This window comes from Euphorbia lathyris, chromosome 5, assembly GCF_963576675.1.
Source record: "Euphorbia lathyris chromosome 5, ddEupLath1.1, whole genome shotgun sequence".
Lineage (NCBI taxonomy): Eukaryota > Viridiplantae > Streptophyta > Magnoliopsida > Malpighiales > Euphorbiaceae > Euphorbia > Euphorbia lathyris.
Window position 1 is genome coordinate 47,250,455 of NC_088914.1, and position 56,291 is coordinate 47,306,745.

General features: G+C 39.2%; 1 protein-coding gene across 2 annotated transcripts; it reads right to left on the reverse strand.

The window, feature by feature from the left end:
- Positions 1 to 10,432: 10,432 nt before the first annotated feature.
- On the reverse strand, positions 10,433 to 15,182 carry LOC136228643 (uncharacterized). Of its 2 annotated transcripts, none has more exons than XM_066017092.1 (8): positions 14,875 to 15,182; positions 14,357 to 14,448; positions 14,026 to 14,161; positions 12,759 to 12,890; positions 12,494 to 12,643; positions 11,098 to 12,303; positions 10,843 to 10,967; positions 10,433 to 10,765 (listed from the first exon to the last, which is right to left on the reverse strand). In XM_066017092.1, the coding sequence occupies exons 1-8, from the start codon at positions 14,989 to 14,991 to the stop codon at positions 10,648 to 10,650; spliced, it is 2,076 nt and encodes a 691-aa protein (XP_065873164.1). In that variant the 5' UTR covers positions 14,992 to 15,182; the 3' UTR covers positions 10,433 to 10,647. The 2 variants fall into 2 exon arrangements, with proteins under 2 accessions (XP_065873164.1, XP_065873165.1); XM_066017093.1 differs by having other exon boundaries at positions 14,298 to 14,448.
- Positions 15,183 to 56,291: the final 41,109 nt, after the last annotated feature.

Genomic DNA, 56,291 nt, shown 5'->3' on the forward strand with positions numbered 1-56,291 from the left:
CTGCCTAGTGCGATCAGCAGGTTCCTTGCTTACCACCACTGTCTTTCCTTTCTTGGTTGGCATAGCTTGTTCTCCTTCCTCAGCATTAACTTCTTCCACATTCTCCTCAATAACCCCCTTTCCTTTCTTAGACTTGAGGGGTTGGTTGTATGCTAACCCAAACAGCAGTGCCGCTGTGATTTCAGTACCCCATGACTCAGCTTCACCAACCATGCTTACCTGATGGTCCTCAAGAATTCTTGTGATGAGGGAGCCCATCCTGAATTTCCCAGTACTCCGTTGGAATGCACCGACAAGAAAGACAGGCATATTGAGTGGTTGGTAGGTCAGCATGTGCCAGATAAAATTCTGCTCGAAATTGGAGGCTGATAAGGTGGAGTTGACCTTAGGAAATATGAAGTTGGTCAGGATGTAGTGAGTCATTTTTTGATTCTGACCCATACACGTGCTGGCTATTTCTCCCTTGTGGTCCTTCGGTTTACAGAACTCAACGGGGTAGTCAAGTTTGGCGTTTGTGGTTCTGAATTCTTTACCTTTGTTCGGCAGCTTTAGCAAAGTAGCTAGATAGGATGGAGTTATCGTGATGTCCTTGCCTGTGACCTTGGTGACTAGATGGTCAGCATTGTCCTTATCCACTTTGAGATTCGAATAGAAGTCCCTTACTAACCGGGGGTAAGTTTTACCGGAGAGAGAAAAGAATTCTGACCACCCGTTTTTGGAGATCCATTCACAGAACGGTTGCTCAGCTGTTACAAAACTTGGGGAGAACCACCGGCAACGAATTACCTCACAATTTTTTACACAGTTGTAAACCTGAAGAAATTCCTTTTCCTTAGGTTGCTTGTCTTTCTTTTCCTTCTTCTTTTTCGAAGAGGCTGCTTGGTCAGCTTGAGGGTTCTTGCTCGGAGTGTTGACCTTGGATTGGTCATGCTGGCCATGTCCTTGAGACTCAATATAAGTCTCATCATAGTCCTGCTGAGCAGGAGATGGAGGGTTTTCATCGGAGCGATTTTGGTCGTAATCGGCACCGGAGATATTCTGGGAATCAGACATGATTTTCTTGAGAAATTTTGAAAGGTTTTGGGATTTATCAGAGAGAAAGAGAGATTGAATGCCAGAAATTTTGAGTGTAAAGAGAGACAAGTGGGAATTCGTCCACTATTTATAGAAATGCCGAGTTGATCTGATACGTTGGAGTGGCGGTTTGACCTCGAGATGATCAATCGACAATTATCCTGGAATTTATGACACATTCGGTGCATCTGTTTCCTAATTATTGTGCCTACGTCATCCTAGGTGGCTATTAATGCGCGTGCTAGCATTTATTGTGCATGAGAGTTTTACTCAGTTTCAAGAATACTAATCGTTAGAGATTCTAGGAAGTCAGTTTCACATAGAAGGAATGTTCGTGTGCTTAGTAACTCAGTTTATGATAATCACTCAATATGTATGTCTACTCAGCATAGGGTGATATAATTCGTATTTAGCTAAGCATGCAATAGTTACTAATTTAGCACAAATCACTCAGCATGGTAATCACTCAACATTCAATTTAAACATAGAATTTTAGTGGAGAGAATTAGACATACCGATAGCTTCCCTTAGTATGTTAAATTGCTCACGAGCTAGAGGCTTTGTAAAGATATCCGCAAGCTGTTCATCTGTTGGAACATAGGTCAGTTTGATCTCACCCTTGAGTACATGATCCCTTATGAAGTTATGCCTTATGCTGACATGCTTCATCCTGCTGTGTTGGATTGGATTTTTGGATAAGTCAATGGCACTCTTGTTGTCACATTTGACTTCGATGGTCTCTGTTTTTACACCATAATCCTCAAGCTGTTGCTTAATCCATAGGACCTGGGCCACACAGCTTCCAGCAGCAATGTACTCAGCTTCAGTTGTTGATAGGGCTACTGACGATTGCTTCTTGCTGAACCAAGATACTAGACAGCTTCCAAGGAAGTGACATCTTCCTGAAGTACTCTTACGCTCTAGTTTATCTCGTCCATAGTCAGCATCAGTGCATCCAATGAGTGTGAAGTCATTTGAATTTGGATACCATAAACCTGTATTAACTGAGCTCTGAAAATTCTTTTTACAGCTATAAGGTGAGATTCTCTGGGGTCAGCTTGATATCTTGCGCAATAACATACTGAGTACTGAATGTCAGGTCTACTAGCTGTAAGGTAAAGTAGAGAGTCAATCATACCTCGATATAACTTACTGTCTACTGACCTACCTTTCTCGTCAGCACAAAGGATAGTGTCAGTACCCATTGGGGTAGATATAGGCTTGCATTCTTCCATATCGAATTTCTTTAACATTTCTTTGGCGTACTTAGACTGACTAATGAAGATACCATTCTTCCCTTGCTTGATTTGAAGTCCAATGAAGAAATTGAGTTCTCCCATCATTGACATCTCGAACTCAGTTTGCATCTGTTTACTAAATTCTTTGCACATAGATTCATCAGTAGTACTAAAGATTATATCATCTACGTAAATTTGTGCCAGCAGGGTATTTTTACCCTTTTTCTTAATGAACAAAGTTGTGTCAGCTTTGCCTCTGACATAGTTCCTGGTCAGCAGGAAACTGGTCAACCTCTCGTACCAAGCACGTGGTGCTTGTTTCAGGCCATACAGGGCCTTCTTGAGTTTATAAACGTGATTTGGAAATTTTGGATCTTCAAATCCAGGAGGCTGACTAACATATACCTCTTCGTTTATAAATCCATTAAGAAAAGCACTTTTGACATCCATTTGATATAGTTTGAAGTTCATGAAACTAGCATATGCACACAATATATGTATAGCCTCTAACCTAGCAACGGGAGCAAAGGTCTCACCATAGTCAATGCCCTCTTGCTGACTATAGCCTTGGGCTACAAGTCGGGCTTTGTTTCTGACTACATTGCCTTGCTCATCTAATTTGTTTCTAAAGACCCACTTAGTTTCTATGGTCTTTTGATTCCTAGGTTTTGGTACTAAATCCCATACCTCATATCTTTTGAATTGATCAAGCTCTTCTTCCATAGCATTGATCCAGAATTCGTCCTGCTCAGCATCGGTGAAGTTCTTTGGTTCATAGACTGAGACGAACGCAACATTGCTGAGATATTTTCTAAGCTGATCTCTCGTCATCAGCTTATTTTCAGCAGCATCAAGAATGGACTTATCTGAGTGTCCTCTTGGAATTTTGACTTCTTTAGGTAATGTTGAGTTGTCTAGAATAGGTGTTTCTACAATATCTGCAGGAGTAGATTGGTCAGCAAAGGTAATTTTGGGTTCGTGTTTACCTTTGGTCAGCCCTTGTGGTGATGACTCAGTGGCTCCATTTTGGTCAGCGGAAGCTGAGCCTGGGTCATCTTCGGCGGACTGAGTTGTCTTTCCTGCAGGGTCAGTTTCGTCGAACTCAACATGTACAGACTCTTCTACAACCAGAGTTCGTTTATTGTACACCCTATATGCTTTACTGTTAGTTGAGTACCCTAGAAAGGTTGCTTCGTCAGCTTTAGCATCAAATTTAGCAAGGTTTTCTTTTGTATTGAGTATAAAACATTTACACCCAAAGGCACGAAAGTAGCCAATGTTGGGCTTTCGTCCTTTCCAAAGTTCATAAGGGGTTTTCTTGAGTATAGGTCTAACTAAAGCCCTATTTAGTATATAGCATGCTGTGTGGACAACTTCACCCCAGAAATACTTTGGAAGCCTATTTTCACTCAGCATTGTCCTAGCAATTTCGACTATTGTTCTGTTCTTCCTTTCAACAACCCCATTTTGTTGAGGAGTCTTAGGAGCAGAAAAGTTATGGTCAATGCCACTGACTTCACAGAATTCGTCAAACTGTTGGTTTTTTAATTCTCCGCCATTATCACTTCTAATATGAGCTACTTTTAGGTCTTTATCAGTTTCAAGTCTTTTGATTAATTTAGAAAACATCTCAAATGTTTCATCCTTGCTACTCAGCAAAATGATCCAAGTATACCAAGAGAAATCATCTACAATGACTAAGGAAAATTTCTTGCCGCCCAAACTGAGTGGCTGGACAGGTCTGAAAATGTCCAAATGTAGTAATACCAATGGACGCTTGGTTGAGATAACATTTTTACTTTGAAAAGACTTTTTCGTTTGTTTACCTTGCTGACAAGCATTACATAACTGATCTTTCTCAAATCTAAGTTTGGGCAATCCCTCAACTAATTGCTTTCTTGCTAGTTTGGCAAGGAGGTCCATGCTTACATGACCAAGTCTCCTATGCCATAGCCAGGAATTGTCTTCCTTGGACACCAAGCATATATTTTTTGAAAAATTCTTTTCTAAACTCAACATGTACACATTGTCAACACGAGGGGCAGTTAAAATCAAATTGCTTGTTTTTCCCTCGAGTATCCGACACTCAGTGGCATCAAATACAACCTTTCTACCGCTGTCACACAGCTGAGCTACGCTCAATAGGTTATATTTGAGACCCCTGACTAAGGAGACTGATTCAATAGTAGGGTTACCTCCGATAGTACCTGAACCGACTATCTTACCCTTTTTATTGTCTCTGAAGCTTACACTTTCACCTCGTTTACGCTTAAGTGTGATGAATTGAGTTTCATCACCAGTCATGTGCCTCGAGCATGCGCTGTCAATATACCAAAGCTTTGACTTCTCCACGCACCTCAGGCTCACTTGCATTTTGAATCATTCATCTTTAGGTACCCAATTCTTTTTGGGTCCTCGTTGGTTAGCATAGACAGGTGCTACATCATGTTTTAATTTGTGACGACATATATTTATGGTGTGGCCATTTTTACCACAGAAGTCACAATAAGTTACCCTTTGAGGGTGATGTTGAGTTTGGTCAGCACGATTATGCTGAGCATGCCAGCATACCTTAGTGGTATGACCTTTCTTTCTGCAGAAGTCACATTGGACATTCCGCCGAGTATACCAACACACATCTATGGTGTGTCCTCTTTTCCCACAACAGTCACACTGACTGCCTTGCTGAGTGTACTGTCTATGCTGACCAGTTCCTTAAAACTCAGCATTGGGATAGAACCCTTTCTTTGCCGATTTACTCAGCTGGTTCTGTATAGTGGTGATGTCCTTCCTAAGCTTCTTTGACTCAGTTTGGACTTCCGAGACAAAACCATGCATGATTTTCAGATTTTCATCTTGCCTGGTGTTGTCTTGGAGAAGATGTCGGAGATCACTCAGTTTGATCTCCTCGATCTCATCACATCGCCTGTTGAGTGCCTTTATTTTCTTGTTACACTTTTTAGTCAGTGTATATAGATCACTCAGGAAGTTAGCCATTTCATTTCTAAGCAAGAGTAGAGATGTTACCTCATTGGAGTGTTCCTCTTGGTCAGAACCGTCAGAGAGGTCAGCTTGCTCAGATTGGCTTTGGTCAGCAGCATCGTCGGCCATGAAGCATATATTTGCTGTCTCATTTGCATCAGCTTCTGATGAGGTTGACTCATCACTGTCACTCCATGTGGCAACCATTGCCTTTTTGCTTCCCTTCTTTTCCTTTTTTAAGTTAGGGTAGCTTGACTTAATGTGCCCAGTTTGATGGCACTCGAAGCATGTGACAGGCTTTGAGCTGTCCTTTTTGTATCTGTTGTCACTGGACTCAGCTCTGTGTTTGTCGCTTCTTTTGAATGGCCTTTTGTTGTTCTTATCACTCTTTCTGAACAACTTCTTCATCTTTCTTGTGAACATGGCCATCTCCTCATCATCTGATGAGTCAGCTTCGGTTGAGTCAGCTTTCATGACAAGAGATTTTTGCTTCTTGTCTTCTGACTTTTCTTTTGCTTCGAAGTTTTTCATAGAGATCTCATGAGTCAGCAGAGATCCGATCAGCTCGTCGTATTTGTACGTGGTCAAGTCCTGAGCTTCTTCCACAGTTGTTTTCTTAGCTTGCCAGCTTTTGGGTAGACTCCTCAAGATTTTCTTCACCTGCTCTTCTTCTGTGAAGTTCTTACCGAGTCGTTTGAGCTCATTAATGATATTTGTGAATCTTGAGTTCATTTGCGAGATGTCTTCATTTTCATTCATCTCGAACAGCTCGTATAGCCTCATATGCTGATTCACTTTAGATTCCTTGACTTTGCTCGTGCCTTCATAGGTCACCTCTAGCTTTTTCCATATCTCATGTGCTGACTCGCAACCTGAAATTTTATTGTACTCTGCAGCATCTAGAGCACAGTGAAGCATATTGATAGCCGAAGCATTATTTTGAAGTTTTCTAAGGTCATCCTTTGACCACTCAGTTTCGCTCTTAGCGACTTTCTCGTTATTTACCATTTTAAAAGGCACAAATGGGCCTTGAACTATTGCAAGCCATGCACTCATGTTTGTGGCTTGAATAAAGTTTTTCATCCTGTTCTTCCAGAAAGTATAATTTGATCCGAAGAACAAGGGAGGCCGACTAATTGATAATCCCTCAGGGAGTATCTGTGTTGTTTGATTTTCGGGAAGGAAACGAGTGCTGTTCTCAGCCATTTATCGGGATCAGCTCAAGATAGTTATATCTTTGAGTAGTGAGCTTTTAGCTCTGATACCACTTGTTGGTCCCGTGTGATTAGTTCTAAGGGGGGGTTAGTGTCACACCCGACCCTAGACGACCCCAATCGGCATCGAGCGTGAAATAGAAAGATCATAATCAATACTTAGAAATCTCCAATTAATCCAAATATCATTATCTTCCAATCGAAATACCAAAGTTCTAACCATAATTCTAACAATAAGTAACAACTTCCAATACTCGTCTAATCGGTCGGTAATCTTCTATATACTTGTACTTTCGAATCTAAAAACATTAAAACATTTAAAAACGTGAGACAAAAATCTCAGTAAGAAATTATCATACTAATATCAAAATATAAATTCTAGAAATTTAGTCACGGACGTGACAGTTAGGAACTAATGTAACTTTTTCACTTAATTATGCTGACTTAATTAATTCCTTAAGTTATTTAACTTTGTTTTGGTTAGCACAGCCGAGAGACGTAAGACAGCTTTAGTCAGATGCTGACTAGAACTGTTTTACTTATGAGTTGGGAATTGACACTTGAGGTCAGCTTCCAACTCAGCACCACGATTACTCAGTGTCAGCTTTTACAATTTATATCCTGAGCAATTTAATCAAGCAACACATACAAATATATATATTGAGAGAGAGTTAGAAATTACTCAGCAGACTTATCCTGGTTCGGCCTCTCCGCCTACGTCCAGTCCCCAGAATCCCTCCGGGCTTTTTCAATCCAATACTGAGCTCTTTAAAGGTAGACCACAAACCGTTTACAAGGCAGTTGAATATGCAAGAGTACCTTCCTCTATTCGTCTACTCAACTCCTACTAAGTTCTATAACCCAATACCTAGATTTCTCTACCGCTGAGTACTTAAAACCGAGTACTCAGCACCACTCTCTCAATCTTTTACAATTGATACAAACTTGTTCTTTCTAGATGAAGAACACTTTAGATGATTACAAAATCAATCTAGCTTTTACACAGAGATAGAAATTTGGTGTAAGATCTTTTTTTCTTGTTTGAATGTGCTTTTGTATGTTTCTCTTTTTCTCTTTTTATTTTTCGGCAATCGGCAAAGGATCCAAGAATGAACTTGTCCTTTTATAGTTGAAATCTGAAGTCTCAATCATTTGAATCTGGATTTATCCGTTGGATTCAAACGGCTCTTTCTTGCATCATTATTCTGGTCAGCTTCAGATTTGCAGGCCAATCCTGTCTTCTGAAATTAGCAGGCGTCAGGCTTGTCTTCTTCCCGCAGGTGCCAGTTCGTCTTTTAGCTAACGGACAGTTGACCCATGCATCTCGAAATTGACTCTGTGCGTAATTCCAAGGCTTCTGTTATTGGTGCAGACAGATGTCGGATCTTGTCTTTTAGCAAACGGATCAATCATGCTGTCCTGATGAACACTCAGCTTGACTTTATTGACGTTGCTTTTGTTCTTTGTTTCTGAGTCATATTCTTACTCAGCTTCCGTAGTCAGCTTCGTCTGCAAGCTTTAAGGTTAGAGGAAGACTTCTCTGAGTTGCGTTCCACTCAGCTTCTTTGGCCAGCTTCATCTTTAAGCGTTTGTTCTGGAGATGACTTTCCTTCTGTTATACTGAGTTGCACTCCACTCAGCTTGTGCTATGTTCTCATGCTGACTTCGTCTTGTCTTACTTTTTATTTCTGTTTTCATTTATACTTATACTCAACATTGAACAAACATATTAGTACAATTAAATCAAAGCACTTAAATTTAATTGTCTCTTAATCATGGATTAACTTAAATAATTTTGTCAAATCAAAATCATGTGGAAATGTGTTTCAACAATATGTCCCTTCCCTCCCCCTTTGACTTATAAATTCTTTCAGATTTAATTTTGGGCATAAGAGGAAAAGAAAGGACCATTTTTTACTTTTAACTTGTCTTTTGGTCTCTGCATGTGTTGATTTTATTTTTTTACTAGTTTTTGACCCGTGCGATGCACGGATTAATCTTAATATATAAATATTAACAAAAATATAATTTAATAATTACAATTAATGATATAAAGGTGCTATATAAATTAAATATTATTATTTTATTTTCACATTTAATTTAAATAATCTTTTTATAGATAAATATAATAATATAATTAAAATTAATATATTATATTATATTTTTTATCAGTAAAAAATAATGAAGTGACACCTCAGCTCCATCGTTACTGTTTTATATTATATATAGATATGCAGAGAATTAGAGAGATTTTAGGGATTAATTTAAATTATGTAGAACTTTTAGATATAGATATGCAGAGAATTAAAGAGATTTTAGGGATTAATTTAAATTTTGTATAACTCTTAGATATAGTACGGATAAAATAATCTTTTTATAAATAAATATAATAATATAACTAAAGTTAATGTATTATATTTTTTATCAGTAAAAAAGGAGGAAGTGACACATCAGCTCCATCGTTACTGTTTTATATTATATTATATATAGATAATATAACTAAAGTTAATGTATTATATTTTTTATCAGTAAAAATGGAGGAAGTGACACATCAGCTCCATCGTTACTGTTTTATATTATATATAGATTTTGGCTGCTTCTCTCCGCATACCTTGCCAACATATCCTCTTAACTGGCCTAGAAATTTGCATGGGCCGCATTTTTCTTGAAAAATAGTGGTTGTCTTTAATGATGGCCTAGAAATTTGCATGGGCCGCATTTTTCTTGAAAAATAGTGGTTGTCTTTAATGATTAGCAGCTTTTACCACCATGCCTTTTCGTCTTCCGTGCCTTTTCGTCTTCCGTCTCTTCCAATTCTTCTGCATATTCACTTTCTATTTACTTTCTATTTCCTTTAAGTCCGTCTCTTCCAATTCTTCTGCATATTCACTTTCTATTTACTTTCTTCCAATTCTTCTGCATATTCACTTTCTATTTACTTTCTATTTCCTTTAAGTGTTTTCTCTGTCGTTACTTCCGCTTTTATAAAGATATTTTTTCCTTTTTCTTTCCATCTTTCCACTATTTCAGTCCGAAATAAGCGGGTTGTACATAAGCATTGTGCGTATGGTGTAGTCCTTTACCAACTCAGACCGGACTGGCCGATTCAACTGGTTGAACCGTTAAATCGGATAAAATTTCAGTCCGAATTATCTTGGTTTGTTGCATTTACAACAAACCGGAGAGAACCATAATTAAACCAAAAACCAACGGTCGAACCAAAAACCGGTATGACCCCGATTTAAAGAAAAAATCTTACTAACAGCAGCTTTCACCGTGTAAACCAATTGGATTTTGAAGGTTTATTTATAGGAGATATCCTGGATTACTTTCTACAATGTTTTCGATGTGGGATTGTGTAAATCCCTTCCCAACGCATCCAAGGACCTTCTTTCTTTTTCCTTTCTTTCTTTTTATAAAACACAGCAACAAAGTAATATATTATTAATAATATTATATTCTAGGTGCAATTGGAGTATATTATTATTATTATAACTATAGTATAGATTATGTATAATTTATGCATATTGATATTTGAATTAATAAGTTATAAAAATAATCTCAAATTATATATATTTAATATATATATATATATATATATATATATAATTTATTTATTACGTCATCCGGTCCAACCAATCTGAGTCATCCGATCACCTGTGATCCAGTTATAAATCCGGTTTGATGTCCTATCCGGTCCTAATAACATTGGCAAGGAATCCGGGTTGTTGAGCAGTTGGGGGTCAAGTCCAAGAAGTCGTGGGATAAGGAAAATGAAATTTAGGTTGTTCTGCCACTCAAAGAAAAAGAAAAGAAATGTCAGAGTTGTTGCCTTGCCTTGGCTAGGGGCTTACATTATTGCTCAGAATAAATACATAATCTACCTCTCACCTCTAAACTATACTCATTTGGTCAAAAAAGGCGTTGTGAATGCATTTCATGCAATAAATAATTATGTTGTCTCTTATACAACATTAACTTGAAAGCTTAATAATATGTAACAATGCATCATATGTCAATACAGAAGTTAATTATCATTGAATGTTTGATATTCAATGTCTGTGCATATACTAGTCTCCAGCTTGTTTTATTATTATTATTATTATTATTATTTTCTCCTCAATCGCCAGCTATCAATGTCAAAGCTTAAGCTTTTCTGCTGGATATGCTTCATCTGCTTTAGGAGCCTTTTGCGTCTTGGCTGAAGTTAAATTCCTACCACTCCTGCTTCTTACTCCATTCTCTCTGCTATTTTTCCTACGATGAATAGGGAAATATAATAAATATATATATACCACCACCACTCAGGCAGGTAGGTAGGTATTCAAGCCAACCTGAATTGGAGCAAAAGCAACGTTGCACCAGCAACTGCTGTTCCGCTTACAACAGCTTTAAGAAGTGGCAGCTTCCTCTTCGCTATTCCCATAGTATCATCATCTGCTTCTTCAACTGCCGCTTTCTATGTACCAACAACTACTTGTCATACAAAGTTGGGAACTAAAGCTTTGAATACTACAATACAAAACTTAAGGGCTTGATCAATTATTCAGCTATTATAAAAGAAGAAGCATTCAAAAAAACTGGTGTACCTTTTTCATGTTTCCATTTTCTACTATATTGGACGAAATATCCATAATATTTTGTGAGCATCCAGTTGTTTGTTTGCGGGCATCCTTGTCATTTTCTGCAACTATAGAGTTGATTTTATCATGCTGCAAGGCATCTCCAATAACTTCACCTTGAATACATTGAACATTTTGCTCATATGAATCTAGTAATGAAGGAGATTGATAACCAACATTTCCAGTTGGTACTACAGCAATTTGGCATTTCCCTTTCTGATCCCACCGGGAAAACCCATGTGAGTCGGCAACAAACACTCCAGTGTTTAGATTTCTGAGAGACTTGCTAATGTTTTTATCATATGGCATCACAGGCGTAGTATATTTATCTGAACAAGCTATACAACACTTGGGCAGAGATTCTTCTTTCTTGTTCCCCAATAATATCTGGTCCAATCTACCATGTTCCATTATGTCCTGATTAAATCCTTCTGTTACTTTCTTACTCATTTCATCCAATTTTGTTTCAGGAAAAGATTCTTGTATTTCTAACTCATCATCAAAATCCAAGTTTCGGACATAAATCGACATGGAGTTCACACTGCCAACAGAAGACCTCTCAACATCATCCCCGTCCAAAAATTGACTTGTATATTCATTTCCGTCACTCATCTTTTTTGAGCAACATGAACTAGTGCCTACTACACATTCATTAAAAATACTGCTATTATCATCAAGAATACTAGAATCATCAGTATAAGCTCCATTGCCCATGATAGCTGATACTGCTTGCTGGCTGCATTGTAAAGAATCCCCCAGATTAAGATTATGGTAAATCTGCTCCATCAAGTTACTTTTATAGCTATTTCCACCTCCACTTTCTACATTTACAAAACTACCACCTGATTGACTATTTGAATCAACAACAGAAGGAGATTCCACATTTTCCTCCTGGTTATTACCAAATTGATGCAAGAAAAATGATCCATCAAGTTTGCTTGAACTGAATTCCTCCTGTTGACAATGGCTGGACTCATCCTTTTCTTGGGTTTCAACACCTAAGTGTACAGAGCATACATTCTTGACCTTTACTGAACCGGAGCTTAAATCAGAAGATGAATTATATAAATAATTGCTGGTTGTGCTATCAGATTGAAGCATAGAATTGATTTCTGAATCACCAAACTCTTTGACAGACAAATAGTTTCTCCCACATAATTCAATTAAACGTTCCTGCAATAAAGAGATAGAGAATTAGAAGTAAGAACAGACAATAAGTCAATAACCAGGCATGTCCTCTATAAATATATGATTCCTAGCTTTATCAGTTAAAAACAAAAGATATAAACCTTCAAAAGTTTGATTCTGCTAGATTGCAACTGATTTATCTTTTCTTTATTGAAGAGAAGGGATGATTCCATACCTGACTAGATCTTTGTCTTAATTTATGATGTTGAATGAGGGTAGAAGAACTGGAGTACTCAGAAAGTGAGAGCTCCCAGCTTCTTCGAATATATCCAACCATATCTGTTGGCATAGCTACTGTGGACGTTACAATATCGAAATCCGGAACCTATCACATGAATTATATGCAATCACTTCAGAAGCATGGTCAATTTGACATAAAACATCAACATCGAACTATCAAATAACTTAATAAACCAAGAAAATATAAAGGAATGTCTTACATTTAAATGCAATGATCTTGCTTTGTTTGAAAGGGCGCGCAAGCACATGCAAACTTTTCTAGTATCTCCTTTCTCAACAACGTCTGAAGGGGAAAAGAGATCTATGCCATCTAATCCCAAGATTTTGCACATCTACAAATAAAAAGATATACAAATTGGAGTAACCTAAGTAGCAAGCATCTAGGTGAATGATAGATTTGAATTATTGGTATTTGACAAACTTTAATACATTTAGAACAACAACAACAAAAGGAAAATTCCATTTCATAAAGATAAAAAGGCCAATTACCAAACAAAAATTCTCAACTTTCACATATTGTAAACAAAGGTCTAACTCACCACCAAAATATTTAACATACCCCTTGACATTGAATACAAGGCTCTGATACCATGTAAACAAAAGTCTAACTCACTCCAACACATACCTCAAAGAAGGAGGATCGCCTCACATATATAAGGAACTATATAGCTCCCTAGTTAAACAATGTGGGATATTTAAAAAAATTTAAATTTTAATAAAAAATAAAAAAAAAAATAAAACTTTTTTTTTACACTTAAAAGTTTTGACATGAAGAAAACATTTGATCTCAAATGTTACCATGGTTTCAAATTCACTTCGATATTAATGCAATTAAAAAAATCAATTCAATTCTAGCAATCGATCATTTGGTAACCATTAAAATCATTATGAAGTAAATTATTCTATAAATAAAATTTGTTTGAAGGCCTAAGCTCACAAGTCATATATTTTTTATAAAGAGAAGCAACGGAAACAAGAAAAAGATGAATCTTTTAAGGAACTTTGGCTGATAGTTAAGTATGAAGGGTTTCTAAAGCTTAGCTGTGAGGCGTGGGCCTTAGAGAGGTCAGGAGAAAAAGAAGTTAGACAAAAAGAGAAAGAGAGTTACTTCAAATCAGGTGTTAACAAGTTCAACCTATTAAAGAAACACCACAGTAACAGACTTTAACAGCCCTTGAAGCATCATCTCAAAAAAAAAAAAAAAACTCACAAATGAGAAGAAAATCAATACAAAAAATGTAACTACATATCTTATCTTCTATTCTATAATAAATATGTCATAATGTTTCCTGTATTAGGTTATATTTGTGCCTTTCTTGAACAATGCGATTCAATAACTGAAGAAAAAATTGAGAGTGAAAAGATATGCAAATAAAAAAAAAAAAAAAAATCGAAGTCAGGCAACAAATTTGGAAAAGAATTATGAGACATAGGGTATTCTTCATAATTTGAGATCATAAAACATACCTTCAAGAAGGAATCTACAAAAGAGTAAGGCATATATCTCCCACCATTCCTAGAAGCAAATGGATGGTAGTCATATGCTCTTAGCTCTGTAGGCTTTGATAGCACCATTTTCCATACTAGTTTAGATACTTCAAACCTACAAAGTTAGACGCATAAGAAAAAGAGCAGATACCAGAAGAGTCGTTATCAGTTTTTACTCTAAATGATGCCAGTAAAGAACAATTTTAACATAAATGAGAAATCATTTCAATCATATAAACTTCAACACATACCAGAAAACCATCCAATAGTATAAAGTTGTTAGAAAGTAGTGGCTAGGATAGGAACATACAGCAATTCCCCATCAGCAAGTAAATCTGCAATACTACGCTGTTCATTTAATCTTGTCCTGAGAACTTCTCCAAGCCATATTCTTGTTTGAGTCTGCTTAGCCAAAGAAATAAACAATAAAATTAAGATCTGGCATATATAAAATTAACTGCTGCTGATTTAACATTTAATTCATCAGACAGGCTTCCCCCAATTTATTAATTCATCCCTGAAAGTGGAAGTGAGTGAACCACACTCTTCTTTACGAGGTAGAGTATACGAACTACCTTAATCTTTTTCATCATCAGGTTCACATTTGGAAAAGGAAAAAACGATATCTGCTTCTCCTTCTCGCATCTACTAATTCTTACTATGTAAAAATGAGTTCCCATTCTACTAATTTAGTATCCAGAATGAGAATTGGACGCACAATAATATTTTTGAAAGAGGGAGCAGAAACTCACGCCCAGCCCAAGATTATCATCATATCATATCTGTTAATTAATTTATTACATAAGTCAAAAGTGAACAGAGAGAGACCTGCAAGAAAACATCATCGAGTTGCCGGAAGTTGTCAGGCGAGGTAGGAGAGGATTCCCCAGCAGCTACAAAAGACTGAAGGAGCATAGTTCCCGCCAAAAGGAAGAAATGAAACATAAAACTGAATAATTCTTTTTCTGTGAATGGGAAAAGAGAAAATATGAGATATGAGATTCTCTTGTGGAGTGAGGTCTCAACTCAAGTAGAAGGTACTATCTTAAACCATTGGCTTTCAGATTTGTCTCCGCCAAATGCGCTCTTCACAAAAGACGGATACTGGATTCTCTATACTTTTTCTACCTTTTGTCTTTTTCTTTTTTCTCTCAAATCTATTTCAATTTTTTTTATTGGGATAAAAGTAATATATATATAATTAAGATGGAATTCTTTTAAGCTCTATAAGATTATTTTTTATTTTTTTGTTTCTTAATATGAGATAAAAAAAAATAGCATGCATTTATATTTAATTTGTCATTAACCAGTAATAACATGATAAACATGCACTAGAAATAACAAGATTTATAATTCAGAAAAATATTTCACTGAATTATATTTAAAATTGGTCAAATTTATTAACATTAGGTCCTCAATTATATCGTTTACGATCATAGACATAAAATGACTCTTAACTTACAATATTAGACCTTCGATTGTACTATTTATGATAATAGACATAAAATGACTTTTAACTCACAATATTTTTTTACCTTATCTCTTTTATATATTCGTTTGCTTTAAGTCTTTGAATATACACCTACTTTTTTATACGAGTAAATATGGGGGTAGTTTTTTCACGTCAGTTAGGGTTCTTTCTATGGCTAAGATAAGACAGCAAATAATATCAAATGATGGGTTGGGGACCACCTAACTCCACTTCAATGTTAAAGTTAGAAGAGTTTAGGAAAGATGCGCAATTAGGTCTATATTGTAGAGAATGTTTTTGTGTACCTTAATGCGCAATATATTGTTATATTTATAAGGTGACAGGAATAAATATAGTAGTCAGTCAGAATGTATACCCTAGCTCAGCCTATGGATATAAGTCAACCTCTGAATGGTGAGTATCTGTTGTAAGAAGGACAATTTGTGTTTTACCAAAACTATCATCTAGTGATCCAAGCGTGGAATCAGAGGCGTATATTGATGTGATTTTAGTACTATCCTCTCATCGGTCCATGTGGCTTAGTTGTACATCTTGTTGAAACACAATTTCCACATCTTTAGGATAGAGATGGTGCAAATGTGAGTGTACGGTAAAGGTGGTGCCTTTTATACACGAAGGAGGCATGAAGGAGGTGGGTGATGAACCGTCCAGGGTGGTTCAAACCGTTTGGACCGATCACATTCCTTATTCCACCGTGAGAATAGGGAATTATTTCGACGTGTTTGGTACGAGGGTTAACCGCATCAATGCTTGTGACCGTTGTGACTGGCAGCCTGCCGCCTGACAATTTCCCATTAAAGGACAGGACGGCTCGGGCGGTGGATGTCCCGTGAGTGGTGAAAAGTTGGTGGGGGGGAATGATTGTTCATACATCCCTATGTACTTAAGAAGAATTTTATTCAAATGTGAACTTAAAGCAAAACATTAGTAATTAAAAATAAAACAACAAAGGATAAATACTTCTAATTGACCTAACTATGCTTTAAAAAGAAAAAAAAATATTTTATTTTTGATTAGGGTGCGTACCTCCCTTTGTTTATCGTGGTGTGTTCAAACAATGGGTGATGCCCACTGTTCCTGGAGGTTCATTGACAATGTAGTGTTTCAAACGTTGGCCGTTGACCTTAAAAATCTCCCCATCGGTATTCTGGATTTCAATTGCTCCGTGGGGGAATACTCGATGTATAGTGAATGGTCCGGACCACCTAGAACGCAATTTTCTAGGAAATAGTCACAAGCGTGAGTTGTAAAGGAGTACTTATTCGCCCTCTTTAAATGTCTTAGCTTGGATACGTTGATCATGCCACTTCTTTGTTTGTTCCTTGTATTTAAGCGCGTTTTCATAGGCGAACAATCGGAATTCATCCATTTCATTCAATTGGGCACACCTGTTCTGCGCAACAGCCTGGTCATCAAAATATAAAAATGTTAGTTCCCAATATGCCTTATGCTCTGATGACTTGTGGAGAATTTCCGATTAGCTTCCGTCCCTGTGGGGGGCGTCGTTGGGTTCGACGGGGGGAAGCTCCGATGCCAAAGTCAGTATAAGGTATGATAGAGTAAACTGAATTGACAAAGTAGGGTTTCTAGGATTGTGTGAATGTGTACCTTGATAGCTTGAGATGTAAGCTATATATAGTAGTGAAGTTGTAACCATTAGTAACTAGAAAGTCTCCATTAATGCTTCATTAATGGCGGTTACGAGTTTCCTTTAAGTATGCCCGTTAGCTTATTAATAGCTTATTGATGGTCTTTATTGCGGGATCGGCTCAGCTGTTCCGCTGGCTGATTGAGAGGTAATGTGGTGATTCGCCACATAGGTTTTGCCCGCGGATCCCTTGTGGTGAGGTCTTGGTGATTCGCCTGCCGGATCCCCTTGCTTGATACGCCGTCACATTCTGGTACCAGGCGATGGCCGTTCTAGGCGAATATCTCCTTTGATCCTTTGGAAAATATCCCAATGTTATCATGCTCCAACTCAACTAGTAAATGGCATGCTTTTCCGAATAGAAGCCTAAAAGGGGGCATCCCTATAGGTGTTTTATAAGTTGTTCGGCATGCCTATAATGCATCATCAAGTTTTAGAGACCAGTCTTTCCGTGAGGAATTTATTGTTTTCTCTAAAATACGTTTTAGCTCCCTGTTTGATAACTCAACCTGCCCGCTTGTTTGGGGGTGATATGGGGTAGCTATACGATGAGTGGCTCTGTATTTCTTGAAAAACTTTTCAAACATGTTGTTGCAAAAATGAGTACCTTGGTCGCTTATGATTGCTCTTGGCACTCCGAATCTGGCGAATAGTTGTTTTAAAAGTTTTATGACCACTCTTGCATCATTTGATGGGTATACACTTGCTTCAACCCATTTGCTCACATAATCAATAGCAACTAGAATATATTGATTTCCAAAAGAGATTAGGAATGGCCCCATGACCCCAAACGTCAAAAATTTCGCAAACAACTATGTTGTTTAAGGGCATAACATTTTGTGCCGAAATATTACCTGTGCGTTGACATTCATTGCATCTCTGAACAAACCTTTGGGCATCCTTATAGATGGTTGGCCAAAAGAATCCAGCTTGAAACACCTTCGCGACTGTTCGGTTTGCTCCAAAATGGCCACCAAATTCTGAGGCGTGGCATTTGTGTAAAATTTCCATGCCTTCTTCTTGACTCACACATCTTCGGAGCAGTTGGTCTGCACATAATTTAAACAAGTGAGGCTCCTCCCAAATATAATATTTCAATTCAGAATAAAACTTTCGTTTTTTATCTATGGAATAACGAAATGGTTTTATTTTGCAAGCCAAGAAGTTAGCAATATCAGCAAACCAAGAAAGGGTAGAAATCGCAAACAGTTGTTCGTTAGGAAAATGATCGAGGATATTTGCCTGTTCAATCTCTATTGTGGCTTCAATCCTGGATAGATGGTCAGCTGCCAGATTTTCAGAGCCCTTTTTATCCTTTATCTCCCGATCGAATTCTTGTAAGAGTAACAACCATCGGATCAGCATAGGCTTTGCATCCTTTTTGGCGAACAAGTATTTTAACGCAGAGTGGTCAGTATAGACTGTTACTCTGGACAACACAACGTAGGAGCAGAATTTATCGAACGCATAGACCACAGCCAGCAGCTCTTTCTCAGTGGTTGTGTAGTTTTGTTGAGCTTCGTTTAAAGTTTTGCTGGCATAGTGTATGGGTTTGAATTTCTTGTCAACTTATTGTCTAAGAACAGCTCCTACGCTTATGTCGCTGGCATCGCACATGAGCTCGAATAGTGCACCCCAATCTGGTGCAATTAGGATAGGTGCGTGTGTTAACATATCCTTCAGCTGTTCGAATGCCTGTTTGCATTTCCCATCGAAGATGAAGTTGGTTTCCTTATGTAATAGCGCAGAGAGTGGTTGTGCGATCTTAGAAAAATCCTTAATAAACCGTCTGTAAAATCCAGCATGTCCCAGAAAACTACGAACATCCTTGACGATTGTGGGAACAGTCAGCTTCTCAATTACTTCCACTTTAGCTTTATCAACTTCCAACCCCTTACTTGATATTTTGTGCCCCAGAACAATTCCTCATGTTACCATGAAGTGGCATTTCTCCCAATTTAAAACCAATTGTGTCTCTGTACATCTTTCCAGCACAGCTTCCAGGTTTTGTAAACAGGCTTCAAAGGTCATTCCATAAACGGAGAAGTCGTCCATGAAAATTTCAATTGTTTTTTCGATCATGTCATGAAATATGGCCATCATACATCTTTGAAATATTGCGGGAGCATTGCACAGTCCAAACGGCACGCGTTTGTATGCGAAAATCCCGTATAGGCATGTAAAGGTGGGTTTTTTTCTTGGTCCTTAGTGGAAATGTGGATCTGATTATATCCTGAATACCCATCCAAGAAACAATATAACTGATAACCAGCTAGTCGCTCCAGCATCTGGTCAATGAACGGTAATGGGAAGTGATCTTTTTGTGTTGCTTCGTTCAGCTTTCTGTAACCGATGCACATTCGGCATCCCATGATTGTTCGTGTAGGGATGAGCTCGTTCTTTTCGTTTAAGACCACGGTGGTTCCTCCTTTCTTCGGAACAACCTGTATAGGGCTGGTCCACACACTATCTGAAATTGAGTAGATGATTCCTGCTTCGATGAGCTTGATGACTTCCGTTTTGACTACTTCCTTCATGTGAGGGTTTAACCTTCTTTGTGGCTGCACAATTGGTCTGTCATCCTCTTAATGAGAATTTTGTGCATACAGATGGTTGGACTAATTCCTTTTATGCCTTTAATATTCCACGCTAAAGCTTCCTTATGACGCCTCAGGATATTAAATAATTGTTCCTTCTGGTCCTTCGTTAGTGTGGCAGAGATAATGACTGGTCTGCTGTTCGGTGGATCCAGCAAGGCATACTCTAAATGGTCCGGTAAGGGTTTTAACTCTGGGCACCTTGATTCCTCTTTTTTTTCTATGTTTGGCTCTGGGAGGATATCTTTGTCTTCTTCATCAATGCCGCTTTCAGCGGTTTCCTTGTTACGTGCTGATTTGAACAGTTGTTCTGCTTCTTTTATCCTTCTATGCGTCGTACCGTTCCTGCAAAAAGAGATTTTTGTCACGTGTGTCTGATGCACGATCGGAGTAGAGGGGTGTAAAGTATGTGTGTGATATAAGTGTAAGATGTGTGTACATGTGCTTAAACTCTACCAGACGCGGCTACATAGGGGCAAGTGTACCCCGTCGTATCAAGTAATAATCCGGTTAAAACCGGGTATCGAATCCACGGGATTTATAACCACAAGTATTAAACTACTCGGTTCTATTCGTTATCTAGGCGGTGAATACTTTAGATTGGTTTGGGTGACAACTACAAACTACTCCTAAACTATGGTGAGACAGACTTCATACAACCGAAACTCTATGGGTTGCGATAAGTTATAAATATAAAGAGCAATGACTCCGAACATATACGATTGATACTTTACTCTTGCAAAGACGACTACGTGTATACCGACCGGCCCGTGAAGTGCTTAGACTACGTGGTTCCTAGTCAAGGCATGTCTAATGCTGGGGATCAGAAACTAGGGCCCATAAGTTCCGTGTCTTGTCAATTCCTACGGTTTCCGGTGTGCTACTTCCGATAGGGCAGCACCTATATGGTTCCCTAAAGATGACCCGTGAAAGGGCACCGGGTATCGTGTCCCCCTACACAATAATCAATTACGAATATCAAAACAAGTAGTAAACATCAACACGCATAGAGAAACGGGAATTGCAATTCATATATTATAAATATGGAAGGAAAAAATATGAATACAACCAAGCCTAGTACATAGGAAGAGTGCAAGCTAATTAGCAAGTAAGAAGGGAAGAATCGGCCCTTAGAACTAGCTACCGGACTCAAGGCCGTCTCTTAGGTCTTGGAGGTGGAACTTCTCGAGCTTGGTGGAGGAGGATGGAACGTAACTTCGACGGAGTGACGGGATAAGCGAACAAGCTCTCAAAGTGTAAGAGTTTGGTTACATAAAAATCTGAATGAGGAAATGAGTGCTAATCACTCTTATTTATACACATCACACATCAAGCTCGGGGATAGAATTGTAATTACATAAGTTACAAGTAAGAATTCACACTATTTTTGCAGGTTTCACAAGGCACGCCCCGTGTGGAAGGTGGTACGCCCCGCATCTCTGCCAAATTAGCCCATTCCGTTGATAATTTCTTCCACATGGACCAGATTCAGACTGACTCAACCATGCCCCACGTAGACTGGAGTACGCCCCGCGTGGTTGAGCTCCTGGAACTCAATTGCTTGAATTATGCCTTAGACGCCCCGCGTAGTTGAGCTCCTGGAACTTTTGTCTTCAATTCACACCTTGGACGCCCCGGGTGCTACGTATTACGCCCCGCGTGGTAGGTGTTGACCATGTGGGAACGCGTAATTGACTGCCGTAAATTAGGGGGCATCGTCCTACACCCCGCGTGCCGGCTTCTGCGCCCGCGTGTCCTATGAATCATTACTTGTTCATTTCTAACTTGTACCTGCAAAATATGATCCTCGAGAACCGAATTAGCTTGACGTTTATTTTTTGAAAATCAAGGAAATTAACTAAAAACATAAAATTTATTTTTATTTTGTTATTTATTCGAAAACATACTATTTTTGTAATTAAACTTACTTATTTAGTCCAAAATTAGACCGTAAATCACGCTAAAAGATAGGGACAAAACTTCCCTATCAACCTCCTTGGACTTTAAAGTTTTACTTGTCCTTAAGTAAAAGAAGTCGAAAGACAAGGGATTGAGACAATTAAGAAACAAACCTCCGGTTGGTTTTACCAAGTGCGTGATTTCAAAACTAAGGTTTTACGAAAAGTTTTTGATAAGTACTTACACAAGCGAATGAGTGACCAAACTTATTTGAAACCTCCCTGATCAAAATTAATAGGCAATATTGACGGGGATTGATTATCTTTTGAGAACTCGATTGTACCTCACCAAGGGATTTCACTCTTAACGCTCAATCTTTGGTGGGTCGGTGTTTATACGCTCTTCTTTGCACCTTCTCAAAGTCACCTCGAGTTTGCATGTTCATCCGGGTTTTCCACCTATATTATGGTTGGGCAATATTAAAAATGAACCCGGAGGGGGATTGTAATGTGGGTGGCTTTTTGTGGTAAGTGGTTAATTTTTAGAAACTCGAGTCCGAATACCACTTTGATGGTTGCATCGCCTTTTCATTTGTTTTTGTCCTAGCAAGCACGAAAGATATATTTTGAAATTGCTCGGGTGGAGCTTGAGAATGCCTAATTGCTCTCCATTTTTGTTTTATTTATTTTTCTTTTTCTTTTTATTTGAGAGAAGCACAAAAACGATTTCAACGATTTATTGTGCTTACTTACTAGAGACTTAGCTTATTTCGGGTATTTCTGATGCATTTGAGTTCGATATTCGAACAAGAGGAAAAAGGGTTATATGTTAGGAAGGGTGTTAGCCAAGAAGTCAGTTAATAAGCTCGAGGGGGCTTCCTAGAGGTTTATAAAAAACGAGAAAAATCAATTAGAAAAGAATTAGCCTAAGTGGGTTCATTTTATCATCTATTGCCCTACTTACCAAAACAAGTGTACTTAACCCGGTATTAGATGCAAACTCTATGAGTTGAGTGAAGTCAAAGCCCTTGAAATATTGTGAAAGAAATAGAGTTCTCGTACGAACTCTTTTAGGCTCAAACTACCTCACATGAATTTCGGGTTAAATTGTGCACTTTCAAGTTCTCGTAAAATTTTCAAAAATCCCGTCTTTATTGCCTTTTTTAAATTTCATTATAGAGGTAACTCGCGGGTTAGGACTCAATGCTTCTTGTTTAGTACAAATCTCGACTATGCATAAATTCCCTAGCTTCAAAATCAAGACTTAAATTTCTTAATCAAACCGATCCTTTGTGTTTCCACGTATTTACTTTTAAAGACAAATAACGAAACTTTTACTTAATTTCCGAGGGAGGTGGTGAGTTGGAAAAATTTGAACCAATAAAGTAGTTTAATTATTTTGTTTATTTTATTTTTATTTTTATTTTTGTTTTTGTTAGTACAAAACAAACTATAAGTGTGGGGTTGCACGACCTCCGCGTGATTAAAAAGACATTTATTCCAAAGACGTCGGTAATAAAAGAAAACAAAAACAAAATGAAAAGTAAAGGTTTAAGGCAAATTAAAAAGGTCCTTACAGTTCTGTTCTCATGCGGGGCGCACCGTGGGGTACGCTCCGTGTGAGACACTTATTTGTGTTTATTTGGTGGCAGAGACTCGGATACGCGGGGCGTGCCCAGAGGGGCGCTCCGTGTGATCCAAGCTGCAGGCCATTTTTAGATTTGAAAGGTAGTTCACGCGGGGCTTGCCGAGAGGGGCGCTCCGCATGAACTTTATTTCTACATAAAAAACGTATAAGAAATAACACGAAAACACACTGAAACATAAACGGAAACTTGAAAACGAAATTATATTAATAAAATAACAAAGATACATGAAAAATATAAAAACATAAAACATAAAAACACAAAACATAAAAACATAAAGCATAAAAACGTAAAGAAACTAGGGTGGAGGTGGAGGAGGATTCCCATGTATGTTAAAATGGGAGAAGAAGGTGTTGGTGAAGGCCCTCGAAGCTAGCCCAGTTCGCTTGCCTTTGTGCTTCGAACATGCCAAAGCGGGTAGCGAGATTGGCCTCGAGGGTATCAAACCGGGTGTTCATGTTTGCCCGATCTTGGCGTTGGTTCCCCTCTAAAATGTCCAACCGAGCATGAACCGATTGGAAGTCGGGGTTGGTGGAGAAGGAAGGTGCGGTCGGTATATCGCCCAAGTCATTGAGGTCAAAGTTCGAATCCCATTCCCCCTCTTCCTGTTGTTGACCCGCACCCGAACTCTCATCCGGACCGGAGGCATGACGGTGGAGGGTTTTGAAAGCATTTTTGTCCAAGGGGTGAGGATCAAACTGGGGTAGAAGGTCAAGGGTGTAACATCCGTGTCCAAAATTTTATTTTTTCGAAATAAATAACGCTAATGAATTACGATTTTAAATATATTATTGAGTTCAATTTAATGTTTTTAGATGTAAATTAAAAATTTTGGGTAAATTTTATAAAACGTTATAAGTTAAGAGGACCAAAATCAATATTTTTCAATTATCAAATCATATATATATATATATAGGTAAAAAAGAAGTGTGCCATACAATTAATTTATATTAACTTATTATAAATAATAATAATAATAATAATAATAATAAAAAAAATAATAAAAAAAATGAAAGACATGTGGCATGATTTGGGGTTTTGAAGAATACTTGTTCAAAATGTAAAAACACCACTTGTTGGAAGCAACACTTGTTGATTAATTAACCACTTGTTATTTATATAAATGACACCTAAGTTTAATTTTAATCTAAGAATAAAAGAGAAAAGAGGGAGAGACACTTATATATACTCATGTTTATAATCTCATTGTATATATATTGGTATTTTTCTTTAGTAGTTGGTAGCTTATGAAGGTTTTTCTGATTTCCATGATGTTTCAAGTTTTATAAAAGAAATAAATTTTTAAATAAATAGTTTTCTTACATAAATGAATTTTGTTCTTTTTAAAGAAATTGATTTCTTTAAATTATATATATATATGTTTTCATTAAAAAAAGCTAGTTTATAAAATTGAGTTTCATATAAGTAAAATTATGAAAAGATGAATGAAGTTTTTTTTTTTTTTAAGACGCTTATGATATTTCGACAACCGGCAACGGAGATCGGAAATAACATTTTGACGACGACATTTCGGTAACAATATTTTAGATTCAAATTATTTTTAAAATGTTAAAGGTATGATTGTGAGTAAGTTTGGTTCCGCTATTTTTGTCAAATTTTAATAGATTTACGATTAATGAGTTAGCGTCTATTAATTACTAATAAAAAATATATAAATTTTAGACTAGTCGTCCTTTAGATTTAATAAGGTGAAATTTCGGTATTGATGTCACTGAGTTTAAACGTATAATCGGTCCAAATTAGCTAAGTCGGTTTAAAATTAATAACTCAACGATGGAAAATAATCCAATAAGAATATTTTGATTATTTTAAATTTTATTAATAAAATAGTTTGAGCAACCTTAATTTGTCGGGAATGATTAATACTGATATTTGCCAATTAGAGCGATATAAAGTAGAATATAAAATTAGTACAAGTAGACTTATGATCCGTAACGAGTCTAACTGAACCTTCGGTCGGAACTAACGATGCCGGTCTAGTATTATACGTTGCTATTCCGGATAAAAATAAGTCTTGTAAAAGTGTTTGGTTTAAAATTTAGTTTTAAATTATTTATATAGAATTTTTGAGTTATTTTGAATATTTTTGATTAAATTGTTTGAAATATATTGTTTATATATATTTGATTTTGATTGTAGAATAATTATTTACGATTGTGATATTTTGAAAATTAGAAAATGAATTTGACAATTTTATTCGAAGTATTTTTGGATTGAGAAAGTTGATTCGATTATTGTTATTATTTATGTGATTTTGATTGAAGTCCAAATGTAATTTTCATGTTGCGATATTTTGAAAGATCGATAAAACGGTTTTGTCCATCTAGGATTGCCCGGGGTAGGGATAGTAGTTGTAAGACCATACCTAAGGGCGGTATGGCCAGAGTGCACGGCTGGTAGTCCTAACGTTAGGCAAGGCGAGATATGAATGAGATATCTCGATTATTGATATGATTGATGTTATGATAAGCTACACGGGTGGAATTCGAGGATGGGCACACACACAAATTTAGTATTATGTTTTGAAAATGCTTGATGATTTGAATTGTAATATTTTACGTTTGATTGATTACGAATTGGTTTGGTAATGCACGTTATTTGATTACGAATTCGTTTTGATAAAACGTTATTCGATTTGATTCGTTTTGATAAACCGTTGTTCGATTTGATTCGTTTTGAAAAGACGTTATTCGATTTGATTCGTTTTGATAAAACGTTATTCGATTTGATTCGTTTTGGATGAAACGTTGTTCGATTTGTTTCGTGTTGATAAAATGATATATATATATATTAAATTATATAGTAATAAAGTAAAATATACAATTAAGTTATTAACGTGTCAATCAACGTGTCAATAAGTTAAAACGAATTCACAAGTTAAGGGAACTACCTAAGTTAAGAGAACTACCTAAAATAGGTAGAACTACGTGGCTTTGATTCTCGATTTAAAGATTAAAAGTGTTCGGGATACGTAGGAAGCTTGATAGAATTATCAAGTCCAAGCCAAATAAATAAATAAACTTTAGGTAGTCAAATTAAAATTTTTATTTAATAGGAAATAGGTTCGTCTTTCAGACTATTAGGCGTTCGTTATCATATTTTTTCTTCATGCCCGATGCCGTTTTGGGTCGGGTGTGACAAAGGGCCTCTTGGCCGAGAGCGGAGGAGGCATAGATAGTGACCAAGTGCCCCAAACCTATCCCGGCACGCCTCCTTATGTTCATTTGTTAGAGCATTGTCTCAATGAGGAGGAAGAGGTCAAAAGTGAGCCCATTCTCACAACAATAGAGGGCAAGGAGCTCGAGTTTATTGACCTTGTTGGCCTCGGCCTTCCCCGAAAAATAGTAGTTCATAAAGCGGTGGAGGAGTTGGAGGATGGGGCTACGGATGCGACTCGGGTGGAGGTTAGAGATGTCAAAGTTGTCCATCCCCATAATGGACTTCCAAAAGTCACGGGGAGCGACTCCGGGAGGCCATTGGGTGAGGCCAACATCTTCCCCTTGCGTGGTGAAGTGGGTGCGGATCCATGCGGTGTTGATGGTATAGGGTTGGTTTTGGAGGCGGAAGGCAAGGACCGCGTTGCCTTGGATTCCCGTGGCGGCTAGAGTAGTGAAGAATTCAACCACCAAGAAGGGGTACATGCAGTGGCGTGCACAGAAATGGTCGTGCCATCCAAGGGCACGTAGACGATCCTCGAAAGCACGACCGACGTTATGGTGGTCAAGGGCGTCAAGGTTGATGTAGGGGAGAGCCATGATACGGGAACGAGAGACATTTTGGTAAGCCATTCCCTCGGCCTTGTTGTAAATGTGAAAAGGGGCTCGGTATTGGATGGTGAGTGGTGGTATCTATTGGTCCCGTGCAACGTGACAAGATTTGTTCCAAGGGGGGGGGGATAGGAACTATTCTAAATTTTTGTCCATTAAGGCTGACTTCTTTTCCTTAAGAGAAGATTGACACAGCGGTGATGAGTAGTTTAAGACACAATCTTAGTCAACTAGTGACTGAGTCTGTTTCTTTTCTTGAGTCAGGAGATAGCACTTGAGTCTATTCCTGAACTCAGCTTCTCAGTGAACTATACTCAGCGTGAGTCAGTTACTTAGTTAGTTTTATAGCAAGAAATTTATATAAAGGAGTTAAGGGTTAGAAATATGTTACTCAGTAGATGTATCCTGGTTCGGCCTCTCCGCCTATGTCCAGTCCCCGGAATTCCTCCCGAGCTTTTTGAATCCTCTACTGAGCTCTTTAAAGGTAGAGCACGAAACCTTTTACAACAGAAGCTGAGTATACAAGAGTACCTTCCTCTATTCCTCTACTCACTCCTATCTCTACTACTGAGTACTATACCGAGTACTCAGCTTCTCCTTTCTATACTTCTAGAAATGATAAGTGTTTGTCCTAAACAACAATTGCTAAGACACTTTAGATGAATAAGATCACTCTAGACTTTTACACAAGATTGGAATTGGTGTAAGATTTGCTTTGCTTTTCTCACAGAACTTCGAATATCAATTTGGTCAGCGTTTCGACTTGATTGAAGATCTGCATCGAATGAAGCATTTGAGAGGCCTATTTATAGTGACACTTGAAGCACCGATGATTTCGAATTTCGAAATAACCGTTGGAGGGAAACGGCTTCCTGTCGCTTTCACTCAGTACGTGCTCAGCATCCTCGGCCAATAACATTCTTGTATCTTCTGTCTTTGGCAGTGCTCAGCAGCTTTTCGTCAGACAAAACAGAATGTTTCCACATTTATAGTAAAGTCTTCCAGACAGCTTTCTACGTCTTCTGAGCTTTACCCAAAGTAGAAATACTTTGTCTTTAAGTTTGTTCTGTTATGCCGCTGACCTGAGTACCTTGTCGCTCAACTCAGCAGCTTCGTCTTGAAGCTTTTGGTAGAAGGCTTCTCGATCCTTCTCCAAGTTGGGCTTGTGTTTTACTCAGCACGACTGCGTTTTGTTCTTCTTGGGCCGTGAGGCTATGATCCATTGACTTGGGCTTGACTCTCTTTCATGGGCCTTGGAGCCATTTAACTTAATGTCTTATAAATCAAATAACTCAACATTGAACAAACACATTAGTGTGAATAAATCAAAGCATTTAAATTTAATGTGTTAGAATATTTTTATCATTAATATGAATAATTTTGTCAAATCAAAATCATGTGGAAAGGTGTTTCAACAAACTCCCCCATTTTGATGTTGGCAAAAATATTCAATAAGGAACTCAGTGTTGAGCTCCCCCATGATGATTGACCTTTTCTTAACTTCTTAAGATTCTCCCTCGTAAGGGTTGAGCCGCTGACTTAGTTTTACTTTAAACATTTTAAGGTTTAATCAAGTAAGTCTAAAGTCAGTGTTCAGAGTTAGGTCAGTTCTTGGACCAGGCTCATTTTACTCAGTTTCGATATTAAGTTAAGCGGAAGTTTAAGTTCAAATATCAGAGTAAGCTGGGTGAGTTAGTTGAGGCTGAGTAGTTTTACTCAGTGGCCAAGTACATGATTAATTCAATGTTGTCAAGCTTTAGTTACTTTGTTCAATTCGAATAAGAAGACATGTGAGACAAGTCATGAATTTAGATCAACACAACAGATAGGCATAAAGTGATAAACAGATAACACATATGATTTAATGAAGATACGATTATATTTAGCACAAAACATGTCATCAGCAAGTACACAAGTTTACAACTATCTATCGCCTAATGTTGACAGACACTTGGTTAGGTTTGGTCTTAGTTTGCTGACTACACTTGAGTGTATTTTGTTGCTGGGGTTGAGTGCTAGGAGAGTCAGCAGAAGTGGAACCAAGATGTTGTTTCTTTTGTTGAGTTCCAGCTGGGTGTTTATCTTTCTCCCCCTTTTTGCCAGCATCAACGGGCTGAGGGACAGCAGCATAAAACTTCCTTTGATCAACAGCACGAGTCAGTAGGGCGGAATACTGTTGGAGTTGAGCCGTACTGTGCTTAAGCCCGTCAAAGACCTTGATCCCACCAGCCATGTTGGACGTCGGAATGTCCATATGAGAACTGATGACGCTGAGTATAAATTGAAGGGACTTGCCCATCCAGCTCATGGTGTCGGTCATCATGGCGTAAGACCGATGGTACATTTTGAGCAAACCAGCATCGTAATGGTGGCGCTGATTAGATTGATGTGTGACATGGTCATAAGTGGCCTTGGCAAGTTGAAAGATCTCAGATGACTTTGCCTGGTCAGTTTGCATTTCCTCTTTTGATAGGTTGAGCAGGCGGATGGCTTCAGCAATTTGCTCTATCGTGCATTGTGAGGAAGAGGCAACCAATTCGCGAGTAGCGGTCAGCTCTATAAATACTTGAGTGACTTGAACTAACTTAGCCACATCAGAGTTGACGGCAGATAGATCATTCAGCTTTCCTTCAATTGTGTCCATGTGATGCACCATGTGCAGATGAAGGTTTGCCATTTTGGTAGCGAACTCCTGCTTTGGTTACTGAGAGACCATATCAGTGAGCACACATAAGAGCTCCTTGAGGCTTTTTAGCTCAGTTAGAAGCTGAGTGATAGTGCTTAGTTGCGTAGGCTCAGCAGAATGACACTCAGTATCAGCTGCATGAGTGCGTTGGATGTCTTGAATCAGTTCTTGAGCAGCTTGTAAAATTCTTTTCCCCGACTGGGAAGAAGTTAGGAAGTGGAGGGGGTCAGCTTGTGAAGTCTCAGGAACTGAACCTTGGTTGGCAGCAGGTGGTTGTTCATTTGATGTCTCGCCAATATTGGAGTTGCCTTTTGGATGAGGTGAAGGTTGAGCAACTGGAGTAGCAGATTGAGCACGGAGATCAGCTGCAGGTATTGATGGATTTGCTAACTGCTCAGTAGGAGGAGTGAGTGGTGCAGTAGCATTGCCTACCTGCTCACTATCAGTCGGGAGCTGAGTGTTGACTTGAGGAGGAGTCAGCTCGATATTTTCCTGAGCAGGAGTTTTCTCAGATGCTTGTTCATGTATTTGAACAACAGGTTCTTCGATCACTTGCTTCGTTGAGTCGAGAGCAGTGGTGTCGGCAGACTTCTGACCTTGAGGAGCATCAGTTTTGGCATGTTCCTGACCATGAGAAACAGAGGCTTGATTTTCCTTGACTGGCGTGGATTTGGCAATAGGTTTGGAGAAGAAATTGAAATCCAAGTCAGACAGGTCAACAATTGGGTCATGAAGAGGGGAGTCATCTAAAATGTCAAACACGAGTGGTTTGTGTGCCTTCTTCTTATATCGTTTGTCACTGCCTTCTTTAGAAAGGTTTGAAGAAAGGAGTTGGTCACTGGTGTTGGATGACTCAAGATGGACTTGCTCAGCCTCGGTAGTAGTGGTGTCAACAGTTGACTTAGCACTAGGCTCAGTAGCCGGATTTTTGGAGGTTGATTTACTGGGCACACTTTTCTTTTTCTGCTCAGTGGAGACAGACTGTTTCTGTTGATTGTTTGATGGTTGAGTGCTTTTATCAGATTCCTGAGCTCGCAGAAAGAAGGAGTCCTTTGGAATAGAGATATCCAGAGGAGTTGCATTCAAAGTAGGGGGGTGCACACAAAAATCCGCAAAACCGAAAAACCGAAAAACCAAACCGAAACCGAACCGAAAATGAGGTTAACCGAAACCAATGGACTAGTGTACGGTTTTTAATTTTAAAAATAGTGGTCAATGGTTACGGTTACGGTTTTTGTATTTAAAAAACCGCGGTTAATCGAAACCGACCGAATATTAATTAAATATAAAAAATATAAAAATATATTTATTTATATTCATATATATAATTACATATTATCCCACTTAGAATAAATATAGGGTCAATAACAAACATTTAATAAAAAACACTAATTATTTTCGGTGACTAAGACTCAACTCACAGTACCAATTTATCAAAAATTAGATAATTAGTGAAATTAATATACCTGAAAAGGGCTTCGTTGGTAAAGCACGGAGGATAATAATTTTAGTTTAAAAAACAAACACAGTAATTTAATGTTGTAAATTATTTTCGATTACTAAGAATCAACTCATAGTACCAATTTGTCAAAAATTAATATACTTGAACAACTATTTTGTACTTGAAAAATCACATAAAAAACAAAGACAACTGATATATAATAATTATATTAATTCATTTACTACTGTAAGATTTCAACTTTCTATTGTACAATAAAGTACATATAATGTAATGAAATTCTTTTATTGTTTAAATACATAATAGTATGAATTCCAATAATTGTTGACTTTGCCCATTGATTATTTATGTATGAGTTCCAATAATTGTTTATTTATTAATGGTTAAAACCCGAAATAAAAGGTTAACCGACCGAATAATTGGTTAACCGTTTAGTGGTTAACCGAATTTAATGGACTAGTGTATGGTTAGTATATTTCAAAAACCGAAAAAATGATTAACCGACCGAATTAACCTTAATGGACTGGTTAATCGACCACGTGCACCCCTAATTCAAAGGAGTAAATCCGGAGGCCTTCTTTCTCTTTAGGGATGGCTCAGTATTCTCTGGTTCATCATCAGTTTCCTGGTCAGCGACAGGTCGTTTTTGGGAAGCTTTGGTAGGCTCGGCTTTCTTTTTAATTGACTCGGCGGGAGAGGGATTTGTCATTAGTACCTTTAGTCTTTTGACAGTTTGGAGTGCAGGCTTAGACTTTGGTACAGCCGAGGCGTCTGCCTTTCTCTTTTTCCCTTTATAGGTTGGCTCAGCTTCCTCTTCATCTTCGATCACTGTATCCTTTCCTTTCTTTGATTTAAAGGGAAGGTTGTGTCCGAGTCCAATAAGATTTTCAATAGTGATTTCTGTTCCTTGTATGCTTTCTTCATCCTCAAAGCTGATCTTGTGATCCTTGAGAATCTCGGTGATGAGAGATCCCATTCGAAGTGCTCCAATGCTTCGTTGCATAGCCCCGATCAAGAATACAGGCATGTTCAGAGGTTTATAGTTCAGCATGTGCCATAGGAAACACTACTCGAAGTTGGATGCAGAGGATGTGGCATGGACCTTTGGGTATAAGTAGTTGGTCAGCAGGTAGTGGGCATGCCTTTGCTGCTGAGTAAGTGAAGTGCATGAGACTTCTCCAACATGCCCTTCAGGCTTACAGAATGTAGAGGTGTATTTGACCTTTTTGTAATCATTGGTTTTCCTCAGCTCAGCTCCTTCGTCCTTCAAGTCTAGAAGGATGGCTAGATATGAACGATTGATGATGATTTGTTTCTTGTTGATGTATGTGACCATAAAATCAACATCGTCCATAGCGACCAGTAGATTTGAGTAGAACTCGGTCACAAGCCTTGGGTAGGTCATCCCATTTAATGAAAATAGTTTGGTCCATCCGTTCTTGGATATCCAGTCACTGTAGGGTTTCTCAGTTTCGACGAAGCTCTTTGAGAACCATCGTGAAGCCATGACATATAGTCCTTTAACGTCGGAGAACACGGATTGAAAGGTTCTCTCCTCAGGCTCCTTTGATTTCTTACCCTTGTCCTTCTTCTTTTTCTTTGAAGGATTTGAGTGTTCAGTATGGGGATCAATACCGAGGATGCTGACTTCATCCATGGGTTTGTCATGCTGACCATGACCAGTGTGAGCCTCATCTTCTCGAGGATCAACATATTCTTGCTCGGGTGGAGAGCCAAGATTGATGTCTGAGCGATTATCTTCATATTGGTCACCAGAGAAATTCTGGGAATCAGACATGGTGTTCTTGAGAATGTCTATGCAGAAACTTGAAGATTAAAGGTTTAGAGAGAAAGAAGGTTCGAGTGCGAATTTCAAGCGTAGAGAGTAAATTGTGAGAAATCGTTCACTATTTATAGACGATAGGTGGTGACTTGATAGGTCGGAAGGAACGGTGGGAATTTGAACCATCGATAGTCAGTTATTACTGACATTAATTGCGAGAAACGGCGCGTGCTTTTACTAATGATGACGCTTACGTCATCCCAGAGGCACGTAACTACGCGTGCAAACCCTAATTGTGCAAGTTGCTTTACTCAGCAATGTAGTTACTCAGCAGTTCAAGTTCTGAGTGTATAAAGCAGTTTTAATTCATTGTATGGTAAAAGATACTCAGCATGTATAGCAACTCAGCATGAATCATACTTAGATTTTATTAAAGAGGATTAAACATACCGATAGCTTCTCTAAGAATGTTAAATTGCTCACGAGCCAGCGGCTTGGTGAAGATATCTGCAAGTTTCTCATCCGTTGGGACGTAGGTCAGCTTGATCTCTCCCTTGAGTACATGGTCTCTGATGAAGTGATGTCTTATGCTGACGTGCTTCATCCTGCTATGTTAGATTGGGTTCTTTGATAGGTCAATGGCACTCTTGTTGTCACATTTGACTTCAATTGTTTTAGTCTGAACACCATAATCTTCTAGCTGTTGCTTAATCCAGAGGACTTGAGCAACACAGCTTCCAGCAGTAATGTACTCAGCTTCAGTGGTTGACAGGGCTACTGACGACTGCTTCTTACTGAACCAAGACACAAGACAGCTCCCAAGGAAATGACATCCTCCTGAGGTGCTTTTTCGTTCAAGCTTGTCTCGTCCGTAGTCAGCGTTAGTGTATCCAGTGAGTGTGAAATCATAAGTATTGGGATACCATAAACCTACATTCACTGAGCCTTGCAAATATCTAAGGATTCTTTTTATAGCTATGTAATGAGATTCCTTAGGTTTAGATTGATATCTAGCACAATAACATACTGAGAACTGAATGTCCGGTCTACTAGCAGTCAAGTAGAGTAGAGAGCCAATCATACCTCGGTACAATTTGCTATCTACTGACTTACCATTTTCGTCAGCGCAGAGGACAGTGTCAGTGCCCATTGGGGTAGATATTGACTTGCAGTTCTCAAGTTCATACTTCTTCAATATTTCCTTAGCATACTTAGTTTGACTGATGAAGATGCCATTTTTCCCTTGTTTGATTTGAAGTCCAATGAAGAAGTTGAGTTCTCCCATCATTGACATTTCAAACTCAGTCTGCATCTGCTTACTAAATTCCTTGCACATGGATTCATTAGTGGCACCAAAAATAATGTCATCAACATATATCTGAGCCAGTAGGGTATCTTTACCCTTCCTCTTAATGAATAAGGTTGTATCAGCTTTACCTCTGACATAATTTCTAGTCAGCAAGAAACTGGTCAGCCTCTCATACCAAGCATGTGGTGCTTGCTTGAGACCATACAGAGCCTTTTTGAGCTTATAAACGTGGTTTGGGAACTTGGGATCCTCAAACCCTGGAGGCTGATTAACATAGACTTCCTCGTTTATAACTCCATTAAGGAATGCACTCTTAACGTCCATTTGAAATAACTTAAAGTTCATGTAACTAGCATATGCACATAAAATTCTTATAGCCTCTAGCCTTGCCACTGGGGCGAAGGTCTCACCGTAGTCAATACCTTCTTGCTGACTATAGCCTTGAGCTACAAGTCTTGCTTTGTTTCTGACTATGTTCCCTTGTTCATCTAGCTTGTTGCGGAATACCCATCTTGTTCCTATGGTCTTCTGGCTTTTTGGGTTTGGCACTAAGTCCCATACTTCATTTCTTCTGAACTGATCAAGTTCCTCTTGCATTGCACCCATCCAGAACTCATCGTGCTCAGCTTCAGAGAAGTTCTTTGGTTCCAGAACTGAGACGAATGCTACGTTGCTGAGGTATCTCCTGAGTTGATTTCTTTTCATCAGGGTGTTTCCAGCAGCATCAAGAATAGCACTCTCTGAGTGTCCTCTTGGTATTCTGATCTCTGTTGGTAGAGTGATGTCTTGAGCTGGTTGTGTTTCAACAATCTCTGCAGGTATAGATTGGTTAGTGAAAACAATTTGAGTTTCGCTTTTACCTTTGGTCAGCCCTTGAGGTAGTGACTCAGCGGCTGTTTCTTGGTCAGCAGGTGCTGAGTATGGATCATCCTCAGTCAGCTGAATGTCTTTTCCTGCAGGGTTAGTTTCATCGAACTCAATGTATACGGACTTCTAAGACCTGAGTTCGTTTATTGAAAACTCTATATGCTTTGCTGTTTGTTGAGTAGCCTAAAAAGATAGCTTCATCAGCTTTTGAATCAAACTTAGCAAGACTGTTGTAGACACCGAGTCGGAGGACCTGTGGCGAAAACCCATGGCAGACGGTTAGAGCGGTTGATTCCAATAATAAAAAAAATAAAAAAACCACGAAAGGGTCCGGAAGGATTGCGTGTCGTCAAATAGACGGCTCGCGAGTGCCCAGCGGCGGCCGACGCGCGCCCGACAACAGTTGGGCGCGCGCCCAACAGCGCTGGGCGCACGCCCAATGGCAGTTGGGCGGGCGCGCCCAGCCGGCGTTGGGCGTCGTCCAACCTGCGTTGGGCGTCCGCCCAACGTCTGTTGGGCGCGCGCCCAACGCGAAGTTGGGCGTCGCCCAACTCGAAGTCGGGCGTCGCCCAACTCCATGTTGGGCGTCCGCCCAACCCCCCGTTGGACGCACGCACAACCTTGGGATCCGTGCCTATAAAAGGCACGGATCCCCATGCAAGAGAGGAGGGGAATTTTGAGAGCTTCTCACTCTAAAACATTTTTTAGAGAGAGAAAGTAATTTTTTTTTGGAAAAAAAACATTTTTTTCCTAAAAAATTTGAAAATTCCTAAAAGTTGAATATTTTACCAAACACGAAAAAACACCGAAAAATCATAACTCTTGGAATCGACCGAGATCAAGCCGTCAATACCGATCTTGAGGTATTATCCGAGGACTAGACTCGTTTTATTTATTTATTTATTTCCTTTATTTATTTAGTTTATAGTTTTTATTGCTTTAAGTTATTTATTTATCACATTTATTTATTTCGTATTCATTTAATTCCCGTCTCGTATTAAATAAATGTTTTGTTTTGAAATAAAAAAACCTCATTTTAAAGTCCCAACACGAACCATGACCCGATTTAAGGGGAGTTCGGGATTAAAACGTTGTAAATATAGATTTTAAAAATATTTTTTAAATAACGTTTTGAAATAAAACATCGTTTTAGGAGTCTCCGTTATAGACTATGATCCAATTTGGGTAGTTCGGAGGCCCAAAATGATAGAATAGAGTAGATTTAAAGTGTTTGAATAAATCTGAAAACTGTTGGACTGATTCTGTAATTCTCCATTTTCTGTCACTAAAGGCTGTTTACCGACGGAATTTTCGTCGGTAAAGCTGATGGAACTTAAAAAATCCCTTTTTCAACCTCTTTCTCATCTTTTTTGACATTTGGACTTGCATATATATGTATATAACTATGTAGTATATTTATTAAAATTATTTTTGGGGTGTCTAACTAATGATTATTTATGTATTTTGTATATTTGGGTATAATTTACATTAATTTGGTTTCGTAAAACTATATGTATATATATATATGTTTTTCTTTTATTGTTTTGGGTGGGTTACTCTCTATATATTTATTATGTATAAAAACTATTTTGGCTTAAGTATAGTTTTCTTATTTATGAATTGTATCCATTATTTTTACATGTTTTTAAATTGGAATAAGTATTATATATATTACCATTTTTACTTATTAATAACTTGTATATATATTATTATTATTTTTCTTATCTTATTTTTGATCTATAAGTATTATCATTATTTTTACCATAATGTATATTTATATAAATACGTACCTTTCTTCTCCTTTTGAACTTCCTATATATATATATATGTTTTAAAAGTATGTTGGTTGGGTGAATTTGGATTTAATTTGATTAATTGTTGTATTCTTATTCAAGTAAAGGTTAATTGAGTGAAGAAGGGAAAATAAACCACAAAAAAGAGAGTTTAATTTGTTCATTTAAACTAAAAGTTTTTCTAGATATTCCTAAAGAGTAAATAAAAGGCTTTTTATCATTTTAAACCATTTCCTAAACATCACGTTTTAAAACCTTAATTCGTTCCAATGGCGGATTAAGCGAACCTTGTAATTAAAATCGTTTTCATTGTAAATAATGAGGTTTTGAATCGTTTTCCTAACTAAACGGTTTTGTACAAAAATAAATGGACTTGTATGCTTAATCACGTTTTTGGTTAAAACTTTTTGTTCAACATTTTCACACGCTCGAGTCGTTCCAACGGCGATTCGAGTGAACATCATGTAAATTAACGGGGTTTTGAAACGTACTTAAATCGTTCCAACGGTGATTAAGGTACAAACCGTGTAAATAAACTCGTTTTTTGGGAGTGAGATAAGTGTAGATTTAATGTATAATACGAAGCATAACTCACGTGGTGAATAAACTAATTCTTTCTTCTATCTCCCTCTTTCTTCCATATACTCTAAATTCATGTAAATGGGTGATTCTTTACTAATATGGCTTTCAATAATATATGCTCAAAACGGTTTTCAAAACGAGAAAGAAAAGGTTTCAAATGAATTTTAAACTTAAAGAAATATGCAATTAGTCCGTTAGCGCCTAACATGCTAAGTAGGAGGCCGGTGGTTCATAACCGGACGATGTCGGGGTGCCTAGTAGCCTTTCTCTGGAAAGGAGCTAGCCTTCTCGGCTCGTACCTAAGTTTCCCGAACCCTCATCGGTCTCCCGCAAGGGATCGGTGTTCACTTCCCATTCGTGGGTGGCGACTCTTCCATACTCTGAGCTCCGGCCCTGCCGAGCAGCTTGATTCCGCGATTGGTTGCTTTCTGCGCCAATCACAGCATCTGTCGTGAACGGTGTCCACCCCCCAGTCCGCCCAGGCGAGGCCGCGGCACTTACAACTGTCTTTAGTATTTAGAATGAAACATTTACAACCGAAGGCACGAAAGTATCCAATGTTGGGTTTTCGTCCTTTCCAAAGTTCGTAGGGGGTCTTCTTTAATATAGGTCTGACTAGAGCCCTATTAAGTATGTAGCAAGCTGTGTTGACAGCTTCTCCCCAAAAGTACTTTGGAAGCCTATTCTCACTCAGCATTGTCCTGGCTATTTCAACCAAGGTTCTGTTTTTCCTCTCAACTACCCCATTATGTTGAGGCGTTCTAGGAGCAGAAAAGTTATGGTCAATGCCGCTGGCTTCACAGAATTCAACAAACTGTTGGTTTTTGAATTCTCCACCATTATCACTTCGGATGTGAGCTAACTTTAGGTCTTTATCATTTTCAAGTTTTCTTACTAATGTTGAAAACGTCTCAAAGGTTTCATCCTTGCTACTCAGTAAGAAGATCCAAGTGTACCGAGAAAAGTCATTTACAATGACCAAGGAAAATCTCCTACCACCCAAGCTCAGCGGCTGGACTGGTCCGAAGAGATCCAAGTGTAGCAACTCCAGTGGACGCTTGGTTGAGACAATGTTTTTACTGTGAAAAGATTTTTTAGTTTGTTTTCCATACTGACAAGCATTGCATAATTGATACTTTTTGAACTTAAGTTCTGGCAGTCCCTCAACTAATTGCTTTTTTGCTAATTTGGCCAGGAGGTCCATGCTTACATGACCAAGTCTCCTGTGCCATAGCCAGGAATTTTCTTCCTTTAACACTAAGCATATATTTTTTGAAAATTGTTTTTCCAAATTTAGCATAAAGACATTATCAACACGAGGGGTAGTTAAAATTAATTCATTTGTTTTTCCCTCGAGGATTTTACATCCAGTGTTATCAAATATAACTTTTCTGCCGTTGTCACACAGCTGAGCTACACTCAGTAAGTTATATTTAAGTCCACTGACTAGGGAGACTGACTCAATAGTAGGATTACCACCAACGGTTCCTGACCCTACTATCTTACCCTTTTTGTTGTCTCCAAAACTTACGCTTCCACCTCGTTTATGCACAAGTGTGATGAACTGAGTTTCATCACCAGTCATATGCCTCGAGCATGCGCTGTCAATGTACCATATTTTTTACTTCTCAGCACACCTCAGGCTTACCTGCAATATAACTAGTTATCTTTAGGTACCCAAGTCTTTTTGGGTCCTTGTTTGTTAGGCTCAACAGGTGAAACATCATATTTAATCTTATGACGACATACTTTGACAGTGTGTCCATTTTTCCCACAGAAGTCACAGCTGACCTTCCATTGGGGATATCTTACTGGCTAGTCTGCACCCCAATATTGAGCATGCCAGCACACCTTTATAGCGTGTCCTTTCTTCCCACAGAAGTCACACTAGACATTCCGCTGAGGATTCCATCTCTGCTGACTAGTACTTCGGTACTGAGTGTTCAGAGGAATATTTCTTTTATTTGAAACTTTGAATTGGTTCTGAATAGATGTGATGTCCTTTCTCAGTTTCTTAGAATCTGATTGGACCTCAGAGACAAACTTGTGTATAATTTCCATGTTGTCATGCAAAGTTGAGTTGTCTTGGAGAAGATATCGAAGGTCACTGAGTTGGACCTCTTCAATCTCATCACATCGCCTGCTGAGTGCTCTAACTTTCTTGTTACACTTTTTGATAAGTGTGTAGAGGTCACTCAGGGCATTTATCAGTTCATTTCTGGGCAGGGGTAGTGACATTACCTCAGTTGAGTGTTCCTCATTGTCAAATGCAATGGAGGGGTCAGCATGCTTAGAAACACAGGGCTCAACAAGCTCATCAGCCATGAAGCAAATCTTTGCTGACTTGGTGGCATCAGCTTTTGATGATGATGACTCATCACTGTCACTCCAGGTGGCCATCATTGCCTTCTTGCTGTTCTTCTTTTCCTTCTTCAAGGTAGGACAACTTGATTTGATATGGCCAGTTTGATGGCATTCAAAGCATGTGATGGGCTTTGAACTGTCCTTTTTGTACTTGATGTCGCTGGACTCAGCTTTGTACTTATCAAACTTCTTGTAAGGCTTCTTGGAATATTTATCATTTTTTCTGAACAACCTTTTCATTTTTCTAGTGAACATGGCCATTTCTTCATCATCTGTTGAGCTCCCATCAGTGGAGTCAGCTTTCATGACAAGAGACTTTTGCTTCTTGTCCTCAGACTTCTCCTTCACCTCAAAGTTCTTCATTGAGATCTCATGGGTCAGCAGAGATCCAATGAGTTCATCATACTTGTAGGTGGTCAAGTCTTGAGCTTCCTCAACAGCAGTTTTCTTGGCTTGCCAGCTTTTGGGAAGACTCCTCAGTATCTTCTTGACTTGCTCTTCCTCAGTAAAGATCTTGCCAAGTCTTTTGAGCTCGTTGATTATGTTGGTGAATCTTGAGTTCATTTCAGAGATTCCTTCACCATCATTCATTTCAAACAGCTCGTATAACCTCATGTGCTGGTTTACCTTGGACTCCTTAACTTTGCTGGTTCCTTCATAGGTGACCTCCAGTTTCTTCCAGATTTCCTGTGCTGACTCACAACCTGAAATTTTGTTGTACTCTGCAGCATCTAACGCACAGTGAAGCATGTTTATAGCCAAAGCATGATTTTGCAGTTTCTTGAGGTCATCCTCTAACCACTTGGCCTCAGCTTTGACAGACGTTTGTCCATCAATAGTTTCAACAGGAACAAACAGGCCTTGGACTATTGAGAGCCATGCACTCATGTTTGTTGCCTGAATAAAGTTTTTCATTCTATTCTTCCAAAAGGTATAGTTAGACCCAAAGAATAGAGGAGGCCTATGTTGGTCCCTTGTAAGGTTGCAAATATAGTTCCAAGGGGGGGTTAGGAACTATTTTACCTTTTTAAAATGATTAGGGCAGATTTCTTTCCTTTGAGAAAAGATTATGTAACAGCGGCACTTAGCTATCAGCAAGACACTGGCTTAGTCAACTAGTGACTAGGTCAGCTTCGTTGCTTAGGTCAGGAAATAGCACTTAGAGTCTATTCCTGAACTAACTCGTTGATAGCGCACAACTCAGCTTGACCTCTTTTACTTGGTCAGTTTTAGTTTGTTTTAAGCAATCAATATATTAAGGAGTTAAGGGTTAGAAATACTTCACTCAGCGGAGTTATCCAGGTTCGGCTTCTTCTAAGCCTACGTCCTGTCCCCGAAACACGTTCCGAGATTTCCAATTCACTACTGAGCTCTTTAAAGGTAGAGACTCGAAAACCCTTTACAAGTCAGAAGCTGAGTATAACAAGAGTACCTTCCTCTATACCTCTACTCACTTCTATTCTAATTCACTAAGTACTAAAACCGAGTACTTAGCTTCTCCTTTCTATTCCTAGAAATGATTAAGATTTGTCCTAAACAACAATTGCTAGAACACCTTAGATGATTGAGGATCAATCACTCTAGACTTTTACACAAATGAATAAGCTTGTAGTGTAAGAATTTGCTTTGCTTTTGATGGAGAACTTTTATACATGTTTGGTCAGCGTAACGGCTTTAGCTCAAAGTTCTCTATTGAATGTGGATTCTGAATGCTCTATTTATAGAGAGTTGTGAGAGCTTCTGGTTATTTCGAATTTCGAAATAACCGTTGGAGGGAAACGGCTACAGGTCGTTTTCACTCAGTCTGTCAGCAGTTCTCTTGGCCAATCAGATTCTAGCATCTTCTGTTCTTCGGTCAGTGTGACAATATGTTCCTCCATTTTAGGTAACGTCAACCAGACAGCTTGCTGCGTCTTCTGATCTTTACTAAAAGAGGAAATACTTTGTCTGGAAGCTGTCTTGTGGTCAGCGGCTGTCTTGTACGTTTTGTCGAGACAACTCAGCAGCTTCTAGCCGAAGTTGTCTACGTGGATCTTCTGGATCCTTCTTTGCTCAGCATGCGTTTCATCACTTCAACGGCAGCGTTTTGAAATACGCGGGCTGAGTGATCTTGGGCTTGTTTGACTTGGGCCTTGACTTCCATATAGGGCTTGAGCCTTATGATCTTTATGTCTTATAATAAATTATAAACTCAACATTGAACAAACACATTAGTAACAATAAATCAAAGCATTTAAACTTAGTGTGTTGTAGAATATTTAATTTCACTTAATTAATTTTGTCAAATCAAAATCCTGTGGAAAGGTGTTTCAACAAACTCCCCCATTTTGATGTTGGCAAAACTAATCAGCAAGGAACTCAGCATTGAGCTCCCCCATGATAGTTGACCTTTTTGATTAAGTGAACTCCCCCGTCAGGGCTGAGCTACTGACTTAGTTTTATTTTAAACATTCTAAGGTTTAATTGAATAAGTCTAAGATCAGTTTTCAGGTATAGGTCAGCTTATGGGACATATTCTATTTTACTCAGTATTCAGCGGAAATAATGTATAGTGACAGAGCGCTGAGTAATTTATTTGTTCAATGGTTTAGTTTAGACAGGTTCAAACATTAATTTCTACGCAGCATGCATTCAGATAATACTTAGCATTTGAAAGGATGAATAACAAAAGAAGTTAGGCATATTGAATTGCTTGAATAAAAATAAAAATAAAAGGACATTCATAGGGAATTCCTAACTTCTAAATTCTTCCCTAACTTCTAACTTTGAGTTCCTTCTCCTGAATTGCCACTTTTCTCCCCCATTTTGCCAGCATCAACAGTAGGCAAATTCCCGGTAGGGGCAGTGGACTTGGTGAGTTCTTGCAGCAGACGAATTTGACCCTCCAAAGAATTCATGTGATTGACCATAGTCAATATGAGTTCGGCCATTTTGGTCATTTGAGTTTGGGTTGGTTGCTGCGCCTGAACTGAAGAGAAGTGGTTGATCAGGTCATGGATTTCACGCAGAATTTGGTGAGTTACAGAAGGATGAGAGGACTGATCTTGAGTGGACTGGTTATGGTTTGGTGGAGGATGAACTTGTTCTTTAAGCAGAGTGTGAGCTGAGGCAATGACACGCCGTCCTGATTCAGTAGCACCTAGGTGTGCAAATTGGGTAGGAGTGGACTCGCACTGAGTGCCTTGAGTAGCAACACGACTACGGGGTGTGTTGACTTCAGGTGCTGAGTTGCTCTGGTATTGAGTTGGAGGTGGAATTTGAGCTTCTTTTGGACTAGCAGGGTTTTTGGCTTGTTTCTCATTTTGAGTAACAGAGGCTTGTTTTTGTGGAGAATCCTCTTGAGTGATGTTGGGCTCAAGAACAGTTTCTTCTTCCTTATCCATATCTCCTGCTGTTCTCATTTTCTTCTGAGCTGACTCAGCTATTTCCTGATCAGCTTTCTTCTTGTTTCTTTGCATTAGCCTTACTTTTCTTGGGACAGTACGAATATCCTTCGAGCAGGTTCCCTTTTTCTTCTCCTTCTCAGCTTGAGCAATCTCAGATGGCACAGTAGAAGTATACTCAGTTTTAGGTTCATTTGTTGGTTCTGTACCCTCATCAGATTGAGCAGTTTCAGAAGACTGCTCTAGATCTGTTAGATTTTCCATTTCTCCAATGGTTGGTTGAATTTTAGGGCACGCAGTGCTGCTGCTGTGATCTCAGATCCGTTCATCCAGGTTTCTCCTTGTAGGTCAACCTGGTGGTCAACTAGGATTTTGGTAATTAGGGAGCCTAGCCTTAGATTGTTTGTGCTGCGCAGGAATCCACCTATTAGAAACACTGACATGTTGATCGGTTTGTAGGTCAGCATGTGCCATATAAAGCACATCTCGAAGTGAGACGCTGAGCTGGTGCAGTGGATCTTCTGGTAGATCAGTTGAACCAGCAGGAAGTGGGCCATCTTCTGATGCTGACCCATGGATGAACTGGATACTTCTCCAATGTACCCAGCAGGCTTACAGAAGGTTTCATCATAGTAGATGTCCTCCTGGTCACCAGTTTTTCTTATCTCATCACCTTCAATTTTGAGACTGAGTAGGGATCCCAAGTACGTTGGGTTGATGAAGATGGTTTTTCCTCTGACTTCGGTGACTAAGTAGTCATGGTCTTTTACGTCAGCTTTGAGGTTATGGTAGAATTCCATAACCAAGTCAGGGTAGGTGGGAAAACGCAGGGAGAACATCTCGGTCCAGCCGTTGTTCTTTATCCAATCACAAAACGGTTGTTCTGAGTCGATGAAGGTCTGAGAAACCCATCGTGAAGGTTCTACTTTCCATTCTCGTACATTCTCGAATACGCGAATGTACTGCCTAGGTTTAGCTGGTTTTCCCTGAGGTTGAGTGGCTTGTTCTTTACCAACAGCTTTGGATGGTGAAGGCTGAGTTGATGGATTACTGTTAGATGGTTCATCGGTGGTGTTCTTGGAACGACCGGCACCAGAGACGTTGAAAAAGGGTTTTGTCATCTTGGGAGGTTCTGAAGTTCGTAAGTGCTTAAGGAAATTTTGAAGCTTTCTATAGTTCAGTACGCGTAGAGAGAAAGTAGTGGGGAAATACCCACTATTTATAGATTTTTTTTTTAAATTTAGGTTTCCGTTTGAATTTAGGTCGATTTTGCCCTTGGGTTGTCCAATCGGCAGAAACCCTGACATTTATGACACTTTAAGACGTATTCGGCGCATGCGCAGTACATGTGTCATTATGCGTGTGGTGGCATTAAATGCTAATAATTACTTTTACTCAGCGTGTGTTGTTATAAACGTTTCAGTTTCTGAGTAGTCAGTTTTGTTCAACGGATAGTTATAGAGATTAGTTACTCGGCATGAGATAACTCACTCAGTGTGCATTTATTTCTGGGCATGTGATTTTGAATGAAAATCTTTAGGCACTCAGCATGGCATCACTCATTCAGCATGCATCATATCACATTTTTTACTTAGGAATTTTAAGACAGTGGATTAAACATACCAATGGCTTCTCTCAGTATGCTGAATTGCTCTCGTGCTAGAGGCTTTGTAAAGATATCAGCAAGCTGCTCATCTGTTGGCACATAAGTCAGCTTAATTTCTTTCTTGAGTACATGATCTCTGGTGAAGTGATGTCTTATGCTGACATGCTTCATCCTGCTGTGCTGAATTGGGTTCTTTGAGAGGTCAATTGCACTTTTGTTGTCGCATTTGACTTCAATTGTCTTTGTTTGAACACCATAATCTTCAAGCTGTTGTTTAATCCATAGGACTTGAGCAACACAGCTTCCAGCAGCAATGTACTCAGCTTCAGTTGTGGACAGGGCTACTGACGCCTGCTTCTTGCTGAACCAAGATACAAGACAGCTTCCTAGGAAATGGCATCCTCCAGAGGTGCTTTTTCTTTCGAGCTTGTCCCGTCCATAGTCAGCGTCAGTGTATCCAATGAGTGTAAAGTCATGAGTATTTGGATACCACAAACCTGCATTTACTGAGCTTTGCAAATATCTAAGGATCCTTTTTACAGCTATGTAATGGGATTCCTTAGGGTTAGCCTGATATCTAGCACAATAACATACTGAGAACTGAATGTCCGGCCTACTTGTTGTTAAGTAAAGTAAAGAGCCAATCATACCTCGGTACAACTTGCTGTCTACTGACTTACCATTCTCATCAGTACTGAGGACAGTGTCAGTGCCCATAGGAGTGGATATTGGCTTACAATGTTCTAGTTCATATTTCTTCAATATCTCCTTGGCATATTTAGCTTGACTGATGAATATGCCATTCTTTCCTTGTTTAATTTGAAGTCCAAGGAAGAAGTTGAGTTCTCTCATCATTGACATTTCGAATTCAGTCTGCATTTGCTTGCTAAATTCCTTGCATATAGATTCATTAGTAGCACCAAATATGATGTCATCTACATATATTTGTGCCAGCAGGGTATCTTTACCCTTTCTCTTAATGAATAAGGTTGTATCAGATTGACCTCTGACATAATTTCTAGTCAGTAAGAAGTTGGTCAGCCTCTCATACCAAGCACGTGGTGCTTGTTTGAGACCATACAGAGCCTTTTTGAGTTTGTAAACGTGGGTTGGGAACTTAGAATCCTCAAACCCTGGAGGCTGATTGACATAGACCTCCTCGTTTATTACTCCATTAAGAAATGCACTTTTAACATCCATTTGAAACAGTTTAAAATTCATATAAGATGCATATGCACATAAAATCCTAATTGCTTCTAGCCTTGCCACTAGGGCAAAGGTCTCACCGTAGTCAATACCTTCTTGCTGACTGTAGCCCTGAGCTACAAGTCTTGCCTTGTTTCTGACTATGTTTCCTTGTTCATCCAGCTTGTTCCTGAAGACCCATCTCGTTCCAATGGTCTTTTGGCTCCTTGGATGTGGCACTAGCTCCCATACATTATTCCTCCTGAATTGGTTGAGTTCCTCTTGCATGACATTCATCCAGAATTCGTCATGCTCAGCTTCGGCAAAGTTCTTCGGCTCCTGAACTGAGACGAAAGCTACATTGCCGAGATACTTCCTTAGTTGATTCCTTGTCATCAGCGTATTTCCAGCTGAGTCAAGAATTGCATTTTCTGAATGCCCTCTTGGGACTCTTATCTCCTTGGGTAGATTCGTGTCTTGTTCTATTTTTGTTTCAACATTCTCTGCAGAAGTAGATGGGTTAGTGAAAGTAATTTTAGGTTCACTCTTACTCTTGGTCAGCCGTTTTGTGAAGGACTCAGTAGCTGGTTCTTGATCAGCAGGTGCTGAGTTTGGTTCATCTTCTATCAGCGGCTGGTATCTTCCTGCAGGGTCAGTTTCATCGAATTGCACATGTATAGATTCTTCTAATACTTGAGTTCTCTTATTAAAAACTCTGTATGCTTTGCTGTTTGTTGAGTAGCCTAGAAAGATAGCCTCATCAGCTTTTGAATCAAATTTGGCTAAGCTATCTTTGGTATTTAAAATAAAACATCTACAGCCAAAGGCACGAAAGTATCCAATGTTGGGCTTTCGTCCTTTCCAAAGTTCATAGGGGGTTTTCTTAAGTATAGGTCTAACTAGAGCCCTATTCAGAATATAGCATGCTGTGTTAACAGCTTCTCCCCAAAAATACTTTGGAAGCCTATGCTCATCCAGCATTGTCCTGGCAATCTCAACCAGAGTTCTGTTCTTCCTTTCAACAACCCCATTTTGCTGAGGCGTTCTAGGAGCAGAGAAGTTGTGGTCAATGCCGCTGGCTTCACAGAATTCAACAAACTTTTGGTTTTTGAATTCTCCACCGTTATCACTACGGATATGAGCTAATTTTAGGTCTTTCTCATTTTCAATTTTTCTAACCAAGTTTGAAAATGTCTCAAAGGTCTCATCCTTGCTGGTCAACAAGATAACCCACGTATACCGAGAGAAGTCATCTACAATGACCAAGGAAAATCTTCTTCCACCCAGACTCAGCGGCTGGACTGGACCAAAGAGATCCAAGTGTAGTAACTCTAACGGACGTTTAGTTGAGACAATGTTTTTACTATGAAAAGATTGTTTGGTTTGTTTTCCAGCTTGGCAAGCATGGCATAGTTGATCTTTTTGAAATTTAAGTTTAGGCAGTCCCTCAACCAATTGCTTTCTTGCTAATTTGGCCAGGAGGTCCATGCTTACATGACCAAGTCTCCTGTGCCATAGCCAGGAATTTTCTTCCTTTGTGACTAAGCATACAGTTTTTGAAAAATTCTTTTCTAGGTTCAGCATGAAGACATTGTCTATTCGAGGGGCAGTTAAGATTAACTCATTTGTTTTTCCCTCATATATTTTACATCCAGTATCATCAAATATAACTTTTCTCCCATTATCACATAGCTGAGCTATGCTGAGTAAGTTATATTTGAGTCCGCTGACTAGGGAGACAGATTCAATAGTGGGATTACCTCCAACGGTGCCTGATCCTACTATCTTACCCTTTCTGTTGTCTCCAAAACTTACGCTTCCTCCTCGTTTACGTTCAAACGTGATGAATTGAGTTTCATCACCTGTCATATGCCTTGAGCATGCGCTATCAATATACCACATTTTTGACTTCTCGGCACATCTCAGGCTTACCTGCATTATGATCAGTTTCCTTTAGGTACCCAATTCTTTTTGGGTCCTGACTTGTTAGGTTCAACAGGTAAAGCATCATATTTTATTTTGTGGCGACATATATTGATAGTATGGCCACTTTTTCCACAGAAGTCACAACTAACTTTCTGTTTAGGATTCTTTACTGACTTGTCAGCACCCCAGTGCTGAGCGTGCCAGCACACCTTAGTGGTGTGTCCTAACTTCCCACAAAAGTCACACTGGACTCTTCGCTGGGGATTTCGACTCTGCTGAGTACCTTGGTACCGAGTACCTTGATACTGAGTTCTCAGAGGAAAATTGTTTTTGTTTGGAACCTTTAATTGGTTCTGAATGGTTGTGACATCCTTCCTCAGTTTCTTGGAAACCGACTGGACTTCAGAGACAGACTCATGAATGGTTTTCATATTTTCATGTAAAACTGAGTTGTCTTGAAGAAGGTATCTGAGGTCACTCAGTTTGACCTCTTCCACCTCATCACAGCGCCGGCTGAGTGACTTAATCTTCTTGTTACACTTTTTGACAAGTGTATAAAGATCACTCAGGGCATTACCCATTTCATTTCTGAGTTGAGAGAGTGAGATTACCTCATTAGATTACTTTTCATTATCTGACTCATCAGATTGGTCAGCATGCTCAGAAATACATGGTTCAGCAAGTTTGTCAGCCATGAAACATATCTTTGCTGACTCTGTGGCCTCAGCTTCAGTTGATAAAGAATCATCACTGTCACTCCATGTTGCCACCATTGCCTTCTTCCCATTCTTTTTGTCATTCCTCAGAGTTGGGCAGCTTGACTTGATGTGTCCGGTTTGATGGCACTCAAAGCATGTAATGGGCTTTGAGCTATCCTTCTTGAATTTGCTGTCACTTGAGTCAGCCTTATACTTGTCAAATTTTCTATAAGGCTTTTTGGAGTATTTGTCATTTCTTTTGAACAGCCTCTTCATTTTCCTCATGAACATAGCCATCTCCTCATCGTCAGTTGAGCCATCATCAGTTGAGTCAGCTTTCATGACAAGTGATTTTTGCTTCTTGTCTTCGGATTTTTCCTTCACCTCGAAATTCTTCATGGATATCTCATGGGTCAGCAGTGAGCCTATGAGTTCATCATATTTATAGGTGGTTAAATCCTGAGCTTCTTCAACGGCTGTCTTCTTGGCTTGCTAGTCCTTAGGAAGACTTTTGAGTATCTTCTTGACTTGTTCTTCCTCAGTGAAGATTTTTCCAAGTCTTTTGAGCTCATTTATGATGTTGGTGAATCTTGCATTCATCTCAGAAATCCCCTCATCATTGTTCATTTCGAACAGCTCATACAATCTCAGGTTGACCTTGGACTCCTTCACCTTGTTGGTTCCTTCGTAGGTCACCTCCAGCTTCTTCCAGATCTCCTGTGCTGACTCACAACCTGATATTTTGTTGTACTCTACAGCATCCAGCGCACAGTAAAGCATATTTATAGCCGAAGCATGATTTTGTAGCTTCTTGAGATCATCATCTGTCCATTCAATCTCAGCTTTGACAACTGACTGGCCAGCAACAACTTTCACAGGTACAAACGGGCCTTGGACTATAGATAGCCAGGCACTCATGTTTGTAGCTTGAATGAAGTTCTTCATCCTATTCTTCCAAAAGGTATAGTTTGACCCGAAGAATAGGGGAGGCCTAGTAATGGACAGCCCCTCAGGTAATATCTGAGTTGTCTGGTTTCCAGGGAGAAACCGAGTGCTATTTTCACCCATGGTATGGATCAACTCAAGGTTGTTAGACCTTTAGTAATGAGCTTTTAAGCTCTGATACCACTTGTTGGTCCCTTGTAAGGTTGCAAATATAGTTCCAAGGGGGGGGTTAGGAACTATTTTACCTTTTTAAAATGATTAGGGCAGATTTCTTTCCTTTGAGAAAAGATTATGTAACAGCGGCACTTAGCAATCAGCAAGACACTGGCTTAGTCAACTAGTGACTAGGTCAGCTTCGTTGCTTAGGTCAGGAAATAGCACTTAGAGTCTATTCCTGAACTAACTCGTTGGTAGCGCACAACTCAGCTTGACCTCTTTTACTTGGTCAGTTTTAGTTTGTTTTAAGCAATCAATATATTAAGGAGTTAAGGGTTAGAAATACTTCACTCAGCGGAGTTATCCAGGTTCGGCTTCTTCTAAGCCTACGTCCTGTACCCGGAACACGTTCCGAGATTTCCAATTCACTACTGAGCTCTTTAAAGGTAGAGACTCGAAAACCCTTTACAAGTCAGAAGCTGAGTATAACAAGAGTACCTTCCTCTATACCTCTACTCACTTCTATTCTAATTCACTAAGTACTAAAACCGAGTACTTAGCTTCTCCTTTCTATTCCTAGAAATGATTAAGATTTGTCCTAAACAACAATTGTTAGAACACCTTAGATGATTGAGGATCAATCACTCTAGACTTTTACACAAATGAATAAGCTTGTAGTGTAAGAATTTGCTTTGCTTTTGATGGAGAACTTTTATACACATTTGGTCAGCGTAACGGCTTTAGCTCAAAGTTCTCTATTGAATGTGGATTCTGAATGCTCTATTTATAGAGAGCTATGAGAGCTTTTGGTTATTTTGAATTTCGAAATAACCGTTGGAGGGAAACGGCTACAGGTCGTTTTCACTCAGTCTGTCAGCAGTTCTCTTAGCCAATCAGATTCCAGCATCTTCTGTTCTTCGGTCAGTGTGACAGTATGTTCCTCCATTTTAGGTAACGTCAACCAGACAGCTTGCTGAGTCTTCTGATCTTTACTAAAAGAGGAAATACTTTGTCTGGAAGCTGTCTTGTGGTCAGCGGCTGTCTTGTACGTTTTGTCGAGACAGCTCAGCAGCTTCTAGTCGAAGTTGTCTATGTGGATCTTCTGGATCCTTCTTTGCTCAGCATGCGTTTCATCACTTCAACGGCAGCGTTTTGAAATACGCGGGCTGAGTGATCTTGGGCTTGTTTGACTTGGGCCTTGACTTCCATATAGGGCTTGAGCCTTATGATCTTTATGTCTTATAATAAATTATAAACTCAACATTGAACAAACACATTAGTAACAATAAATCAAAGCATTTAAACTTAGTGTGTTGTAGAATATTTAATTTCACTCAATTAATTTTGTCAAATCAAAATCCTGTGGAAAGGTGTTTCAACAGCCTAGTAATAGACAGACCCTCAGGAAGAATCTGAGTTGTCTGATTTCCTAGGAGGAAACGAGTGCTGTTCTCAGCCATTGTGGGATCAGCTCAAGATAGTTATATTTTATTCAGCGAGCTATTGTAGCTCTGATACCACTTGTTGGTCCCGTGCAACGTGACAAGATTAGTTCCAAGGGGGGATAGGAACTATTCTAAATTTTTGTCCGTTAAGGCTGACTTCTTTTACTTAAGAGAAGATTGACACAGCGGTGCTGAGTAGTTTAAGACACAAGCTTAGTCAACTAGTGACTGAGTCTGTTTCTTTTATTGAGTCAGGAGATAGCACTTGAGTTTATTCCTGAACTCAGCTTCTCAGTGAATTATACTCAGCGTGAGTCAGTTACTTAGTCAGTTTTATAGCAAGCAATTTATATAAAGGAGTTAAGGGTTAGAAATATGTTACTCAGCAGACGTATCCTGGTTCGGCCTCTCCGCCTACGTCCAGTCCCCGGAATTCCTTCCGAGCTTTTTGAATCCTCTACTGAGCTCTTTAAAGGTAGAGCACGAAACCTTTTACAACAGAAGCTGAGTATACAAGAGTACCTTCCTCTATTCCTCTACTCACTCCTATCTCTACTACTGAGTACTATACTAAATACTCAGCTTCTCCTTGTTATACTTCTAGAAATGATAAGTGTTTGTCCTAAACAACAATTGCTAAGACACTTTAGATGAATAAGATCACTCTAGACTTTTACACAAGATTGGAATTGGTGTAAGATTTGCTTTGCTTTTCTCACAGAACTTCGAATATCAATTTGGTCAGCGTTTCGACTTGATTAAAGATCTACATCGAATGAAGCATTTGAGAGGCCTATTTATAGTGACACTTGAAGCACCGGTGATTTCGAATTTCGAAATAATCATTGGAGGGAAACGGGTTCATGTCGCTTTCACTCAGTACGTGCTCAGCGTCCTCGGCCAATAACATTCTTGTATCTTCTGTCTTTGGCAGTGCTCAGCAGCTTTTCGTCAGACAAAACAGAATGTTTCCACATTTATAGTAAAGTCTTCCAGACAGCTTTCTGCGTCTTCTGAGCTTTACCCAAAGTAGAAATACTTTGTCTCTAAGTTTGTTCTGTTCTGCCGCTGACCTGAGTACCTTGTCGCTCAACTCAGCAGCTTCGTCTTGAAGCTTTTGGTAGAAGGCTTCTCGATCCTTCTCCAAGCTGGGCTTGTGTTTTACTCAGTACGACTGCGTTTTGTTCTTCTTGGGTCGTGAGGCTATGATCCATTGACTTGGGCTTGACTCTCTTTCATGGGCCTTGGGGCCATTTAACTTAATGTCTTATAAATCAAATAACTCAACATTGAACAAACACATTAGTGTGAATAAATCAAAGCATTTAAATTTAATGTGTTAGAATATTTTTATCATTAAAATGAATAATTTTGTCAAATCAAAATCATGTGGAAAGGTGTTTCAATAGTATCTCGTCGGCTTCGGGTGGTGGTGGTGATGGTGTTCGGTTGAAACGGGAAGAGAGGGCACGAGACGACCGCGGAGTGTGGATGTCGACAGCTCTCTTTCGACGAGTCATGGTGGAGAGTTGAGTGATTTGTAGAGATTGTGAGGGGAGATGGAGTGGATGTGAGGGAGAAAGGGAGTGAAAATAGTGAGGTTTATATAGGAGAGGGGTGGGAATCCAAGCTAAGCTCAGATTCCCAAAGGGGTACGCGGGGCGTGATGGGGCCATGCCACGCGTATCCTGTTCTCTGATCCAATTTTGGTCCAATAAAACCAATGCACGTGGGGCTTGCGTGGAGGCACGCCCCGCGTACTTTGGTCTCTGACCAAAATGGGGAAGAAGAATGGGCGGCACGCAGGGCTTGCCAGGGGGCACGCCCCGCGTGTCTGATGTGCCAGACGGAAATTTGAACAATTTTTATATTTTTACTATATTTATTGTTTTTGGAGTTTTAATGGTATTTAATTTTTTTAGTTTTTTAAATAGTAATTAATTTGTAGGATTAATTAGGGAATTAATGATATATTAATGAGGGGGGAGTTAATTTATTTTGAATTTGAATTAAAGGGAAGATGGTGATTGGAGGATAGGAGAGGTGGAGTGGAGAAGTTAATGGGGAAGAGGGAAGACTGATGTGAGTGGTGGAAGAAGGGGGTGGAGTGTAGGTGTGGAGAAAGAGAAGGGAAAGCTGCCATGGGGAGTTGCAATTCGTAACTCCCTCAGGACACGCGGGGCGTGGTATAGGGGCACGCCCTACGTGACCCGTTCCTAGCATTTATTACGATCTAATCCCTACAGGTCTAAAAACACGCGAGGCGCGGTATGGGGGTACGCCCCGCGTGTAGTGCTTTTTAGCACCTTTTTGTCGGTAGAGGCTCGTTCACGTGGGGTTTGCTTATTTATGCGCCTTGCGTGAACGTTTGGATCAAGGAGGGATTTGATTTTTCTTTTTGGGTTTTGTAAGTTTTTTTATGGTTTGAGGTTTAAAATCTACGAAATGAAGTCGAAAGAGAAAAATAAATTTAAATTGTTGAAAATCGAAAGAAAACGAAAACATGCAAAAACTTGAAATAAAACGAAAACACGCAGGAACACGAATGAAAATAATTTGAAAAACGTATATGATACATATAGACAAGGGTTTGTAGAATGCAAACCGGTGCTATGTTTATAGTCAGAGTAGCTCGACTTTCTCAATGACTGCGATTATTGCAGGATGTCTGAACTAGAACCCAATGGATCCGAACCTTTACCGTTAAGAAGGGTTATTGCTTGTCCGGATTCTCTATTCTTGGCTCGTGGGTTTTACTCGGTATTGGTTGGGAGAGTTCCTAGATGTCTCTCCTATTGGTGACGATTTAAATGAGCCACTTGGTGACTCAAATCCCTGCAAAACACCTCATTATCGGCAAGACAGGTTAGAATTTCCTTTAATAAGGAAGTTACCGATTGGCCTTGCACGTTGTTAGGAGGTTGGGCATTTTGACCGCCGGAGGCGTTTTATGATTGCCCTAGCCCGTGCTCCCTATATTCATGATGAAAATCGGGTGGGGGCCTCAATACGTTATTGTTATTACCGTACGACAAGTTAGGATGTTGGTATTGAGGCCTCCACCCGTTATCATTAATATTGTGGTGGTGTGAATATGAGTTTGAGTTAGAGTTATACATTTGGTTACCTCCTACGTAACTTACATTTTCGGTGTCACCGGCAAAAGGGTTACCGGCATGGAAATTATGTCCGTCATGATCTCCACCACAATGATTGCATATCAGGACATGTGCATCTTTGTTGATGCTTAATTTTGCTATTAAAGCGTCTAGTTTCTTGTTCATCTCAACCATGGAACTTTTTGGAGCCTCTTTCTCCATGGCGAACGCTTGATGTCGCGGAGGTCCGGCAAGCCAATCTTCTTGCCACTAAATGCTTTTTCTTACGAGCTCATTAATGAGCTCATATGCTTCGCTTACCGATTTCCTAAACAGGTCCCCACCTTTTGCGGAATCGACGGTAGCACGATTAGTAGGCGTTAAACCATGATAGAAAGTACTTACAAGATCATGCTTGGGGATATCGTGGTGCGGGCAACTTCGAAGCAATTTTCAGAACCTCGCCCAAGTCGTATGAAGGGCTTCGTACTTGAGTTGCCGAAAGGAAGTTGCTCAACTTCACCGTCTTGAAAGGTGGAAAGTAATAAGAGAGGAACTCCTTCTCGAGCTCGTCCCGTGACGTGATAGTTTCGGCTTCCAAAGAGTGCAACCATTCCAACACTTGGCCTGTCAAAGAAAAAGGGAAAAGTTTTAGACGTATGGCCTCAACCGGGACACCATTTTGCCGAGAAGTATCGGCACACATAAGAAATTTATCAAGGTGTTCGTTAGGGTTCTCATGAATTTCTCCTCCGAATTGACCGAGTTGTTGGATCAATTGGATCATGCTAGTCTTTATTTCATATGTGTTGGCCGAAATGGTGGGGGCGACGATTCCATTGCAATTTTATGGTCTATACGGAGCTAAGATCTCCATTATTGTATGTGTATCGTTGCCTCCTCTGTTCCGGGCGTAGTTCACCAGTGGGTTGGTGGGGTTGGCTTCATTGTTGACGTTGGCCATCTTCTCTCTCCGAATCCTACAAAGAGTGCGTTCAATTTCAAAATCAATAGGAATGAGAGTATCACTCCGAGATCGGGTGAGCATAAACTATAAAAAGAAAATAAGGAAAAATATAAACAAGAAAGAATGTTGTTAGCGTATAAACAAAGTATGAACAATTTATACAAAAAGAATGCCTAGACTAATAATAAAACGTTTTTGTCTAATATTGCGAGAAAGTATAAATCCCCGGCAACGGTGCCAAAAACTTGATGCACGGTCGGAGTAGAGGGGTGTAAAGTATGTGTGTGATATAAGTGTAAGATGTGTGTACGTGTGCTTAAACTCTACTAGACGTGGCTACGTAGGGGCAAGTGTACCATGTCGTATCAAGTAATAATCCGGTTAAGACCGGGTATCGAATCCACGGGATTTATAACCACAAGTATTAAACTACTCGGTTCTATTCGTTATCTATGCGGTGAATACTTTCGGTTGGTTTGGGTGACAACTACAAACTACTCCTAAACTATGGTGAGACAGACTTTATACAACCGAAACTCTACGGGTTGCGATAAGTTATAAATATAAAGAGTAATGACTCCGAACATATATGATTGATACTTTACTCTTGCAAAGATGACTATGTGTAGACCGACCGGCCCGTGAAGTGCTTAGACTACGTGGTTCCTAGTCAAGGCGTGTCTAATGCTAGGGATCAGAAACTAGGGCCCGTAAGTTTCGTGGCTTGTCAATTCCTACGGTTTCCGGTGTGTTACTTCTGGTAGGGCAGCACCTATATAGTTCCTTAAAGATGACCCATGAAAGGGCGCCGGGTATCGTGTCCCCCTACACAATAATCAATTACGAATATCAAAACAAGTAGTAAACATCAACACGTATAGAGAAACGGGAATTGCAATTCATATATTATAAAGATGGAATGAA

Coding starts and splice junctions, on each gene's coding strand:
- LOC136228643 (XM_066017092.1), bottom strand. CDS start 14,991: ATGTTTCATTTCTTCCTTTTGGCGGGAACTATGCTCCTTCAGTCTTTT. Junction 14,162..14,356: donor CTTGCTGATGGGGAATTGCT/GTATGTTCCTAT, acceptor CTAACTTTGTAG/GTTTGAAGTATCTAAACTAG. Junction 12,644..12,758: donor CAAGATCATTGCATTTAAAT/GTAAGACATTCC, acceptor TTCATGTGATAG/GTTCCGGATTTCGATATTGT.